Source organism: Capsicum annuum, chromosome 9, assembly GCF_002878395.1.
Source record: "Capsicum annuum cultivar UCD-10X-F1 chromosome 9, UCD10Xv1.1, whole genome shotgun sequence".
Lineage (NCBI taxonomy): Eukaryota > Viridiplantae > Streptophyta > Magnoliopsida > Solanales > Solanaceae > Capsicum > Capsicum annuum.
The window spans coordinates 185,583,150-185,655,238 of record NC_061119.1 but is presented as its reverse complement, the minus strand read 5'-3'; the positions used below and the strand labels follow the sequence as shown (position 1 = coordinate 185,655,238).

The following is a 72,089-nucleotide window of genomic DNA, read 5'->3' as shown; positions in this document are numbered from 1 at the left end:
AGCTTTGTATTGAAAAGGTCTAGCTTGATGTTGGCTTTATTCAAGGAAATAATCGAAAGTGTAGAGTGAGAAAATTTAAAGCTAAATGTGAATAAAATGGATTTAGACCGATATTTATGCCTGAAAAATGTGATACTAGATGAAATGCTACTTATACTTATTTAAAAACTTATCTTACTTATAAAGTTCCTATTACAACGACTTTTAATCAATAGTTTGGTTCTTAACCTGAGTGTATGCTACATGATTCTGATTGGGCTGCAATTGCTGATCTTGTTAAGTTTTTGAAAAAATTTTATATAGCTATGGTTGAATTTTTTGGTGCTTATTATCCTACCATTTGTAATATTTTAGCTTATTTAGCCGACATTTCTTGTTTGCTTAAAAAATGTAAGAATAAAGAAGGTTATGAATAAACTGTTAGTGCTATGTTTGCTAAATTTAAAAAATATTTTTATCCGCTTTCTCCAATTTACTTGGTTGGTGCTATACTAAATCCATGTGTGAAATATAATACTATGTCCAAATTTAGTAGTATTATTTATAATGCTTTAGAGAGCCTGAAGAAGAACCTTTTTTGTTTACGGCTATGAGTGATGCGAACAGTTACATGAAAGCATTATATAACCATTATGTCGATTTACTTGATAAAGCCGTACCGGCAAATATCACTCCAATTGTCGCTCCTCAAGCTCTCGAGAAGCCATCATCTTCTAAAAGGCAGGCACATAGTGATTTTTCTGATTACTTTTTTGATTTGAATGTTTGGGACAAGGTTGCGACTTTAACACACAAATCAAGTTCTCGGTAAGAGCTTAAGTATTATCTTCGATAGCTGATAGAAGACCGTAGAGTAAGGATCAGTGTGTTGGATTGGTGGAAGAATAATGAAAAACAATATCCTGTGCTTTCAAGATTAGCTAGAGATATATTAAATGTTCCAATATCAACCGTTGCATCGGAGAACGCTTTTAGTCAGGGACTACAACAGCTTGAAGACAATCGATACTCATTGGAAAACAATGCTATGAATGTTTTAGTTTGCCCTAGAGATTGAATTAGAGCAGAACGAAGAAATCAAGGAATGGAGAAGGAGCCGAAAGACAAACAAAATCTTGAAGAAATTATGACTTCAAGGGAGAACTCAGAATAATCAAGTCCAATGCATTATTTTGCCCCAATTGTTTTTGACTTTTCTGGGGAAATTCATGTTAATATTAACATACACGAGTTGAAAAAGATAATGCAAAATTTGTAGATTTTTCATTCATGTAAATTATAAGTCTTGGAGGTATTTAATACCCGATAATTTAGCTGTTTGCCTAGAGCCAGTGTTAGTTATAGAATAATCTCAATCACATCACGATCCTAGTACTCTCAGTCAGTTACAGGACTCAGGAAAACTCAGTAGACCTAGTATTAGTCCAGTCTAGTTCAACATTCAGTTCAGACCTTAATAATCTTAGTCAGCTAAGAGAACTCAGTAGTATTTCGTCAGTCCACGAAATCCGCTGAACTAAGTTCAGTTTAGTCAAATAGTAATATTAGTAATAGTTCAATCCAGTCTAGTATAAACTAGAAATTAGCTTAGTGTCTATTCAGTTGGGAGTAGGATTCAGCACCGAGCGAACCCAGGGATGGGGACATTCCTACAAGCAGAGGGTTTGACCCTTAGTAGCAATCCATGTGTTACAGAACTACGTAGCCAACATAGGTTGAGATATCTTCCTGCCAGATATTATGAAAGTTGATACATCTCATTCGAGTAATCCTGCCAGCGAGGGTTAATGAAAGAGCTTCCTGTCAGAGAGATTTAACTCACAACTTGTCTCTACCCGTGGCACGGTATTGGCACCCTTCCAACTGGGGTTAGAGATTGGACCCCAATCTATTCAGAAAGGGGCATCTCGGTTAGATAATTACCTCCCAGAGTCTCAGTTTCAGATTTAGTCTCAGAATAGAACTCAGTTCAGTTCTACAGACTCAGGACTATCAGATGTAGTCATTTAGTATAGTACAGAACTCAGTATATTTCCATAGAATCAGGACTGCCAGATATAATCATTCAGATATCAGTTTTAATATTCAGACACAGTATTCAGTATCATCACGATTTTAGTTATAGTATATGTATTCATGCATGTACTCTTATTCGATTATACTCATATTATTCAGTTAGCTTTGTTTATGCATATGAACCCATGCATCTCAGCCTACATCACTGAGTATACCAGTATATTCAAAGTACTGAGACATCCTTTTCTTTTGCGCTATGATGTCTTGTATCATAGGTTCAGACGCACGGGCTCTAGAGCACCCTTATCATTTTGAATTCCCAATAGACAGAGTTAGTGGTGAGTCCTTATAGTTCGATGACATGATTGTTTCAGCATTTCAGTTTATTTTCAGCAGTCGGAGTTAGTTGGGGGCTTGTCCCATCAACTCCATATTTTAGACTGTTTAGAGGCTTTTTCACACTAGAGTATTTTCAAACAGTTGTTCAGATTTTAGTATTGATGTTCAGTTTTGGTTTTATGATACCGTAAACAGTAATTATTTTAGATTTGAACCTTATGGCAAGTTTGAACCTAAATTCTACAATTATTACAGTATTATTATTTAGATATTGTAGCAAGTATCAGACATGGGTTAGCTTGTGGTCCTTTGGGATTATGAGCATTGTGTAGCATTCAGGGTACAGACTTGGGGTGTTACAAACTTGGTATTAGAGCCTAAGTTTCAACAGAGTCCTAGGAAGTCTAAAAGCCACATCTAGTAGAGTCTTGTGCATGGGTGAATTGCGTGCCACACTTATGGACAGGAGGATTCGAGATGTTTTAGAAAAATTTTTCTTTATTTCAGTATTCATGTTGTGCGAGTGAGCATGGGCTCCAGTTAAATTCTCAGTCTAATTGTAACGCCCCGAATATAGTACCCAAAATGCTACACGGTGCTCATGACCCCGAAGTACCATAAGCTAACCCATGACTGATATCTGTAACTGTATATTGTATAACATCATGTAAAATGTGGAAATAATAGACTGGAACATCCCATAAGGTTCAAAATGGATAAAGCATACTATATAAGAGTACGGTATATCAATACCATAACATGAACTGAAATAAACTGTTTGAACATTCTGTAGTTTGAAAGTCTCTAAAAATGAACTGTCTGAATAAGGAGTTGATGGGATATGTCCCCAACTAACTCCAACTACTGAAATAAACTAAGTAATGATATAATAAAGTAATGATCATGTCCTCGAAGGATGAGGACTCACTACTAACTCTGACTGCTGAGACTGGAATACTTCTGATGCTCTAGAGCTCGTGCATCTGAACCTATGGTATAAAATACCATAGCGTAAATGCGTCAGTTTGATTAAATGTAATGGTATGTAAGTGAGGTAGACTGAATGCAAGGGTTTATATGCATGAACAATACTAGCTGACCGAATAACATGAATGTGAGAATACATGCATGAATACGTGAACTATATCTGAGATCAAGCCATCACTAAATCTGAATACTGATAACATAGGTTTCGTATAACTGTTGTACTATTATCTAAATGACTGTGTCTGACAGTCCTATGTCTGATAGAGCTAGCTGAGTTTCGTACTGAACTGGGTGACTGTATCTGGCAGTCTTGAATTCTGTAGAACTATCTGAGTTCTATTACTGAGACTGAGACTGTAACTGTAACTATGGGAAGTAGTCATCTAACCGACAAGATCCAAATAAAGCAATATAGCTGAGTTGGGGTCCAATTTGTAACCCCAATTGGAAGGGTGTCAATACCGCGCCACTGGTAAAGACAAGCTGTGAGTGATCCTCATCTAACAGGTACTCTAAGGAGAATGGTGGGACCCTCATTTAACAGGTTTAAGCTACCTCATCAACCCTTATCTAACAGGTTAGATGTCTCAACCTACGCTGGCTACGTAGTTCTGGAGTGCAAGGATTGCTTCTAAGAATCACACCCTTTACTCGCAGGTGAGTTTTCATCCCTGGGCTCGCTCGATGCTGAATTCTACTCCCATATGATTAGACATTGAATTACTTATACTGAACTGACTAAACTGAGTTTACTGAGTTCTGTTGACTGACGGAGTATCACTGAAATTACTTAATTTCTGAGATTACTGAGTTTTCCTGAGTCACATGACTGACTGAGTTCTATGAATCATGGCTTGACTGAGAGTATCTTGAAAACATGACACTGGCTCTAGGCACACAACTAAATTATCGGGTACAAGTACTCCCAGGACTCGATTGCATGAAACTAACAAGACTTGACACTTCTTGATACATGACCATTGTCAACAATTCATAGTACAATCATTAGGGATATTCATGAAGTATTTGCATGCCATAAGATCACACATAAATAGAAGTGCATGTAAACATGTCATAATTTCATAAGCCTAATCTTATGAGCATTACACCAATCCATCACAAAACATAAAAATAACATGGGTATCAATTGAACTTAAGGGTGAAACATAGGTTCATCATTTTGGTCACAATTGAGTCATAAGGCATGTTTCTTATTCTCTTAGGCATTTTATCAAACACCTTGCATGCATAACTATAAGCTTAGGCTTGGACATTAAATTAATTCATGATGGCTGCATAAATCAACATAATTTAGTAGATTTCAATCCATATGCTAGCATAAATTAATGAAAACATATTTAACGATTCCAACTTGGGTATCATACACAACATCAATAGGATCGTAATCAATTCATAACATAAACATCATAATTTATAATTTAAAATTAGATTCTTGGGCTTCATGGACGAAAAAAATCCATGAATGAACACTTGACATACTTGGGTGGATGATTTCTTAAAGATTTGTGGAGGAAAGCTTGAATTCTTGACTTGGAATTAAGCTTCTAGGGTTTCTTGTTCTTGGGGATTGATCTTTGAGAGAAACCCTAATTGGATATTGTGAATGAATAATGAAGGTATGAGTTATTGTCTGGTATAATTAGGGGTTAAAATGGGTGGAAAATGACCCAAATACCCTTTTAAAAATGGCTTTAAATTACTGAATGAGATTTACGATGGTTCGTGCGATGGTCCATCGCTGGCTCAACGGTTCATTGTTCTGACCATCGCACTTGGGCCAGAATAGGGACTCACTGCCTTAGTAGCGATGGCTTGGGCGATGGTCTGTCTCTAGCTCAATGGTTCATCAACCTGTTCATTGCACCTTAGCCAGAAGATTGACTTATTGCCTTAGCTACGATGGTTTAGGTGATGGTCCATCGCTAGCTCGATGGTCCGTCAACCTGCCCGTCGCACTTAGGCGGTTCTGACAGCTCTCAGTAAAACATCCATAACTTTCCACCCCAATACTGGATTTGGACAAAATTGATATCATTGAAAAGCTAATTCAATTTCCCACATGATAAAAAAGTCGAAATTAGGAAAATTCTAACTTATTTAAATATTAATCATTTAAGAAGTTATCACTAACTCTTCTGGAGACTATATTTAACTTAAAAAAAGTTTGGGGTATTACAATATCTCCACCTTAGAAATATTCATCCTCGAATGAGACTGACTGAGAGGGGAAAAATGGTAGGCTGAAGCATATCCTGAACATAAATGACTGAAACATGACTCCATGACTAACATGACCGATAAACTAAATATATATCATACTGAACATGCATATTTGATGTATGAGTAACCGATTCCTGAATGCATGACTGAGTGTTCTGAGGAACTAAGTTTCTCACAATGAGAATGCATATCTGATACATGGTTACTTGACTGAACTGATACGTGAATGAATGACTGAATATGCAATGGTATTTAATACCAAGTTTATAATGGAATTCTGAACATGAAATGGATACCAAGCTTGTAACTGAAACCTGAACATGAAACTGAAAATCTTAAGAAAAACTATTACCTTGAGCTAGATCTGAGTTAGCAGAGAAGAGGTGAGGGTACTTGGTTCACATATCTGCTTCTGCTTCCCAAGTAGCTCCCTTAACGAACTGATTTCGCTAAAGAACTTTGACTAGAGGTACTCTTTTGTTCCTCAGTCTGTGAGTCTGATAGTCTAGGATTTTGACTGGAATCTCTTTATAAGAGAGGCTGTTCTGAACATCTATGCTCAGAATAGGGACTACGACTGCCGGGTAGCCTATGCACTTCTTGAGCAAAGAGACATAGCATACTGGATGAACTAAGGCCAGATATAAAGGCAACTTAAGCTCATTAGCTACCTTGCCGAAACGACTGAGAATTTTGAAGGGACCGACATATTAGGTACTGAGCTTTCCCTTCTTGTCGAACTGCTTCACTTCCTTTATGGGAGTGATCTTTAGATAGACATAATCACCAATCTCGAACTCGAGATCCTTTCTGTGCACATCTACATAAGAATTATGTCAGCTCTTAGCAGCCCAGAGTTTTTATCTGATCAACTGGATCTAGTACCCAAAATGCTACACAGTGCTCATGACCCCAAAGGACCATAAGCTATCCCATGACTGATATCTGTACCTGTATACTGTATAACATCATGAAAAATGCAGAAATAATAGACTGGAACATACCATAAGGTTCAAATCCATGGATAAAAAATATTTTAATCCGCTTTCTCCAATTTACTTGGTTGGTGCTATACTAAATCCATGTGTGAAATATAATACTATGTTCGAATTTAGTAGTATTATTTATAATGCTTTAGAGAGCCTGAAGAAGAACCTATTTGTTTAAGGCTATGAGTGATGCGAACAGTTACACGAAAGCATTATATAACCATTATGTCGATTTACTTGATAAATGCAGAAATAATAGACTGGAACATGCCATAAGGTTTAAAACGGATAAAACATACTATCTGAGAGTACGGTATATCAATACCAAAACATGAACTAAAATAAACTGTCTGAACATACTATAATCTGAAAGCCTCTAAAACTGAACTGTCTGAATAAGGAGTTGATGGGACATGTCCCCATCTAACTCCAACTATTGAAATAAACTAAGTAATGACATAATAAAGTAATGATCATGTCTTTGAAGGATGAGGAGTCACTGCTAACTCTGACTGATGAGACTGGAATGCTACTGATGCTCTGGAGCTTGTGCTTCTGAACCTATGGTATAAAACACCATAGCATAAATGCGTCAGTACGATTGAATGTTGAGAGAAACCCTTATTGGATGTTGTGAATGAATAATGAAGGTATGAGCTATTGTCTGGTATAATTTGGGGTTAAAATGGGTGGAAAAAGACCCAAATTCCCTTTTAAAAATGGCTTTAAATTGTTGAATGGGATTTGCGACGGATCGTGCGACGGTCCGTCGTTCTGACCGTCGCACTTGGGCCAGAATAGGGACTCACTGAGTTAGTAGCAACGGCTTGGGTGACGGTCCATCGCTAGCTCGACGGTCTGTTAACCTGTCCGTCGCACCTTATCCAGAAGATTGACTTACTACCTTAGCTGCGACGGTTTAGGCAACGGTCCGTCACTAGCTCGACGGTCCTTCAACCTGCCTGTTGCACCTGGGTGGTTCTGACAGCTCTCAGTAAAACATCCATAACTTTCTACTCTGATACCGGATTTGGATGAAATTAGTATCGTTGGAAACCTAATTCAATTTCCCACTTGATAAAAAAGTCAAAATTGGGAAAATTCTAACTGATTTAAATATTAATCATTTAGGAAGTCATCACTAACTCTTCTGGAGACTAGATTTGACTTAAAGAAAGTTTAGGATATTACACTAATCCTTTCTCTTCCGTTTATAGCATATGTCTCCAAAGAGGACTAAGGGAAGAGGATTGTGAGACTAGTTAGAACCCCAACCAATCTAGCTAGATCCTCTGGACGATCACGTCTCTCACCCTAAGTTCAGAGCAGCCTTCACCCCCTAGCTTATTCTATGGCAGCCTAGAATGAACGCTTAACTACTATCCCAGCGAATCAAGTGGCCAATACTGCTGCTACCAGGATTTGGGACTTCATCTGAATGAACCCTCCATCATTTACTGGGTTTAAGTCAGATGAGGACCCTCAGGAATTTCTTAATGAGGTGCAGAAAGGTACTGATATTATGGGGGTGACTGCTATTAAGATCGCTGAGTTGGCTGCATATCAGTTACAGGATGTGGCACACTTATGGTTTAAGCTGTGAAAGGCAGATAGGGCCGCAGATATAGGGACCATAGAATGAGAGTAGTTTGAAATTGGTTTTATGGATAGGTTCTTCCCTCTAGAGTTGACGGAAACGAAGGTGTTGGAGTTCATTACCATGAAATAGGGCAATATTACAGTACATGAGTATTCTCTCAAGTTTACTCAGTTATCTAGATATGCCCCACATGTGGTAGTAGCTAGTAGATCTAAGCAACTGCAAACTCCTATCCTTTCATGGTAGTAGTTTACTCCCTTCATGGGAGATACCTTTAAGAATACCCTATCCCCAACCTCAAACTTCAAGTCTCTACGCCTTACATCCGCATGGGACTTTTGGCAACTTTGAGAAGCCTTAAACCTATCCCGAAGCACCTTTACTTTTTCCACAGCATGGTAAATCAAGTAGGGACCAAACATATCCACCTCACCAAGCTCAAACCACCCGGTAGGTGATCTATACCTTCTACCATACAGTACTTCAGAAAAGACCATACTAATACTAGAGTGATAGCTATTATTGTAAGTAAACTCTACCAAAGGTAGATGGTCAATCCAATTACCACCATAATAAATCACACATGACCGAAACATATCCATTAATGTCTATTGTCCTCTCCGGCTGCGGATGAAAAGCAGTACTCAAACTAATTTTAGTAATCAACCCTTTCTAAAAAGACTGCCAGAAATGAGATGAAAATTGCGTACCATGATCAAAGATAATAGAAATAGGTTCCCTTTACAACTTCACAATCTCCTGAAGATACAACTTCACATAATCCTTCACCGAAAAGGTAGTCCTCACTGGCAAGAAGTGAGTCATCCTATCCACAATGACCCAATTCGAATCAAATTAATCCTGAGATAGAGGAAGAAAGGTAACGAAATCCCTATTGATTACCTCCCATTTCCATTAAGTCAAATCAATTTCTAGATACAACCCGCCAAGCTTCATGTGCTCAACTTTAACTTGTTGACATACCACACACTTGGCTACGAAATCAGCCACATCCCTTTTCATACCATTCTACCAATTTATCTCCTTGAGATCATGATACATTTTTGTCGAATCGGGATGGACAACATAGTGCGATTTATGTACCTCAGCCAAAATCCTTCATCGCAACCCATTTACATCAGGAACACACATCCTCCATTGGTATTGTAAAGTATCATTATCACTGATCTCAAAGACCGTTACCTTTTGTCCACAGACATCACTCTTGATTTTTATCAAGATAGGATCTAGCATTGCTTCCCCTTAACCTCTGCACCAAGAGATGACCTAACCACTTCCTGAACCATCACACCACTATCCTTGAAGTCCAAGAGATGAACTCCAAGATTGGCCAAATGGTGAATATCCTTCAACAATTTCCCTTTTTTTTCACCATATGAGGCAAACTCTCCATGAATAACCTGCTAAGAGCATCGGTAAGAGCATCGATAACCACGTTAGCCTTACCTGGGTGATAGTGAAGACTCATATCATTGTCCTCGAGAAGCTTTAATCATTTTCTTTGCCTAAGATTTAGCTTTCTCTGAGTGAACACATACTATAGACTCTTATGATTAGAAAAGATGTCTACGTGAACTCCATACAAGTAGTGCTGCTAAATTTTCAATGAAAAAGCCACCACCAACAACTTCAAATAATGAGCAGGATAGTTCCTCTCATGCACCTTTAATTGCCTGGAAGCGTAGGCAATCACCTTTCTATGCTGCATCAAAACACAATCAAGTCCCACCCGAGATGCATCATAATAAAATGCAAACCCCTCATTGCCTTTAGGCAACATCAAAATCAGAGCCATAGTTAGCTTATCCTTAAGCTTATTAAAACTCCCCTCATAAGCATCCAACCAAGAAAACTTGACTTTCTTCTGAGTCAATTTGGTCAAAGGAGCAGCTATTGTCAAAAAGCTATCCACAAATCACCGATAATACCCAGTCAAACCCAAGAAGTTCCGAATGTCTGTTAGAATTATGGGTCTAGGCTACCTTTTAATCACAACCACATTTTGAGGGTCTACCATTATCCCCTTGCTAGAAATAATGTGACTAAGAAAATTCTCAACGTTAAACCAAAACTCACATTTAGAGAACTTGGCATACAACTGTTGTTCGTTGAAGTTCTGCAATACCACACAGAGGTGATTGGTATAATCCACCTCACTTTTAAAATATACAAGGATGTCATCAATAGACTCAATGACAAAAAGATCCAAGAACTTCCTGAAAACCCTGTTCATCAAGTCCATAAATGTCGCCGGAGCATTAGTCAATCCAAATGACATCACCAAAAATTTAAAGTACCCATATAGAGTACGAAAAAACGTATTTTGGATATCCTCTTCCCTAATCTTACACTGATGATACCCAGACCAAAGATCTATCTTAGAGAAGAACTTAGCACCTTGCAACTGATCAAACAAGTCATTAATCCTTGGGAGAGGATACTTGTTCTTGATCGTTACCTTATTCAACTACCGATAGTTAATGCACATATGAAGGGATCTATCCTTTTTGTGCCTGAACAACACCGGTGCACCTCACAGGGATATACTAGGACGAATAAACCCTTTATCCAGAAGATCCTTCATTTTTTTCTTGAGTTCCCTCAGCTAAGCCTAAGCCATTATATAAGTAGGAATAAATATCAGAAGAATGTTCGAAACCAAATCAACACTAAACTCTATTTCCCTATCTGGAGGAACACTAGGAAGATATTCCGAAAAGACCTCAGGAAACTCATTTACCAGCGAAACTAAGTGAAAAAAGGACCTTTCGAGTTAAAATCTTTAACTTGGACCAAGTGATAGAGACAACCTTTGGAGATTAACCTCTGATCTCTAATATAAGAAATAAACCTCCCCTTAGGAGCTAGGGAACAAATCTTTCACTCTATAACCGATTCATCAGGGAACCTAAAGACAACCTTACGGGTCTGACAATCCAAGAATGCATAACAAGAGTATAATCAATCCATCCCTAGAATTACATCAAAGTCTACCCTATCCAGCTCTAACTAATCAACCAAATTCTACCTACCGCCTACAGATTCCACACACCTCCTATAGACTCTTTCGGTGATAACCGAACCGGGGTTGAAATAAAAAAGAGGATCCAAAACTACCTCAGGAACAAAACCAATACACAAAGCCATAAATGGGGTCACATAAGAAAGAGCAAACCCTGAATCATGCAGAAAATACACGTCATGAGAAAAGATTTGTAACATACTAGTAACGATATTAGGTGATGCCTCAGATTCCTACCGAGATGCAAGAGCATATAACCTTTTTCAGTTTGTACTAGTATCAGAAGCATGAGAAGATGCCAAAGCCTTACCACTAGGTTTAAGAGTAGAAAATAAAAAAATTAGAGCTTTGACCACTCCCGAAGCTCCCTTACCAACTGGACGATTCCTTAGTATATGGCCTGGCTGGCTATATTTAAAACAGTTCTCCCTACCTTCATCATAATATCCTCGATGAAGAAAACCACAAAATTGGCATAGAGGGTATGAAGAAAATGACTGACCCCTACTTGCGTGAGATTGGGCACCCTATGCCTGAAACTTATCACCACTTTACAGATGCTTATCTCCCGCCTGCCTCGATTCAGGAATACTGGCAATTGAGAAAGAACCAAAACTTCCCCACTTCTTCTTTAAATATTTACCTCCATCCCAACTACCCTGCTGGAGAGCACCACTCTATTCAAAGAACCTACTCCTCTTACCACTTCTCTTACCCATACTTTTCCCAAACTCTGCCTGTTTTCTCATCTCTTCCTACTCCTGCTGCATGTGGACAATCAACCTCGAAATACCCATATCCTTAATCAGCAAAGCAGTCTTGCTTTCAAGGATCAGATCCATAGATATCCTAGAAGTGAACTTTCTCATCCTCGCCCTCATGTCGGCTACCAAATTAGTAGCATACCTTGATAGATGATGAAACTTCAAGGCATATTCCTTGACAAATATTTTAACTTTCTTGAGATTCACAATTTCCTCCAGTTTCGCTTCCCTTAGTTCTTGAGGAAAGAAACAATCCAAAAAAGCTTTAGAAAAAACATCCTATAAGGACAAATCCTCTAAATACCCTCTATCTCTATCCCACTCCTCATACCATTGGTACACAACATTCTAGACCTGATAAGCTGTAATGTTTACTCCTTCCACATTAGTAGCCTGTATTAACCTAAATATCTTCTCCATTTTATCCAAGAAAGCCTGAGGATCCTCCTCCATCTTCTCACCAGTAAAAGTAGGAGGATTCAACTTTATAAACTGGTCAACCCTTATGGCCTCAACGGACAACCCACCAGGCGCATCCCACTTATCCTGAGCTGCGACCAACTGAGTGATAACATGAATAGATTGGCAAAATTTCACATTAGTCACTTTACCTTGAGGAAGACTAGTAGAAACCAAGGGAACTCTAGAACAATCAGGGATAAGACCTTGAGAATCAGTGCAAACTCCAGGTGTAGGACATACCCTATCAACATCATCCTCAGATGGGACAGAAGAATTTTCTTATGTTCCAGATCATCCAGGCATGATTTGAAAAGCAAACAAATAAGTATTAGAGAAGATTCAAGGACTTAACTCAAAGCTTGAAATAGAATACCAACAAAGTTAAAACTTTCCTAAATGCCTGGTAGCCTCTCTCTTATGAGCGTGGCATGCTACATACCCCTAAAAAAGACTCTACCAAACATGACTTTGTGGACTCCCAATTGTCCATGAACCTAAAGCTCTAATACCAACTTGCCATGACCTGACCCGAGGCCTTGTCGTAATAGGCATCCCAAGTCCGATTGGGTTCGGAGACCACCCCTATCACCCAACCAACCTCTAGCCGCCTTCCTTGAGTTGGATGAATTCCAAACATATAACAAGATAGAATAACCATTTGGATTACAAACTCTGGGATAGGTGTATTACCGAGACCGACCCAATTGAGTCCAACCATCCCATACAAACGTACAACCATACCATGCCAAACCTAACCATAGATCCAACTATAATCAAATAAGTTCCATTAATAATTAAATATGTAATCCCAAAATAAAAGAGGATGGAACAACCAACAATCCCGTCAACTGGTGTCAGCTCCAATACCAATACCATACTAAGGCTAACACTAATACCGACCCCGCCCATACCAACCCATAGTAGTTTCACAAAAAGCTCTAACCAAAATACTACCAAAATCCGGTTGGGACATGCCCCCAACCTTAGCTAAAACCAATATCCTTAAATAAATCAAAGTATGAAATAACATCCATGAAATAGAGCCTTCCGGAAAAATGAAAGCCCACCACTTTAATTCAAAGCTGACCCCCGAGTGTCCAAATGCTAAGCAGGAGGAGTAAAATGACTGATTCCTGCATCGCGTACGGATACAGCAGCCCAAAGACATGTTAGTAGGGGAATGCTAGCATGAACTCAAGATAAGGATCAAATAATGCCATTTAAGAAAGCCAAGTAAAATCGTCCATATGCATACAAACCATACATATATATAACCATGTCGGCAGAGGAAACTGGGTTTAACATGCATTTAAAATCTTTAACCTGGGTATGTGAAGCTTAACTTCCCTAAAACCACCCACGAGCTATATGGGTCCAGTGTAACCCCCTGAATGGGCCTCGATGCGTGTAGCCGTACGAACCAGAGAAACCATAAGAGTTGGGGATTCCTATGTACCCTTCACTTTCAATGATACATATGTATAGTGTACTTAAAGGATTCCCGCATACCTCATAGTATCATAAAAGGTTGCTATGACTGGCCTCTTATGTCGGCAACCATGAGTTTTTGGTGTTCGTCCATTGGACTCCTACCTTTATGGTTAGCTTTCACACCCACCATTATATCCCAATTAAAACTATTTTTTCCAACCAAACCATTATTCCATGATTATTAACCGAGGCTATTAGATAGTGGTATTGCCATACCGACTATAACTTACAAGTATTGTCCTTAGATAAATCTTTTAGTGGTAAAGGGATTCCCCTCTACTCATAGACCATGTTATCCAATTAACTTGGGGGATTCCCATGTACCCCACAAGTATTCATTATTATATTAACTTGGGGGATTCCCTTGTAACCCAGAAGTATGTTTATTAAGCCAAACTATTCCAAAATCATTTAGGGTTCCATTACCAAGCTCAAACCATGTAATAGCTCCTTTAGAAATCCAATTACATAGTGAAATCATTATCACAGACATCTTAATAAACATATTGGGGGCGTAGTATTTCCGTAACAAAAATCCATACCAATAACCATTATATGCAATCCAATTATCCAAAACCACCATTAAAAATAATGAAAGCATTAGAAAACCATAACCAAACATCTATAACCAACACCCCAAAATCAAATTTGAAAACCCAAAATCATACAACATTCAAACCATGAAAACATTACATAAAATCATGCCTTTTCTTTGAACTAATAATGAGGGAAGATAACATTCCTTAAAACAAGATGATGATGGAGAGAAATCACAAAGACAAGCCCTAATTTACTCCTTAAGATGAAACCCTAGCCTTTCTTTACTCCAAAGCCTTAGATAGAATTGTAGAGTGTTTAAGAAAAGTCTCTAAGTGTTTAAGAATAGAATAGTAGGGCAAATAACCTCCCAAGTGTAATATAAGTCGTGGATCCTTATTATTATAAGTGGGGAAATATTCAGATTGCCCTCACTTAAATTTCATTTAATTCCCATCATAGGGTACGATTGACCCTTATGAGTCATACCCAGCCTGTAGAAGTGGTACCCCTTCTCGTACCCTAGGCTTTCCCTTTTGGTCCCAATGCTATCCAAGGGTATGACACACCCAAACCCAATTCATATCCAAGTGTAGGACTAGTATCTATAAATCGTACCCCGGGCAGAAGAGAATTCAGGAGGTTTGAACACTTTCCACTGTTCGAGTCATGGGTATGACTCGTACCTTGGCTTATGATTCATGCTGAGCCACTCGTACTCAGATCCAACCTAAGACACTAAGTATAAGGTTAAGTAGAGTAACCAAGCAACCTATATCCATCGATATGACTCGTACCACCCAAGTCGCACCCAGTCAAGAAATCAAATCCAACCTACAAACCAATATTGGTCAGGATAAGACTAACCCAAACCACTTATATCTCAGTGTACAAGTCATTTCCCCTAGCCGTATCTTATCCAGAGACCAAAAATCTAGGAAATTTTCTATGGTCCAAAAACCAGGGTGTTTCAATCTTCTTCACTAGGAACATTTATCCCCTAATGGCAGACAAGGTAGGGTAAACACAAGCACGATCCATTTGTATTATCAAATATATTCCCAATCTTTAACAAAGTTTGAAACAAAAGATGCAAAGATATTAATCTTTCCTTTAAGAAACTCAAAAAATAAAGATGTGTTGAAGAACACATACCTTCCGTACGAATCCCAAGAGCAGAAAACAAATGCGGATACTTGGACTTCATGTCCTCCTTCGCTTCCCAAGTAGCTTCTTCCATCTTTTAGTTCTGCTATAGAACCTTAACCGAAGTAGCATCCTTGGTTTGTAATCGATGAACCTGCCTATCAAGATCTCAATCTGGACCTCTTCATAAGATAGATAGTATGAGATACCAAGCCCCTCCAGAGGAATAATCGAAGAAAGATCACCAATGCACTTCCTTAACATGGAAATACAAAATACTGGATGAACGAACCTCAAACTAGAAGGCAACTCCAATTGATAAGCCACATTTCGAACCCTTCATAGAACCACATAAGGACCATCAAATTGAGGACTGAGCTTTCCCTTCTTACCAAACCGCGTTACTCCCATCATGGGAGATACCTTTAAGAAAACTCTATCCCTAACCTCAAACTCCAAGTGTCTATACCTTACATATGCATAGGGCTTTTGGCGACTTTAGCAGCCTTAAGCATATCCTAAATTACCTTTACTTTTTCCATAGCCTGGTAAACCAAGTCCGGACCAACCATATCCTCCTCATTAAGCTTATACCACCTAATAGGAGATCTATACCTCCTACCATACAATGCCTCAAAAGTAGCCATACCAATACTAAAATGATAGCTATTGTTGCAAGCAAACTCTACCAAAGAAAAGTGCTCAACTCAATTGCCACCATAATCAATCACATATGTCCGAAGCTTATCCTACAATGTCTGAATTGTTCTCTCCACTTGCCCATCCAACTGCATATGAAAAGCAGTATTCAGACTAACCTTGGTACCTAACCTTTTTTAAAAAGACTGCCAGAAATGAGATGAAAATTGTGTACCATGTTCTGAGATAATCAAAACAGGTACCACATGCAGATTTAGAATATCTTGAAGATACAACTTTGCATAATCCTTCACAAAAAAGGTAATCCTCACTGGAAAGAAGTGAGAAAACTTTGTCATCCTATCCACAATGACCCAAATTGAATCAAATTGGTTTCAAGAACGAGGAAGACCAGTAACGGAATCCATATTAATTACCTCCCATTATTATTCGAGAAAATCAATTTCTTTATACAACCCACTAGGCCTCATGTGCTCAACTTTAACTTGTTGACACACCATGCACTTGGCTATGAAATCATCCACATCCCTTTTCATACCATTCCATTAATATATCTCCTTAATATCATGATACAATTTTATTGAACTGGGATGAAAAACATAGCGTGATTCATGCACCTCAGCCAAAATCCTTTGTCGCAACCCATCGACATCAGGAACATACAACCTCCCTTTGTACTGCAAAGTACCACCACCACTAATCTCAAAGACTACTACCTTTTGTCTACCGATATCACTCTTGATTTTTATCAAAATAAGATCTAGCACTTGCTTATCCTTAACCTCGGCACCAAAAGATGACCAAACCACTTACTGAACCATCACACCATTATTTTTGGAGTCCATGAGACAAACTCTAAGATTGGCCAAATGGTGAATATCCTTCACTAATTCCTGCTTTTCTTTCTCCATATGAGCCAAACTCCCCATGGATAACCTACTAAGAGCATCAACAACCATGTTAACCTTACCTGGGTGATAGTGAAGACTTATATCATAGTCTTTAAGAATCTCCAACCATCTCCTTTGCTTGAGATTTAGCTTCATTTAAGTGAACACATACTGCAGACTCTTATGACCAGAAAAAATGTCCACATGTGCTTCATATAAGTAGCGCCACCAAATTTTCAAAGTAGAAGCCACTACCAACAGCTCCAAATCATGAGTAGGATAGTTCCTCTCATGCACATTTAACTACCTGGAAGCATAGGCAATCACCTTCCCATTCTGCATCAAAACACAACCAAGTCCCACTCGAGATGAATCATAATAAATCATAAACCCCTCATTTACTTCATGAAATATCAAAACTAGAGCCGTAGTTATCTTATCCTTAAGCTTCTCAAAACTCCCCTCACAAGCATTTGACCAAGAAAACTTGACCTTCTTCTAAGTCAATTTGGTCAAAGAAGAAGCTATCATTGAAAAACTTTCTATAAACCGTTGATAATACCCAACCAAACCTAAGAAGCTCTAAATATCGGTTGGAGTCGTGGGTCTATGCCACCTATTAACCATAACCCATGATTATCCCTTCGCTAGAAATAATATGACAAAGAAAAGTCATAGCGTTCAACCAAAACTCATATTTAGAGAACTTGGCATACAACTGTTGTTCCTTCAAGTTCTGGAATAACTCATGGAGGTGATGGCATGATCCACCTCACTTTCAGAACACACAAAGACGTCATCAATAAATGTAATGACCAAAAGATCCAAGAAATACCTGAAAACCCTTTTCATTAAGTCCATAAATGCCGTCGAAGCATTAGTTAAGCCAAATAACATCACCAAAAATTTGATCCCATACGGAGTATGAAAAGCCCTCTTAGGGATATCCTTCTCCCTAATCTTAAGTGGATGATACCCAGACCAAAGATCTATCTTAAAGAAGAACTTGGCACCTTGAAACTGATTAAACAAGTCATTTATCATTGGGAGAGGATACTTGTTCTTAACCATCACCTATTCAACTGTCTATAGTCAATGCACATTCAAAGGGAACAACTATTCTTGTGCATAAAACCCATATCTAGAAGATTCTTAAGTTGCTTCATGAGTTCCCTCAACTCAGCCAGAGCAATTTTATAAGGGGGAATAGATATTGGATAAGTGTCCGAAGCCAAATCAATACCAAACTCTATTTCCCTATATGGAGGAACACTAGGAAAATCATTCAAACAGACCTCAGGAAACTTATTTACCACCAGAACTGAGTGAAAAAAGGACCTTTCGAGTTAGAATCATTAATCTGGACCAAGTGATAGAGACAACCTTTAGAGATTAACCTCTGAGCTCTAAAATAAGAAATAAACTTCTTTCTAAGAGCCAGGGGACCACCCTCCCACTCTATAACTAGTTTACGGAGGAACCTAATGACAATATTATAGGTCCAACAATCTAAGGATGCGTAACAAGAGTGTAACCAAGCCTTCTCTAAAATGACATCAAAGTCTACCATATCCAGGTCAAACAAATCCACCAAAGTCTACCTACTGCATACAGATGCCACACACTCCTTATAGACTCTTTTATTATTAAATAAGTCACCTACCAAGGTAGAATAAAAAAAAGATTTGAAATAACCTTAGGATCGAAACCAATACACAAAGCCACAAATGGGATCACATAAGAAAGAGTGGACCCCAAATCAAGCAGATAATATATGTCACCAGAAAAGAGTGATAATATACCAGTAGTGACATTTGGTGATGCCTCATATTCCTAAAGAGATGCAAGAGCATATAACCTATTTCAGCTTGTGCTAGTACCAGAAGCAGACACTGAAGCCTCACAACTAGGTGCAGGAGAAGAAGATGAAGAAACCAGAGCTTTGAAAGCTCTCAAATCTCCCTTACTAACCAAATAATTGCTGAGCATATGGCCCAGCTGGCCATATTTAAAACACTTGTCCCTGACTTTGTCAAAATAGCCTAGACGAAGACGACCACAAAATAGGCAAGGAGGGCATAAAAAAGCGGACTTTCCCCTACTCTCTTGAGATTAGGCACCCTGTGCTAGAAACTTATCACTACCCTGTGGACGCCTATCACCCAACTGCCTCAGCTAAGGAGTGCTAGTAGTAGAAAAGGAATCAGAACTTCTCTTCTTCTTCTTTCATTTACCTCAATCCTGACCACCCTGCTACTGAGCACCATTCAGCTCAGAAAATCTACTCCTCTTATCCATTCTTTTCCCAAACTTTGCCTTTTTTCTCTTCTTTTCCTCTACCTGCTGTATGTGGACAACCAACCTCAAAATGTCCATATCCACGATAAAAAAAGTAATTTTGCTTTCAAGGACATATTCATAGTCTAAAAGTGAAATTTTTTATCCTCGCCCTCATATCGGCCACCAAATCTGAAGCATACATTGATAACTGATGAAACTTTAAGGCATATTCTTTGACAAATATTTAACCTTACTTATGATTCACAAGCTCCTCCATCTTCACTTTCCTGAGCTGTTAAGGATAGATTTAATCTAGAAAAGAATTAGAAAAAGCATCCCATAAGTACAATTTCTCCAAATCATCTCTATCCTTGTCCTACTTCTCATACCATTGGTATGGAACATCCTTGAGCTGATAAGCTGCAAAGTTTACTCCTTCCACATTAGTAACCTGCATTACCCTAAATATCTTCTCCACTTCATCAAAGATAGCCTAAGTATCCTCCTTTACCTTCACACCAGTAAAAGTAGGAGGATTCATCTTCATAAACTGGCCAACCCTTGTGGCCTCAGCAGATAACCCACCAAACTCATCCCTCTCATCCTGAGCAACAAATAATTGAGTGATAACATGAATAGATTATAGAAATTCTGCATTAGTCACCTCACCTTGAGGAGGACTAGTAGTAATCGGGGGAACTCTAGAACAATCAGGGATAGGACCCTAAGAATGAGTGCGAACTCTAGGTGTAAGATGTACCCCATCAATATTATTCCTAGATGGGAAAAATAATTTAATTATGTTCTAGATCATCGAGGCATGATCTGAAAAGTGAACAAACAAGGATCAGAGAAGATTCTAGGACTTAGAATCTAAGCTTACAATAGAATACATAGAAAGTGAAACATTCCTAAATTCCCTATAGCCTCTTTCTTATGGGTGTGGAATGCTATACACCTCTTAAAGAGACTCTACCAGACGCGGCTTTGTGGACTCCCAACTGACCATGAAACTAAAGCTCTGATATTAACTTGACATGACTCGACCTGAGGCCTTGTCATGATGGGCATCCCAAGTCCGACCGAGAATGGAGACCACCCCCGCTACCCAACCCAACCTCCAGTTGCCTGTAATGAGTTGGCTAAATTTTAAACATATAACAAGACAACATAACATTCTGATTACAAACTCTGGGATAGGTCTATTACCAAGACTGACCCAATCTAGTCCAATCATCCCATACCAATCGTCCAATCAGACCAAGCCAAACCAAATCATCAATCCAACCATAATCAAATAAGTTCCATAAATAATTAAATATATAATCCTAAAAAAAAGAGGATGGAAAAATCAACAATTCCATCAATTAGTGTCATTCTCAATACTAATACTAATACAAATGCTAACACTGATACCGACCCTGCCCATACCAACCCATAAATATAATGCCTCGAGAGAACACTCTGGGCGTCACATAGTGCTTATAGTCCCAAGAGAGAACAAGCTAACTCATGAGCTGGTACCTATATGAGCATTGGATAACATGGTCATAAATGCTGAAGAATACTGACATGACATAAGGTTTTAATAACTAAATTCAAAACTGAAATATGAGCCCATAGAAATAATTGATTGAATCTGATAAAATACTGATAAAATAGATAACAAATTATAATTTCTGAATACTGAATAACTAATTCTAATGTCTGATAAGCCTCTTAAATTGAATGAATGTGAGTTGATGGGACAAGCCCCAACTAACTCCAACTAACTACTAAACTGAGACATGAAATAAAATAAGCCTATCCTCGAAGTATGAGGACTCACCACTATTACTGCTGAAGATCTGATAAGTCTAACGTGAGTTGAGAACTGAGCGTCAGCACCTATGATATAATACATCATAGCGCAAAGGAAAAGGTATGTAATTAGTACTTTGAATGTATTGGTATACTAAATGAGGTAGGCTGATATACATGGTTTCATGAACAGAACTAATAATTAACTGAATATGCATGTAAAACATGGAGTACTGAATGGAGAGAATGAAATTTATAGGTACTGGGAATATGTAGAAATCTATAAATATTGAGTATTCATGAAAATCTGTAAATATGATGATACGTGAAAATATGTAGACACTGAGGATGCATGACCATGCATAAACATAAACAGAGTAAAATCTGTGTACTAAAATACTGAAAAAACTAAAATCTGTATGCTTTGGTCAAACAATGCTAAGACTGAATAACTGAAATAGGACTGTAACTGAGGTTGTATCTAAGACTGTGGGAGGCATCATCTAACTGACATGCTCCAATTTGAGCTAATCGAGGTCTAACCTGTAACCCCAGTTGGAAGGGTGTTAATACCGTGCCATGGTTACTAACACTGGTTGTGTGGATCCACTAAACTGATATAATGTCCAAAGGACTAAGGGTATCAATCCTGAACTGATGGGTGACCCCCTGCGAGATAGTCAAGACTAATCTGACAGGTGACTTCTTATATCCTACGCTGGCGATATAGTTCTGGAGTATAGGGACTGCTACTAACGACGCTGCCTATCTGACGAGGAAACCGCCATCCCTACACTTGCTCGGTGCTAAATCCTACTCCCAACTGAAAGACATTGAACTACTAGACTATTTTGAGTTTAATTGACTGATATTTGACTATTCTGATAATGCTCATAGTATGTTCTGAAAACTATTCTGTAATGTACTGAGACTACACTACATAAACAACTATGGTTTTTAGGTATTCAACCCCAAGACTGAAAAACAATAATGGTAAAATGATACAAAATCTTGGGGGACAAATCATGAAGGATTTTATTAAATCAATCACTCTTGTAGGCATTTTATCAAACACTTATAGTTCATGGTTTAAAACAATCATATGAATATTATGGAACTTATAGAAATAGAATGAATTCGATATAATTGTAATAAATCATAGTTTAATTCAATAAATAATAATATTATAACATGGAGGATTGAGTAACAACAATAATTTCATTGAATCATGGTATAAAATAAATAGTACATGGATATTCATGGGTGAAATCACAATTTAAAATCAATTAACTTGCAAAAATCAAAATTTTATAATTTAAATAGGATAATTGGACTCCATGGATGAACATCTAACATACCTGGAATAATGAATTTGAATGGATTGATAGTGAGTTCTTGAGATTTGGCTTTGAATTTGAGAGCTAGGGTTTTTTGTTCTTGATAAGGGAATCTTCAAGTATAGAGAATTTGAATAATGATGAGTAATTAGGTCAATTAGAGGTTAAATTTCATATTTAGGATGAGTTTAGGAATTAGGAAAAAGACCCAAATACCCTTAAATGAATTTAAACCGCAAGCTGAAAACTGAAGATCCCAATTTTTGGCCTTGGCGCGACCCGCCACTATCGCGCCAAGCCACTGGAAAAGGGATAATTTGGAAAATGCTTGGTGACGCGATGTGCTGTAATCACATTGCAAAGTTGTTTGTAACCTAGAAGCTCACCGCGACACGATGGAATCTCGAAAAGATAATAGAAATTGCTAAATGCCAATTTGGCCTTTGGCGTGATGCACCGAGATTACGCACTTTCACTAGAAATTACTAATCGTCAATTATACTGGATCTGTGATGTGCTAAGGGTTAAAATGATGATGTTTAGCGACTGAAACTTAAAATCGTCATAACTTCTTACCCGGTTATCAAATTTGGGCAAATTATATATCGTCGAAAAGCTAATTCACTTTCCTACGTAATGGCCATCTCTAAATTGTCAAAAAATGAGTGTTTCAAAATTTTATACATGAATACTCATGTATTGGGACTTAAATTATGCTAAGGAAATGCAGGGTATTAAAATATCCCTCCCTTGGGATCATTAGTCCTCAAATTAGATTGGTAATGCTGACGGAAAACTAATGGATTGAGCTTACACACAGAACATGCATATCTGATGCATGAAATGCTTAACTGAACTGACTCATGAATGCATGACTGACATGAACATGATGTGCAACTGAAACTGAGCATAATAGAGAGAACTTTTAAGAAGATTAGTACCTTTTACTGAATCTGGATTTGCAAAAAAAAGATGAGGGTACTTGGTCCGTATATCTTTCTCCACTTCCCAAGTGGCTCCCTCAACGAACTGATTCCGCCAAAGAACTTTGATTAATGAAACTTATTTGTTCCTTAGTCTATGAACTTGATGATCAAGAATTTCGACTGGAACTTCCTCAAAGGAAAGATTGTTCTGAATATCTACACTTTCTAAGGGAACAACTACAGCTGGATCACTAATACACTTTTTCAACAATGAGACATAGAACACTGGGAGTTTTGAAGCTAGATCTGAAGAAAACTCAAGTTCGTAAGCTACTTTTATAGAATGACTAAGAATTCTGAAGGGACCGACATATTGGGGACTGAGTTTCCCTTTCTTGCTGAATTTCTTCACTCTCTTCATAGGAGAGATTTTCAAGTACACAAAATCACCGACCTCAAACTTGAGATCCTTTTTCCTCAAATCTGCATATGATTTCTATCGGCTCTTGGTAGCCCTAAGCCTTTCTCTGATCAACTAAACCTTCTCTAACGTATCAAATACCAAGTCATGCCCTACTACTGTGGCCTCACCTACTTCAAACCAACCATTTCGAGATCTAGATCTCCTATCGTAGAGATCCTTAAATGGAGCCATACAGATACTGAAATGATAGCTATTATTATATGTGTATTCAATCAAAGGCAAGTAGTCATCCTAACTACCTTTAAAATCAACTATGTATGCTCTCAGTATATCTTCTAAAGTCTGAATAGTCTATTCTGCTTGACCATCTGTCTGAGGGTGGAAAGCTATACTAAAATGGACTTGGGTACCAAGACCCTTTTGGATGCTTTCTAGAAGTAAGAGGTAAAGTAGGTACCTCTATCTGAGATGATAGATAAGGGAACACCGTGCAACCTGACCAACTCCTTGAGATAGAGTTTAGCATAATCCTCGGCTAAATAAGAGGTATGGAATGGTAAGAAATGAGCTGATTTGGTCATCCTGTCTATAATAACCCAAATCGAATCATGCTGATGACAGGTATGAGGGAAACCTATCACAAAATCCATGTTCACTTCTGCCTATTTCTATATGGGAAGACTGAACTCCTACATGGACCTACTAGTCTTCTGGTCCTCAATCATATCTTGCGGACATGTAGAGTATTTAGATACAAACTCTGCAATATCTCTCTTCATCCCACTCCTCCAATAGATCTCCCATAAATTATGGTAGATCTTAGTGGCCCCTAGATGAATCGAATAACACACACCATGTGCTTCTGCTAGAATTCGTTGCCTGTTATCTACACTAGGCACACATACCTGACCCTGATAATGCAGCACACCATCTCCCCCTTAGGGGAAAACCTCCACTTTCTAATGTCTGACTGATTCTTTCAACTTAACTAGACTGGGATCTTTATCTTACTTTTCCTTTACTTAGAAAACTAGAGATGATTATGAGCTTCAATAGACCCATACATAACCTTTTATTGAATCGAGTAAGCGGACACCTAGTCAGGAAAGATGATGAACTTCCTGAGCTAACTTCTTCTTACTATCCTCAACATGAGCAACACTAACCATAGACAAATATAGAACACTTATGTCATAATCCTTCAATAACTTTAACCATCTTCTCTGATGCAGATTTAAATATTTCTGAGAGAACACATACTGTAGGCTTTTATAGTCAGTGAACACATCAACGTGTACCCCATACAAGTAATGCCTCCAAATTTTTATAGTGGATACTACTGCTGCTAACTCAAGATCATGAGTTAGATAATTCTTCTTATGGGGTTTAAGTTATCTAGAGGCATAGGCTATGACCTTACCTCTCTGCATAAAAAAAAATCCAAACCTGCTTTGGATGCATCACAGTACACAACAAATCCATCTGAACCATCTGGCACGGTAAGAACGAGTCTTCAACTCCTGAAAACTCTTCTCATAGAAATCTGGCCACTAAAACTTAATTTTCTTCTGAGTCAATCTGTACATCGAGGATGCAATAGAAGAAAATCTTTCAAAACACCAATGGTAATAGCCATCTAAATCAAAAAAACTCTTGATTTCTGATGGAGAGATAGGTCTAGGCCAGTTTCTCACCACCGCAGTCTTTTGAGGATCAACTCTAATGCTATCACTGAAAATAATATGGCCAAGGAAAGCTACTGATCTTAGATAGAATTCACACTTACTAAATTTAGTGAATAGCTAGTGAGCTCTAAGAGTTTGTAACACTATTCTGAGATGGTCTGCATGATCAGTTTTGCTACGGGAGTAAACAAGAATGTCATCAATAAAGACTATGGCGAACTTGTCCAAGTACTATTTGAACACTCGATCGATCAAGTCCATGAAGGCTGCTGGGGCATTCGTGAGACCAAAGGACATGACTAAAAATTTGAAGTGACTATATCAAGTTCGAAAAGCTATTTTTAGAATGTCACAGTCCCTGAATCTAAGTTGATGATGGCCTGATCTAAGGTCTATCTTTTAAAAATAGGTGGCACCCTGAAGTTGATCAAACAAGTCATAAATTCTAGGAAGTGGATATTTATTCTTGATTGTGACTTTGTTCAACTGACGGTAGTCTATGCACATTATGAGAGAATCATCTATCTTACGCACGAATAGAACATGTGCGCCCCATGGGGAGACACTGGGTTTGATGAATTCCTTATCTAGAAGATTATTTAACTATTTTTTTAATTCCTTGAGTTCTGCTGGAGCCATTCTGTATGGCGGAATAGATATGGGCTGAGTATCTGGAAGAAGGTCTATTCCAAAGTCGAATTCCCTTTCTAGAGGAACACCAGGAAGATTTTTAGGAAATACATCTGAGAATTCATTTACTACTGGAAATGATTCAAGAGTTGAAGTTTCTGAGTTAGAGTCTTTGACTCGCACAAAATGGTAAATACACCCTTTCGATATCATCTTTCTCACGCTAAGGTACGAAATTAACTGACCCCTAAGAGATGTAGTACTACCCCTCCATTCAAGAACTGGTTCATTTGGTAACTGAAAATGAACTATTTTGCTTCTAAAATCAACTGAGGCATAGCATAAGTGAAGCCAATCCATGCCAAGAATGACATCAAAATTCATCATCTCTAACTCTACGAGATCAACTGTGGTAACTTTCTGAGATATTATGACTTAAAAAGTCTTGTATACCTACCTTACTACAATGGAAACACCTACTGGGGTAGACACTAAAAAAGGCTCTTCTTGAGTTTCGGGATTGACTCCAAAATTGACGGCTATAAATGGAGTTACTAAAGAAAGAGAAGCTCCAGGGGCTAGTAAAGCATAAACATGTAAGTAAAAGACCTACAACATACCAGTAACTACGTTAGGAGAATTTTTCTGATCTTGGCGGGACTGAATAACATATAATCTGTTCGAACGCTGACCACTGGTAACATTGGAAGTGGTACCCTACTGAGTTGGGCGATCAGATGGAATTGCTAACTGATGGCACTGGCCCTGTTGGCACATATCCCAATATTTTTGAGCAACTACTCGATACTTCTAAATCTGATGGCTTAGCTTGCCACACCTGAAGAACACATCACTACCCACTCTATACTCACACTAATGGTGTCTGCCACATTTATGACATAGAGGATTTGTACGAGCATTGCTAACACTAACCTGGGACTTAGAGCTTGGTGTTCTATCCCTATTGTCGTTTCTGAATTTGGGTGCGGGAGTACTGGCTGAAGAGAATGCTAGGGATGAAGACCTTTGACAAAATTAAGGATGGTTACCACCTTCTAACTTTGGCTGACTGAAGTTTAAACTACCCATCCTAGCCCTTTTGTTTTCTCTCTACCTCTCCTTAATCTTCTGCCCCTCTATTTGTTGAGCATGGACTATCAGCCTAGACAAGTGCACCTTACTAATCAGCATTGCAGTTTTGAACTCCTTACCACACTATCAGATACGCTAGACATAAACTTACTTATCTTAGACCTATTATCAGCTACCACATGAGGAGCATATCTAGCTAACTGAGTAAACATGAGGGAATACTCCCTCATGCTCATGCTGCCCTGCCTCAAGTTAGTACATTCTTACACTTTAACCTTTCTTAACTCCAATGAGAAGAGTCTATCTATGAAAGATGTGGCAAACTCTTCCCACTCTACAGGCCTTATATCAATACCCCTATCTACCTTTCACAGCTTAAACTATGTATGGAGTACATCCTGTAACTGGTATGCAATCAACTCAGCACTCTAACTAGATATCACCCCCATAGCATCTGAGAGCTTCTGAACTATATCTAAGAATTCCTGTGGATCTTCTTCAGACTTGGATCCTATGAAAGAAGGAGGATTCATCCAAGTGAAATCCCAAATTCTGGTTGCAGAAGTATTGTCCACTAGGTTGCCCAGAATAATAGCTGGCCATTTATTCTGTGCTGCTATAGAATTTGCTAGAGTAGTGAACGTAGCTCTAAATTCTGCGTGAGCGACATGCTCATCCAGAGGATCTTCCTGGACGGGATGAGGGGCTAGATGATTTCCTATTCTTCTTGGGAGGTATGTTCTTTAAATAGAAGGAAGAAATGGATTAGACAGGGAGTTTAACTTGAGCTCATGCTCATTTGTACGACATGAATACTGAAAGAAGGGAAACTCTTTCCTAAATGCCTTGTAGCCTCTCATCCATAAGTGTGGTGAGCGACACACCCATGCACAAGACTCTACTTGATGCAACTTTCAAACTTCCTAGGACACTTTAAAACCTTAAGCTTTGATACCAAGTTTGTAACGTCCCGAGAGCACACCCTGAGTGTAACACGGTGCTTATAACCTAGAGGGATAACAAGCTAACCCATGAGCTAATACCTGCTATGAGTACTGAATAACATGGTCATAAATGCGGAAGAATACTGACATGCCATAAGGTTTTAATAACTGAATTCAAAACTGAAATATGAGTCTATAGAAATAACTGACTGAATTAGATAAAATATTGATAAACTGGATAACTAACTATAGTGTCTGAATACTGAATAACTGACTCTAATATCTGATAAGCCTCTAAAATTAAATAACTGTGAGTTGATGGGATAGGCCTAAACTAACTCCAACTAACTACTAAACTGAGACATGAAATAAAGTAAGCTTGTCCTTGAAGTATGAGGACTCACCACGGCTACTGTTGAAGATTTGATAAGTCTAATCACGAGCTAGGAACTGAGTGTCAGTACCTGTGATATAATACATAACAGTTCAAAGAAAAAGGTATGCGATTAGTACTTTGAATGTACTGGTATGCTAAAGGAGGTAGGCTGATATGCATAGTTTTATGAACAGAACTAATAATTAACTGAATATACATGTAAAACATGAAGTACTAAATAGAGACCATGAAATCTTTAGGTACTGGAAATATGTGGAAATTTATAAATACTGAGTATGCATGAAAATCTGTGCATACTGGAGATACATAAAATCTGTTGATACTGAGGATGCATGACCAAGCATATAACATGAATTGAGTAAAATCTATTAACTGAAATACTGCAATAACTGAATTCTGTATGCTTTGGTTAAACAACACTAAGACTGAATAAGTGAACTGGGACTATAACTGAGACTGTATCTAAGACTATGGGAGGTATCATCTAACCGACATGCCCTAATTTGAGCTAATCGGGGTCAAACCTGTAACCTAAGTTGGAAAGGTGTTATTACCATGCCACGGGTACTAACACTAGCTATGTGGATCCACTAAACTGATATAATGTCCAAAGGACTAAGGGTGTCAAGCCTAAGCTAATGGGTGACCCCCTGCGAGATAGTCAAGCCTAATCTGACGGGTGACTTGTCATATCCAACGCTGGCTACATAGTTCTGGAGTATAGGGACTGCTACTAACGACTCTGTCTATCTAATGGGGAAGCCGCCATCCCTATACTCGCTCGGTACTAAATCCTACTCCTAACTAAAAATACTGAAATACTAGACTGTTATGAGTTTAACTAACTGATATCTGACTATTCTGATAATACTCATAGTATGTTCTGAAGACTATTCTATAATGTACTGAGACTAGACTACATAAACAACTATGGTTTTTGGGTATTCAATACCCCCAGGACTAAAAAACAACAATGGTAAAATGACACTAAAGATTAGGGGACAAAACATGAAGGCTTTTATTTAATCGATCACTCTTGTAGGCATTTTATCAAACACTTGTAGTTCATGGTTTAAAATAATCATAGGAATATTATGGATCTTATAGAAATAGCATGAATTTGACATAATAGTATTAAATCATGGTTTAATTCAATAAATAATAATATTAAAACATGGAGGATTGAATAACAACAATAATTTCATTGAATCATGGTATAAAATCAATAGTACATGAAGATTCATGGGTGAAATCACAATTTAAAATCAATTAACTTGCAAAGATCAAAATTTTATAACCTAAATAGGATACTTGGACTCCATGGATGGAAGGAATCCATGGATGAATATCTAACATACCTGGGATAATGAATTTGAAAGGATTGATGGTGAGTTCTTGACATTTGTCCTTGAATTTGAGAGCTAGGTTTTCTTGTTCTTGAAAAGGGGATCTTTAAGTTGAGAGAAATTGAATAATGATGAGTATTTAGGTTAATTAGGGGTTAAATTTTGTGTTTAGGATGAGTTTAGGGAATAGGTAAAAGACTCAAATACCCTTAAACGAATTTAAAACGCAAGCTGAAAACTGAAGATCCTGATTTTTGGCCTTGGTGTGACGCACCACTATTACTTTAAGCCACTAGAAAAGGCACAATTGGGAAAATTCATGGTGGAACGATGCGGCATAATTGCGTTGCCACCTTGTTTGTGACCTGGAAGCTCACCATGATGCGGTGGAATCACGAAAAGACACAAGAAACTGCCAAATGCCAATTTGCCCTTTGGTGCGACGTGCCAAGATCACACACCTTTACTGAAAATTGCCAATCGTCATTTAGGCTGGCTTCGTGATGTGCTAAGGGTTAAGATGACGGTGTTTAACGACTGAAACTTAAAATTGCCATAACTTCTTACCCGGTTATCGAATTTGGACTAATTTTATATCATTGTAAAGCTAATTCACTTTCCTACACAATGGCAAGCTCTAAACTGACAAATAATGAGTTTTTAGAAAATTTTATATATGAATACTCATGTATTGGAACTTAGATTACGCTAAGGAAATACGGGGTATTACAATAGTAGTTCCACAAAAGCCTCTAACTAAAATACTACCAAAATTTGATTTAGACATGGCCCCAACCTTAGAAAAATAATTATCCATAAGTAAATCAAAGTATGAAATAACATCCATGAAATAAAGCCTTCCGAAAGGATGCAAGCTCACCATTTCAATCCAAAGCTGACCCCCGATTGTCCAAATGCTAAGCAGAAGGAGTAGAATAATCGATTCCTATATCACGTAGGGATACAGTCACCCAAAGATGGGTTAGCATGTGAACGCTAGCATGGACTCAGGATAAGGACAAAATAATGCCATTTAAGAATGCCAAGTAAGACTATCCATATGCACACAAACCATACATATATATAACTACGCTAGGAGAGGGAACCGAGTTTAGAATACATTTAAAACCTTTAACATGGGTATGTGAAGCTTAACCATCCTAAAACTACCCACAGGCTATATAGGTCCAGTGTAACCCCCTAATCGAGCATGAATCGGAGATACCAAAAGAGTCAGAGATTTTTATGTACCCTTCACTCTCCATGATATATATGTATAGTGTACTTTGAGGATTCTCGTGTACCTCATAGTATTATATAAGGTTTCCATGACCTTCCCCTCCTGTCGGCAAATATGAGTTTCTAGTGTTCGTCCATTGGAATCCTACCTTCATGGTTAGCTTTAACACCCCGCTATTATTACCTAATTAAAGCCATTTTCCAATTAAACCATTATTCCATTATTATTAACCGAAGATATGAGATAGTGGTATCATCATACCAACTATAACTTTCAAGTATTGTCCTTAGCCAAACCTTTTAGTGGCCAAGGGATTCCCATGTTCCCATAGACCATGTTATCAAATTAACTTAGGGGATTCCCATGTACCCCACAAGTATTCATTACCATGTTAACTTGGGGGATTCCTTTGTACCCTACAAGTATGTTTATTAAGACAAACTATTCCAAAACAATTTAGGGTTCCATTATTAAGTTCAAACCATGAAATAGTTCATTTAGAAATCCAATTACATAGTGAAATCATTATTATAGGCATTTTATCAAACGTATTGGGGGCATATTATTTCTGAAACCAAAATCCATTACCAATAAACATTCTATTTAATCCAATTATCCAAAACCACCATTAAAATATAATGAAAGCAAAAGTAAACCATAACCAAACATTTATAACAAACACCTCCAAATCATTTGAAAACTAAAAATCATACAATATTCAAACCATAAAAACATTATATAAAATCATGCATTTAGTTGGAACTAACAATGATAGAATAGAACATGCCTTAAATTGAGATAATGATAGAGAGAAATCACCAAGGCAAGCCCTAATTTACTAAAGATGAACCCTAGCCTTTCTTTACCCAAAAGCCTTAGAGAGAATTATAGTGTGTTTAAGAGAAGTCTCTAAGTGTTTAAGAATAAAACAGTAGGGCAAATAACCTCCCAAGTGAAATATAGGTCATGGGGATTTATTAGGATAAGTGGGAAAATGTCCAGATTGCCCTCACTTAAAATACATTGAATTCCTGTCATAGGGTACGCATGACTCTTACGAGTCATACCCAGCCTGTACGAGTGGTACCCAACTCTCGTACCCTAGGCTTTCCCCCTTGAACCCAACACTGTCCAAGGTATGATATACCCAAACTCAAGTCGTATCCAAGTGTATGAGTAGTACCCATAAATCGTACCCCTTGTAGAATAAAATCTAGGAGGTTTGAACACTGTCTACTATATGAGTCATGGGTATGACTCATACCCTAGATTATGGCTCATGGTGAGCCACTCATACTTAGATCTAACCTAAGTCACTAAGAATAATGTAAAGTGGAGTAACTAAGAAACCCGTATCCACTGACATGACTCATACCGCCTGAGTCGTACCCATTCCAGTAACCAAATCCAATCCACCAACCAATACTGGTCAGGATATGACTAACCCATACCACTTGTATATTAGTGTACAAGTCCTTTCCCCTAGTCGTATCCTATTTAGAGACCAAAAATCTAGGAAATTTTCTAAGGTCCAGAAACCAGTGTGTTTTAGCTGTATACATGTGAGACCCTGTAAAGTTTTAATCAATTTATTTTGGACCTTTCCACATGCCTAATATTGATATTTGACTTGACTTAATCTAAGGGATGTTAAAAGGATAATTTGGGAAAATTTTGGATTTTTTAGAAGGGGTTCAGGGTCATTTTGGGACCCCGAGGTAGTAAGAGTCGATGATAAAGCCGTGTCACAGAGGTTAACCTCGCGATATTGGTATGGCACAAAGGCTAACATCCGTGATATATGGCATGCCACGCCATTGTTTTAATTTCATCCAGTTTTGTTCTTTTTCACTTGGGGTGAGGGGATTTTGATCTTTTTAACCCTTGTACGACTTATAAATATAAAAGGGACCATATTTCTTCGATTTCAAGGATTAGTATCATCCATTCTTTCTTAAAACTCAAAACCTAAGGACATTCAAGGGTTTCACCGTGCATTCATCATCCATGCTCCAAACTTCAAACTGACTTCAATTTCTTGTGTATTTCTGACATGTTTTTTTTCACAAACTTTAGTTTTACATTGTGACGTGAATTGAATATATTTTCATGTGATTTAAATTATGGGTTTTGAAATTGGGTTGAAGGATTTTGGTTGTTACTAATTGAATTACTTGTACCATATTTTGAATTTATTATTTATACTTTAAATTGATATTTTTGGGACTAAATTGGTACATAATTTAAATAGTGGGAATGGGGGACATGAGTTTTCCCAAATTGGATGAATTTTGGCTTGAAATTGCATTAACCTCAACTAATTTTGTAAATTTGATTTTTTATCATGAAAAATTACATGGTTTAACTTACTTTTGAACCTAATGCATTTCACTAATGGATAAATGGATATGAATATGGTTTTGGATTTAAATAGAACTTGGGAGTCAATGTGGTTATGTGGATTACTTTGGCATGTTTAATTTAGCTTGCACGCATATTGGTATGACGATACCAAGTGGTAAATGCCTTAATGAATGACTCTTAGATTATTGGTTGGTGCAAAGAGATTTTAATTTGGTTTTAATAGAGGTTGCGTAGCTCACTGTGAAGGTGCAAGTCCCAGGGAAAATAATATTACAATCCATGTATACCAGTGTTGAGGGTCTATATGACTGTGTGCTTGATGTGTACTTGATATATATATATATATATATATATATATATATATATATATATATATATATATATCAAGTGCGCATCAAACACACAGTCATATATCCCGATTCATTCAGCTAACACTCATTGGACCATTTCAGCAAATAGAGATGAACCTATATAGCCCATGGGTGCCTTTAGGATGGAGCGAGCTACACAGTCTAAGTTAATGGTTCTAAAAACTCTTATGTTCATGACCCTTTCCATATCCCGACATCCTATGTGTAAGTTTGTGTTAATGTAGGCATGTGAATTTGACTGATTTTGAGCATGGAAATATCTTATCACTTTTATTAAGTTATATGTCAGTGCTTATCCCACTGACCATTCTAGGATGTTGCTTCAGTTTATGATGTAGTGTTCAAAGAATTTATTGTCTCTCCTATATAGCATAAGGTGGATTAGAATATCTATTGAGTTGCTGTGAAGTGTTGATCCTTCATTCTTTAGAAGGCCTTATCTTTGACTATTCTATATTTATTGATTCAGTACTTTTGGATTCTTTTGGTCATAGTCGGTGGCATATACCGACTTAGATGCTAAGTTTTAGAGGCTATTGTAGACAAATATGGGTGGGTTGTTGTTTGACTCTAAGTCTTCATGAGTTATTTTTTAATTATCTTACTGCTAGTTAATTCGATTCCACTTTATCTTGATGATTATTGTGCTTTTGAGGTTAGGATGTGAAGGTGGTCTTCAGTTTATTATGGTCTTAAGATACCCATCATGACCAAAACTGAGATCGGGTCATGACAAGATTTGTATTAGAGCATGGTTAAGAGTCATTGGGAGTCTACAAAGCCGTATCGAGTAGAGTCCTTTTCATTGGTGTGTAGCGTACCATAGTTATAAGGAGGAGACTATAAGGTCTTTAGGAATATTTGTCTTTTTATGTTCTATTTTGGGTAGAGTCTAGTGTTATGAAACTTCTATAACTCTTGGCTTCCACATATTTCAGATTATGCCTCCCCGAAGATCTAATATTCGTAGGAACTCTGCTGGGAATTCTGTTATACTTGAGAAGAATATGGAGGGGATTCTCCCTACTTATGGATTTTCTCTACTTATAGAGTGCTCTCGCCTAAAATATGAGGCATCCCAAGAATGTGGTTACTGGTATATTACAACTCTTCTCTTGTGATGTTTGTTGTTTGCTATCCGAGTTCTACCCTTTCTCTTATGATCTCTTATGTGGATATGCATTTTGGTTTTGGACCTGAAAGCATCTCCGACCCTTTTTCCATTCCTACTCTGATGGGTGATATTACAATTGTTAGAAGGATTTATAAAGGTTGTGTGGTGTCCATCTTTCATAGGGAGACATTGGTGGATTTGATAGAGTTGGATATGGTTGATTCTAATGTTGTCTTAAGGATGGATTAGCTGTATTTGTGCTACGCTTCTCCATATTGTAGGACCTAAAGGGTCAATTTGCAATTTCCTAATGAATTGGTGATTGAATGGGAGGGGAGTTCCTTAGTACCCAAAGGGAGGTTCATTTCCTATCTTAGAGCTCAGAAATTTTTTTTAAAAGGTTATCTGTATCATCTAGTTTGGGTAAATGATTTTGACTCTGAAAGTTCTTTTTTGAAAACCGTCCCTATGGTTAATGAATTTTCTAAAGTGTTTCTCAATGATCTTTCTGGAATTCCTATGGATTGGGAAATAGATTTTAGGATTGATCTTCTACAAGATACTCGTCCTATTTCTATTCCTCTTTATTGAATGACTTTGGCTGAATTAAAGGAGTAAAATGATCAATTGAAAGATTTTTTTCATAAGGGTTTCATTCATCTGTTTATTTGTGGGATACTCTTGTACTTTTCATGCAAAAGAAAGATGGGGTCTCTTCAAATATGTGTAGACTACCATCAGTTGAATAAGATTATGATGAAGAATAAGTACCTCTTCCTATGATTGATGACCTTTTCGATAAACTTCAGGGTGCTAGATATTTCTCTAATATTGATCTTTGTTTGAGCTATCATCAATTGAAAATTTAGGAGGTTGATATTCTCAAGACTACTTTCCAAATACGGTATGGTCACTATGAGTTTCTAGTTATGTTATTTGGGTTGATTACTGCTTCGACCACTTTCATACATCTTATGAATCAGATTTTCAGGCAAATTTAGGATTTTTTCATGATAGTTTTCATTGATGATATCTTGGTTTATTCTCAGATTGAGGAGGATCATGTGGATCACCTCCAAATTTTGTTGCAAACCCTTAAAGACCAGAAGTTGTATGCAAAAGTTTCTAAGTGTGAGTTTTGATTGAGTGTTGTGATCTTTCTTGGGCATGTTTTTTCTAATCATGGGATTAAGGTGGATCCAAAGAAGGTTTAGGCAGTTAAGAAATGGCCTAGACCTACGACTCCAACTGACATTAGGAGCTTCTTAGGCTTGGATGCATATTATAGGAGATTTGTGGAGAGTTCTCATCTATTGCTACTTCGATTATGAAATTTACTAGAAAAAAGGTTAAGTTTGTTTTGGTTCGATGCTTTTGAAGGTAGTTTTTAGAAGTTGAAGGATAAGTTGACCTCTACATCAGTTTTGACCCTTCTCGAGGGTATTGATAATTTTATTGTGTTTCATGATATGTCTCATATGGGTCTGGGTTGTTTATTGATGTAACATGGTAGGGTCATGGCTTATGCTTCCTGGAAACTTAAGTTTCATGAGAGGAATTATCCGACTCATGATTTAGAGTTGGCAACTATGATTTTTTCTTTGAAGATTTGGCACCATTATTTGTACGGGGTGCATGTGGATATTTATTAATATCATAATAGCTTACAGTATATGTTAACCCGAAAGGAGTTGAATCAGCGGTGGGTCAAATTTCTAAAGGATTATGACATGAGCTTGCACTATTATCCAAGTAAAGAAAATATGGTTGCTGATGCTCTTAGCAGGTTGTATATAAGGACCTTATCCCATGTTGATGAATAGAAAAGAGGATGAGTGAAGGAAATTCACAGGTTGGCTAACTTTGGAATTTATCTTTTAGAATCTACAGATGGATTAGTCATTGTTCAAGAAGTGGTTGAATCATCTTTTAGTGTTGAGGTGAAGGAGAATAGGCTTTTGGATCCCATACTTATGCACATTAAGGATGATGTGGGTCAATAAATATTTATGCTTTCGAGTTTGGGGAGATAATATTCTAACATACCAAGGTAGGTTAAGTGTTCTTGATATTGATGGGCTACAGGAAAGGATTTTGACTGAGACTCATGAGTCTAGATATACATATACAGTTCATCCTAGTTCGACTAAGATGTATCATAACTTGAAGTAAATCTACTGGTGGAATAGTATGAAGATGGATGTGGTTAATTTTGTTGCGAAGTGTAAGGTTTGTCAACAAGTTAAGGTAGAACATTTGTGTAATACCCCGTAAACTTCCTAGCTCGATTTAGCTCTTAGTTACATTCTTAAGGAATCCAAGGGTTGAAGATTTCACTAAGTGTTGAGGACTTAGTCATTTTCAAAACCCCTAAACTTTATAGACTTTTAGTTTAGCCATCCCAACCCTAAAATGTTGGTTTTTAAGTTGATTCATAGTTATGGAGGTTAGAAGTATGTCTTAGGTGAGTTCAAGATTTTGGGATGTGGTTTGGGATGCGTTTAGATAGCCAAAATAGTAAAGCAATGCAATAAGGCCACGACACATTTCTCTCCCCCATGATGTGGTGCTCTATAATGTATGGCTTTCTTCATTAGAGTAAGTTAAACGGTGTATTTCTCTCTCCCATGGAGAGAGAGACATGATGCATGGCTCTGTCTTTCTCAGTGATATGGTTTAACTTCCCAAGGGGTATTTGAGTTATTTGCCTCATCCTATTTCATCCTTAACACAATTTGGAACTTCCAAAAGGAAATTATTTGCCCCTTTCACCCCAAATTACTCTCAAGAAACCTTTCTTCTTCCCCAAGAACAAACCCAAGCTTCATTCTCAAGAAATCAAGGGTTCAAGCAATCTTCAGGATTATAGCTATTAAGGTATATGGGATGTTTATCCATGGGTCCCTTTCACCCACAGAGCCCAAAAACCTTCTTTTCAACTTAAGTATGGATTTTTCTCTTATTATGGAGTTTGTATGTTCAAGATGGATTAAATTCATGTCTTTCCTTAGTAATTGATCTCAATTCATGTCCATGTATGGTTCCATTAAAAGTCAAGTTATCTCATGCTTCAAGTTCCAATTTGTCATATTGTATCCAAGTGAATTTCATGTTATAATACTTAACACATTCTTATGTTCAAGTTTATGACTGTCACGTGTTTAATGAAATGTCTATGTTTTGGGTCTTTGAACCATGACCGCATATTATAGTTTTAAAGCTTTGGTATCGTATTTTATGATCATTCAGTGCTGGCACGTTATGAACCCGATACCTACATATTTTATATGATTTCAAATATTTTAAGTAATGATTTCAGTTAGACCAAGAATATTACCATTTACTCAGTTGTTATGATTATGATGAGCAATGTCAGTTGTTATGATCAGTGAATTCAATTCAGTTCAGTACCAGTGTCAGTTCAGTTAGAGTAGGATTTAACACTAAATGAATGCAGGGATGGAGGCTTCCCCGTCAGTTTAGGCAGAGTCATTAGTAGCAGTCTCTATATTCCAGAACTACGTAGGTAGCATAGGATATTAGCGGTCACCAATCAGTTAAGGCTTGACTTTCTCTTAGGGGTCACCCGTTAGTTTAGGCTTGACACCCTGGACCTTTGGGACAATAGATTAGTGGATCCACAAAGCTAGTAGTTGTACCCGTGACACGGTACTGGCACCCTTCCAATTGGATTTACAGGTTGGACCTCGATTATCTCAGATTGGGATATGTCGATTGGTACTACCTCCCACAGTCTCTTTTAGTGTTTAGGGTATGTCAGTTCAGGTTTGCGTGGCCAAGTATACAGTTATTCAGTTATTCATATATTAGTCATTCAGTTATACAAGTTATTTTAGTACATGTTTATGCTTGGTCTTGCATTTTTAGATATTGCATGTTCATGCATTTATGCTCAGTTATCTCATGCATTTCAGCCAGTCCTCATCTCATATATAAGTACATTTAAAGTACTGATTACATACTTTTCTTTGCACTATGTTGTCTTATAACATAGGTTTGGATGCTTAGTTTCCCGACCGTTCATCGATAGCTCAACGTTACTCAGCAATAGTAGTGGTGAGTCCTCATTCATCAAGGACATGATATGTTGATTTCACTTATTTTAATACTTTCTTATGTTTAGTCAGTCAAAGTTAGTTGGGGGTTTGTCCCATCAATTGTTTATGATGTTTAGAGGCTTTCAGGCAATCAGTTAGAAGTCAATCAGTTATTTCAGTATTATTAGTTATTTCAGATTGATAGTTTGGTTTATAGTATTTTATCAGATATTTTTGACATGCTTTGATCTATGTTCCAGTATTTAGTTTTACAATACCTTATCAGTGTATCTTTTGCTCATGTATTATATTACTACTTTATTCAGCGCTTATAGTAGGTACTAGCTCATAGTTAACTTATGGTTACTGGTGACCATAAGCACCGATTCCATGACTAGGGGGTAGCCTTAGGGTGACAAAAAACTTGGTATCAGGGCCTATGGTTTTAAAGTGTCCTAAGGAGTCTGAAAGCCGCGTTGAGTAGAGGCTTGTAGTTGGGTGTGAAGCACGCCACACTTATAGACAAAAGTATTTGAGATATTTTATGAAAGTTTCCCTTCTTTTAGTGTTTATGTAGTGCAAAAGAGCATGAGATCTATTTACATTCTCTTACTAATTTGTCCTTAGTTACATTTACACATAATGCCTCTTATAAAAAACAATAAAAAAAGGAACAGGGATCAGCCCATACTACCGCCTGTTTAGGAAGATCCCCTGAATGAGTATGTCTCTCACGCTGAATTCAAGGATGATTTCACTACCTTATCCAACTCAGTACCTTCTCAGAACAACCCACAAGCTATTGCCCCATCTAATCCTATGGCTAATACAACTGCCATTGGTATTCGAGATTTCACTTTGATAAATCTCTCTTTTATTTTGGGATCCAAGTTGAGAAGGATTTGCAGGAGTTTCTAGATATGGTATAGAAAGTGACTAATAACATGGGCATCACGTCGAGTGAGAGTGCAGAGTTGGCTGCATATCAGCTACAGGATATAGCTAACACTTGGTTTAAGTAGGGGAAAGAGGACTGAGGCGTTGATGCAGGGCCGGTAGAGTTAGAGGAGTTTTCCATAAATTTCTTAGATAGGTTCTTTCCCCTATAGTTAAGGGAAGACAAGGTTCAGGAGTTCATCAATTTGAAGTAGGGTAGTATAAGTGTGAAGGAGTACTCACTCAAGTATACTCAGCTGGCGGATAATAGGTATAGAATAAGTAAGTTTCTATTTGGTGTAGCTGATAGTGTGGTTAAGAAGTGTAGGACTGCCATGTTGATCAAGGTTAAGAAGTGTAGGACTGCCATGTTGATCAAGGAGATGGATCTATCTAGACTCTTGGTTCATGATTAGCAAATTGAGGAGGAGAAGCATAAGGAGAAGAAGAGTGAGAATAAGAGAGCCAGAATAAGTAGTTTCAATTTTTCTCAACCAAGGTTAGAAGGTAGTAAATGTTCTCAGTTCTTTCAAAAGTTTTTAGCCCCAGCCCTGTATTCATCTAGTGTGCCAGTGCCTAAGTTCAGGCAAGATAGTCAGAATAGAGCACCAGGCTATAAGTCTAAGGTAGTGTGAACAGTGGTCGTACTAATCTGCTCTGTAGGAAATATAGTAGGAATCATCAAGGTGAGTGTAAGATTGGTAGTGATATGTGTTTTGGTTGTGGAATGTCAGGCCATAGGGTTCGAGAGTGTATGGTGGTTTCTCAAAGGGGTAGAAGTGATTGCCAGCAGGGCTAGTCTAATTTGTCGCCAACTCCAATAGGTCGCCCAACTCACCAGAGTGCCACATCTAGTACCACTAGTGGGCAGAGCCAGAATAGGTTGTATTATCTTCAGACTCATTATGATATGAAAGGTTCTCCTGATGTGGTTATGGGTACATTGCAGGTCTTTCATCTTTATGTTTATGTTTTATTAGACCCAGATCTTTACTTTCTTTTGTGACTCCTTACATAGATGTCAACTTTGGTGTCAGTCTTACAATATTAGCAGAGCCTTTTTTAGTGTTTACCCTAGTGGGTAAATCTATTATAGCTAGATGGGTATCTAGAAATTGTCCGATCATATTATCTTAAAAAATCACCGTAGTTGATTTTGTAGAGTTAGAGATGACTGATTTCAATATCATTCTCGACATGGATAATCCACTCATGCTATGTCTCAGTTGACTACGAAAATAGAGTCGTTCAGTTTCAGTTTCCTAATGAACTAGTTATCAAATAAAAGGGTAGTACTTCAATGCTTAGGGGTTAGAATGTTTCATATCTTAAAGCAAGAAAGATGATATATAAGGGGTGTTTTTACCATCTTGTTTGAGTTGAAGACTCAAATTTTGAGAACCCGAGTCTCAAATTAGTTTCAGTAGTAAGGGAATTTTCAGATGTGTTCCTTGAAAATCTTCCTAAAATTCCACTTGAGAGGGAAATTAACTTTGAAATAGATCTCCTTCTAGATCCCAGCCTATCTATATTCCACCCTACAGAATGACTCTAGCTTAGCTTAAGGAATTGAAGGATTAGTGAAAAGATCTATTAGATAAGGGTTTCATTAGGCCCAGTGTTTCTCCATGGGGTGCTCTAGTCTTGTTCATGTGTAAGAAAGATGGTTCTATCAAAATGTGCACTGATTCCTGTCAGTTGAACAAAGTCATAATCAAGAATAAGTATCCACTCCCTAGGATTGATGACTTATTCGACCAATTTCAGGGTTCCAATTATTTCTCTAAAATTAACCTCAGATTTGACTATTATGAGCTTAGATTTTGAGAATATGACATTCCGAAGACAATTTTCAGAAATTAGTATGGTTACTTCGAACATGTTCATCATAGTCTTCATTGATGATATCCTTGTCTATTCCCATTGTGAGAATGATTATGCAGACCATCTGAGAATTATGTTATAGACCCTTAGAGCTAATCAGCTATTCACTAACTTCAGTAAGTGTGAATTTTTTCTAAAATCATTAGCTTTACTTATCCATATTATTTTTGGTGATGGTATCCAAGAATTATGTTACAAACCCTAGTGGTATATTGCAAGAGTTTAGCATCCCCACTTGGAAGTGGGAAGTGGTGAACATGGATCCCTTCTCTGAAGAGGCCACTGGAATTTGGTAAAGCTGTTAGAGGTTTATATTTCCTCAGTCAAGAACAATTATCCTCACCAGCTACATCTTCAGATCCCTCTGCTGCAACATCATCATTCCCTAATACTAAACAACCTACTGTCATTACTACATCTGCTACTGTTTTTCCACCTTCCTGTATTACTGTACCTTCACCTAATTCTTTAGTTCCTTTACTTGTAATATGTGTAATTCTGTACCTCCTTATGATGTTTTTCCTATTACCTCTTGTAATTTGCCATTGTCTATTAATAAAAATGATTTGTTTTGGCATCAAACACTTGACCACATACCATTTCATAGAATGTGCTCCATCCCACACTTATCTGATAAATTGTCCTCTAAACATTCTTTTGTGTGCACCATGTCCTATGGCTAGACAACAAAGACTTCCTTTCCCTGATAGCTCCATTCATTCCTCCAAACCATTTCAATTGGTTCATGTTGACACTTGGGGCCCCTATAATACTGCCACTTACAATGGTTGTAGGTATTTTATTACTTTAGTGGATGATTATACTAGAGCCACTTGGATCCATCTTTTATCTTCTAAGGCTAATGCTTTCTCCATTTTAAAGGCATTTATTTCTATGGTTAAGATTCACTTTAAAGCACACATTCAAATTCTTAGGTCAGATAATGCTTTTGAGTTGGGGGGAAGTCACGAGGCATCTAAATTCTTGGCTGAAATTGGTATAATACATCAAACTTCCATCCCTCATACCCCTCAACAAAATGGTGTAGTGGAAAGAAAACATAAGCATCTCCTTGAAACATCAAGTGCCTTATTTTTTCAGTCCAAGTTACCCTTGAAGTATTGGGGTGATTGTGTCTTAATATCCACATACTTGATTAACAGATTTCCCTCTCTCTTACTATATCATGTATCACCTTTCGAAAAACTACATCAGTCCCCCCTTCTTATGACCATTTGAGGTCATTTGGTTGTTTGTTTTTTGCTACGTCACCTAAAATTGGCTGGAACAAGTTCCAATCAAGGGAAATTTCTTCTATTTTTTTGGGGTATCCATTTGGCAAGAAAGGTTACAAATTATTGAATCTATCCACCCATTCTATTTTCTATTCTCGGGATGTAGTTTTCATGAACACATATTTCCTTACTCTTCTTCCACCCTTTCTTTACTTCCACTTTCTCATTCTACCTACTCTGAAGATTCCCCATCCCCTGTTCCGTCTTCTGCTTCTCCTAATTCTGCTCCTGCTCTTTTAGTTGTTGCTCCTCCTTCCCCTGCCACCACTTTACCCATTGTTGCTCCACCTTCTTTACCTTCTAGACATTCTACTCGACAGAGTCATAAACCTTCATATTTAGGAGATTATGTTTGTTCTTCTGCCCATCATGCACCCCTTGAATCTATCAAGTCTAGTATATCACCTGTTGAGCTTCACCTTCATGAACCACAATTTTACCATCAGGCTGCTAGCAATCCAGCTTGGCAGGAAGCCATGGTCAAAGAGTTTCAGGCCTTGGAGGCCAATAATACTCGGGACATAGTCCCTCTTCCTCCTCATAAGAAGGCCATTCCCTACAAATGGGTCTACAAGATTAAGCAACGATCTGATGGCTCTATTGAGCGGTATAAAGCTCGATTGGTAATTCGTGGTGACACTCAAAAAGAGGGAGTAGATTTTATCGACACCTTTTCCCCGGTGGTTAAGCTTACTACCATTAAATGCCTTCTTACTATTACTGCTAAGAAAAGATGGACAGTGTTTCAGTTAGACGTTAACAACACTTTTCTTCATGGTGATCTTCTTGAGGAGGTTTATATGAAATTACCTCTTGGCCTTGAAATTTCCACTTTTTCTGATATTCCATTGGTATGTCGCCTTAAAAAGTCTCTTTATGGACTTCGTCAGGCTTCTCGTCAGTGGTTTTCCAAGCTATCCATAGCTCTTATTTATCATGGTTATACCTTGTGTAAGAATGACTATTCATTATTTACAAAGTGCACTACCAGTTCACAGGTTGTCTTGGCTGTTTATGTTGATGATATATTAATGGCCGGAGATGATTTAGCTAAATTAGAATCTTTGAAAACTTTTCTTGATGGTCAGTTCAAAATCAAAGATCTTGGTGCTGTTCATTACTTCCTTGGCTAGGAAGTTTTCAATCATGCACAGGTTTATGTTGTCGGTCAACATAAATTTACTCTTGACTTGCTTCATGAATTTAATTGCAATCAGTTTTCTCCTGTGAGTACTCCTTTGGACTGTACTACTAAACTTGTTGTAGACATGGGTTTTCCTTTGACTGATCCCAGCTCCTATAGGCGTTTGGTTGGAAAAATCAATTTCCTACAACATACAAGACCCGACATATCCTCTTCAATACAACACTTAAGTCAATTTTTACAACGTCCACAGGTTCCTCATATGTTAGCTGCTATTCATGTGTTGCGTTATCTCATGTGTAATCTGGCTCAGGGTATTTTGCTATCCAATGATGCTTCTGACTTTTCTTTGTTAGGATATTCCGATTCTGATTGGGCTTCCTGTCATGACACTCGTCGTTTTGTTACTGATTTTTTTATCACTCTGGGTGGTAGTCCTATTTCTTGGAAAAGTAAGAAGCAGCCTACCATTTCACTCTCATCTGCTGAGGCCGAGTATCGGGCTCTTCGTAAGATTTTTGCTGACGTTATTTGGCTTATTCGCCTTCTATGTGATTTTGGTGTGATTGTTTCTGATCCTGTTCCTATATATTGTGATAGTAAGGATGCTTTGAGCATCGCGAAGAATCCTGTTTTTCACGAACGCACGAAGCGTATTGAAATTGATTGTCATTATGTTCGTGACTGCCTTCATTCTAACCTGATTTCTCTCCGTTATGTTGCCAGTGTCGATCAGTTAGCTGATATTTTGACCAAATCTCTGCCTGGTCCTGCTCATCGCTGCTTACTTCCCAAGCTTGGAGTCTTGACACCCTCCAGCTTGCGGGGGGGTGTTACGATATGTGGACCTCTAGACTACCCACCTGATAAGAAGATCCGGCCCAGTTAGTTTAGTACACAATTTTACTTTCATTTACTTGTATTTTGATATATACGGTCGGGGAAGACTCTAGAAAGTAACAGAAGATACTTTCCATTTTCAACTTTACTCTTTCTCTCTCAGTTTGGGTTCATTTTCTTCGTTGCTCGATTTCTGATAATTTTCCGAGCTAACAGTTCCTTAGTATGTTATATAATTTACTTTTTGGACAGTCACCATCTTACTCAAGATCATAGGAAGATCTTTGAGGAGCGGCGCCCAAAGAAGACGTCTTTCTATCAAAATGTTCTAATCTGACAAGGTTTTCATCATGAAGCTGATGTACTGCTCTTCCGTCTGAGGATCACATCTGAACCAGCCAAGGTCACTTCATTAGATAATGTGATGAAGGACAAATCATAATCTGTTACAAATATTTTCAGTCACAGGGAGACAATCATAAATATATAGAAAAAGTTTTTGATCATGAAAAGAAGTGCACTAAGCTACCGCAACGTGTGGTGTCTGCACCGGGCTGCCTTTTTTTTTTTAAATAAAAAACAACTCTATTAATCTCCAAAGGAGGCAAATTTGATATAGTGAATAAGTGGCAGACGATGCCATTGAGAGTAAGAAAAAAGACAGAATTTGTTATTTGATGTAATGATCACCTCTCTTGAATCTTACAGAATTTATTGACCGTTTACTTTCAAACTTAGCCAGTGATAAGCAATACCTAGATTTGAAAAATGCGAAGTACACTAACTGATAAGGAAAATAAGCATTGATTCTTCATAAATTCAATCCTAACCAACAACTGTGTATTTGCTTCTCATCATCTTAAGTGCATTTTTTCCCGTTTTGCATAATCATTAAGGACATTGACAGAAGAAGAAGCTAGCATTGGAATTATTGCTGGTTCTATAGAAAGTAATTTTGGTCTAGGACATTATTTGTTGAGAAATCTACTGAATATGTACAAATGGTAAACTTCAGAACTTGTAAACCTCAAAACCAAAACTAGTGAACTTTAAATCTTAAATGCACCTCTAAAGATTGTATACACAGGAATTCTTGTGAGATGCTATAATTCTTCTTACGACTTTAGTCATCCGGGGAGATTAATCCATAGATTAGTGGAACCAAATATGCTCAATAAGGGTAAAGTTCTCCCCACCAAGAGGGCTCTCCATTTGTAGGGGTTCAAACTCGAAATATCTGGTAAAAGTTAGGAGGGATCTCAACCATCACACTAGGTAGTAATACCATAATTTGGTGCATTGAAAGGGAAGATAAAAAAACAAGATATTGGAAATTCGGAATCTAACCACACTTTCCTCTGGTCGAACGACTATCTATCATGGCCGATTAAAAAAGAGCTGAACTTGTACTTGCCTAACCTAATCTATTTGGATTCCAGATTCTATTCCATTAAGACATTCATTCAATAGAAGTCATTTCTCTGAAACTAGCTATTCTTTCTACTAAACTTGCAATGGAATTGTATACAACTAAGTTGCACGGACTCTTCACTTTCAATGCCACACCCGTATACTATCTCCAAAATTACATTATTTTGGGAGAATAAACGGACATGCACCTTTTGACATTTTTTAATAGTCCGAACAACATAAGTATACAGAAAGTGAGAGAGGGAAAGAAAGAAACTCACTTCAAGATGGGACTTTGTCCCCGGAAAATTTGAATGATCATCCACAAATGGTTCTTTGTCCGCACCAACAACAATAGGCATAAATTTCCAAACCAAAAATTAAAACAGGAACATACACAAAAAGTCTCCCAGCGTAGTAAAGCTTCCGATATGCGCGGATCTATTGTACACGTATCTAACAAATTCATTGGATTGCACATCACCTTACGAGAGAGTCAAAAACTGCTTGTTAGAAAACTCAACTCAAAGGAAATATTTTAAGGAGATATTGCATTGACATTACAAATTTCTTTCAATTTCTTTACAAAATTTCCTTGTTCATCCTTTTTATTTTTTTTACCAATTGTGTTATAGTTTTTTTTATTGTGTGTTGGAAACTTTTCTTTTTGTTCCAAAGTTCTCTCATTTTGTTGTTAGTTTACTTAGTTGGTTGGCGCAGTTTCCGGTTTGAGAGGGGCAGTTCGCATAGCGGAAATAGTTGATTATTAATGGATCACCAAAGACCAAACAAAAACATTAATTGCTTTCTTATATATATTGGTGGTCTGAATTATGGCCATTTAAGTGAACATATTCCGACTACGAGGGTACCTACCTCTATGAGTTTAACTACTCCCTTCATTTCTTATTAGTTGTCATTCTTACAAAAAATAAATATTTTTTAATATTTATTATTTTACAAAATCAAAGCATAATTATTTTTTTCACCTTTACCTTTAATCTTAAATATGTAAAGATAACAATATAGAGCAAAAAGGAGAAGTATTAAATAGAGAGTAGTAATAAATATGAGTAATTTAGTCAATTTAACATTCAGATAATAATTTTCTTAAGAGAGTGCAAACAAAATTTTTGACAGCTATTTAGGAATAGAAGGAGCATAATTATTTAAATTAGTAAAATAAAATACCACCTTCGTATCAATTTATTTGTTTGTTTGGACTTGATACGAAATTTAAGAAAGTAAAATTTTTTTTTGCCTCTTGTGGTATTAAACAAAGGGATAATTACAAAAAAAGTTATACATAGCAAATATATAAAATATACCAAAATACTTTTAATCTTGTAGTATTAAATATATTAGGTGAAAAATTAGAATTAACGAGTTACAAAAAAAGAAAATACGTTCTTCTTTAAACAAACTAAAAAAAAAGATAACGCAAATAAATTAAAATGGAAGTATATATGAAAAGTAATACATGACAATATAGCTAATGGGAGTATCTATGGAAAGTAATACGAGACAAAAATGGGAGTAACATTTTTCAAAAAAGTTTTGAGAAAACTATAAAAACAATAATAATAACAGTAAGAAGAAGAAGAATTATTATGCTATTCAATGTTTAGCTAACTATGCAATTATGCTATGAACAACTATGCAAAATGTACAATGAACTACGAATTATGCTATTCAATATTTAGCCAACTCCAAAATGCAGGGTTAGAAATTAGGATTTTATTGAGGAGTGTTAAAGTATATATAAGTTTTTAAAAACAAATATACGCAGAAGATAATAAAAAGATTCAATATATATTATAATATAGATAAAAAATTTCTTTAGCTGCCCATGCAATGTAAATTTTAGTGAAGGGGATGATCTGAGGTTGAAGCATGGTTGACCTTGAATCTAAAGGATCTACTACTGGATAAATATTTTTGGTAGCCAATTCTTTTTCTAGTACGGTAGTAGAATCTAAATGTGCAAATGTCGTAGTAGGAGTAGGGTCGGTCAAATCGTCTGCGGATACATAAATTGCTTGAATAGAGGTTATGGACCCTTCTTTGGTAGAAGTAATTCTTTCTTGTAAAGAACCCATTTCAGTACTTAGGGTTGGTTGATAATCCACAACGGAAGACATTCTACCCAATAAGACCGATACTTCACATCCTGCTTGGACGAAACGGATGATATTGTCAATAAATAGAAGTATATTTTGCTCATTAACATCTCAAAAATATTTCGCCATAGTCCCTCCCCAGACCCCACTTGATAGAAATATACTGGGTATGTTGTTGTTGTAGTTAGGGTAGTCAAATCAACTCTCATACAAGCTCCTGGTGGTTCATTCATCTGACAGTAAACTAGGATCCCTTTTGATTCTGCAATATTTTCTTAATTAATCACTCCAAATTCTTTCATTTTCATGTAAAGATCATTGTGTCAATTTGACTTCTTAGAGTAGGGTGATGACGCCACTATCGAAAATTTGTTTAGATGATTCTGATTTTTTCACTCTTGGATTAGAAGTTTCAGATTTAGATTTTGAAAATGAAAAATTTTTGGGTGGAAAATCATTTACCTTCCTTCGTAGATGTATTAAAAAAGAAAGAATAGTATGATGCATAAGCTCTTATTATGTATGCGGTTCAGTAAGGAGTCAGATCACAAGAGTCTATTATATGTCACATTTTCTTGGATTTCTACTAGAGGTCGTTTTCACATCTCAAACCCGTAACTCAGTGTATGAAGAAATAATTTTATCAATTACACCAAAGATTTTCTTTACCCTAGTAAATATATTACTCCATGTAAATTTAAATTAATTGAGCCAATAAACTTTGAGTATCACATTGTTAAAACAAATCTTGATAGATGTTGAGTCGTACCATTTCACTTATACTTCTTCCGTCTCATATTAATTGATTTTCTCACTAAACATAGTTGTCACATATTAGTTGGTCAACTTACTAAATCAAGAAAGTATTAATTAAAATTTTTCTATATTACCCTTGTAATTAATTTTTTTTTGAAGTGCCCACACTTATTTGTAGAATTTCAAGAGGTTTTTGTGAAGGGTGAATTAGTAAAATTATGTTTTTATTTATGATTTTTTAATTATCGTGTAAAATAAAATATGCCTAACTAATATGAGATGATGAGAGTAGTGTTTTGCAGATACTTTTTGTAGAAGATAAAACCCCTAAAATTTTTGCTTCTCAAACAATCATAGAAAGTTATGGTTGTGGAAATTGAATATTAGATTAATAATGACACAACCTAATAAAATGCTGGCTGTTCGACGGTTTAATTTTAATCTCCTTCCAGTTTATTTTTGAAGTTCAAGAGGGGGAAGGGTTGAATTGAAAATTTTTTGTGAGTCGATTATTGGCTCCTCACAGTCGTCTTGCATGTAGATCAATATACTTCACAAAAAGATTAGAGTTAAAATAAACAAGCAAGTAAATAACTGAATTTAAAGTAAAGGCACAGATATTTATCCTGGTTCGGAACACCAGTGTGGTGCCTACTTCCAGTCTCCTTAGGTTTCAATCGTTTCCTTAGATCTTTCAATATTGGGCTCGAGTACAATGATGAGGAACAAGTTTTGAAGAATTATTTTGTTCTTCAGATCTTGTGACATAGCTTCAGTTTGTGTTACAAAGTTGACTCGATCCTATTCTTTATATAACAATTGTAAACTAAGGATTACAAAGCTTTGTGAGACTAAGATTGAGACACTTTGAGATTTCTCCTTGAAGTTGCGTAACCTTTGTCTATCTTTAGTCTTCTTCTTTTATAGGCTTCAGCTACTACTCGTCATAAGGAAACCCAAGAGATTTCTTCTTAATCAAAGATTTGGGGGTGATTCCTTGATTGAGGGATTGCACCGTAAAGTATTTCCATATCAGATATGTCCATACGTGGCGCATCCTTCACAGTCGTACATGTCCATATCAGATATGTCCATGTACAGGGTGTTATCTTCTTATTTCCTTTGTAATAGTCTTGATTGGTTTATTTTCCAGAAATTTGGGAAGTTGATGGTCCATGATGAATGCTACTTTAATCTTGGTGTGATGTTCTTTCCTTCTGCCTTTGATCCGTTTGCCATAAGTCTGGGAATTTGTTGATTTGATTGATTCTTTTTTTCTTTCTTCCTTTTTGGATCTTCTGATTGATTCCTAAAAGATCTTTTTAATCTTCAGCATATCTCCTTGCCTTGTGTCCATCAGTGGAGATTCTTGAATATCCTGTAAATTTTTATTCATTAGTTTGTCATTATTAAAACATAATATTAAGAGACTAAAAATCTCCCCCTTTTTTTATAATGACAAAAAAGTATAAACATCAGTTGACTTCTCTGTCGCAGTAGTCAGCGTGCTTTCCTGGACTCGTAAATACTTCTGCTATTTTAGACTTCGTTAGCATCAATCAAGTCATGCTTATTGATAGTCAACTTGCTCTCCTTAACTAGTAGGCATATCTGGTGTTCCTGCCTTCTTCTCCTTTTTGTCATAATAAAAAATAACAAAGCAGCAAAAGAAAGGAAATAGACAAATAGCAGAGATAAAAACTATTTACTAACAAGTTATATGCAAAAACAAGAAGTGTAACAGATAGTGTAAAAACATATCATCATACAACCCAGCAAGACAAGGGACAGGACCCCCATTTGAATTAAAAAAGTCATCATTTACCGCTTCTTTAGGAAGTAGGTCAGGGTGTTGTGCATATTGTGGTCGAAGGTGCCATACGATTTTTCAACATTCTTGAAGAAGGTGGATTAGGAATTCTAAACTGAAATGGCTAGATTATCATTGGAGGAATGGACTTAGGTCTTGAGGAAATCCATATGGGTGAACACTCAAGCAAAAAACTTGATACCCTCCTGTTTGAACCCGTCCAGAGCTAATTGAACCATGCCTATGTCTCTGCTGGTGCTTTTACCAGGTCCAGAAGTTTGGAAGTTGACTCTTGCAGCAGCATAACACTCTCCTCGATGTATTTAAAGCAACCCTTAATTTCCTTTAGTCCTTCAAGATAGTATTCATGGGGTTAGAAATAGTTTTGCTTACCTTGGGGAGTTCGAACTTTGCTCGAGCAAACTCTTTCTTGCACCATTCATCTTCAATAAATACATAACCCATACTTGCAAAGGTTTTGAAACCATATGTATTAATAACTTCCACCAGAGAGTAAACAGAGAGATCAATTGAGTAGAAAAGAAGAATCCGAGTAATAAGCAGACTATACGGTAAACTGGCTGAGGTATGAAGGTCTGCTACACTCTCGACCATGTACTTACGGATCCAGGTTGACCAGCTGATTTTGATCTTCTTAACCAGATAATACAACACAAAAACATCACGACCAGTAATGTTGCTGGGTGATCTTTTCTGGGGGATCAATGTAGTAGCAATTCTGTGGGTCATGATGCGAAACTTGAAGAATAGGGATAGGGGACCAAAATTGGACAAAATAGAGTTAGGTTTAGACAAGACTCTTTTGGCTTCCTTAAAACTGACCTCAAAACCATCGTTCCTGTTACTATTCATGAAGCAACTTCACTAGAGAACTTTGTATCAAAGGTATTTTCGAACAAAAAATCATTCAGAATGATTCTTGTGCCAAGCACAAGAGTCTCGAGTTCACCACTATCAGGGGGAGGCAGAGATTCGCATAAAACATGCAAAAAAGATCCTCATAAACCAAAAGTCCATAAAGACAAATAACTAGGGATAAATCTTGAAACTTAAGAAAGTGACTAACATTACAAAAGGAATCTTTCAAATGACAGAGATTGATAATGCGTCCTGATACGACGAAGTGACTTTTAAAGGCGGAGAATTTGTATTTATGAGAACATGTCCAAAATTGATGCATGTTTTCGAGAGGGAGAGAGTTAAAATGAGTTTTCTTCGTAGAGGGGGCTAGGATGGAAGTAGGACAACGTCTTTTGGTAGAAGTTGACTGAAAGTCCATTGAGGACTCAGAGAGTAGAACAGGACTATCAGAGAGGGTTTGGGGAAGAAATTTGGACATATTTACTATTGAACTAGTTTTGGTCATGGAAAGGGATGGAGGATGAATTTTAAAGGGGTGGAGATGGACAGAAAAGGACGGTTAAGTGGGTTGAGGAGAAAAATGAGGATGAAGACGACTGTTTGAAAAATAAAGGAGAGAAGACAAAGAGACATGAGGAAAAAAAGTGACTAATGAAAGTGAAAGGGTGTCATAGGGGGAATGTTGGGAAGGTAAGCGGCTGCAGAGAGAACAGAGAAGGTGTGAAAATTGACGAGAGTAATGATGACTTCCTTTGGAAAACTAATTTTTTGGTAAAAAAAATGGCTAGAAAATTTTGAACAAATAAAAGAAATATTTTTGTCCAAAAACAAAACTCATAATTTATTATTGCTGAGAATACCAAGTCTCTTTCTAAGGTAACAAAATCTGTCTTCCAACAAGGATTTTGTAAAAATATCTTCCAGTCGATTTTCGGAGTCAACAAAGGTTAATGAAAAATCACTATTTTCTACATGATCCCAAATAAAATGATGCTTAATATCAATATGTTTGGCCCTAGAATGATGCACAATATATTTAGATAAACTAATAGCGCTAGTGTTATCACACATTATGGGAACAGATTCAGAGTACAAATTAAAATCAAGTAGTTGATGCATAATCCATAGGATTTGAGTACCGGAACTTCTAATGGCTATGTATTCGGCTTCAGTTGTTGACAAGGTAGCTGAGGTTTGCTTCTTGTTGTGCCATAAAATTAGGGCTTTACTAAGAATTTGTCATGTTTCACTAGTTCATTTTCTATTATTTTATCACCTGCAAAGTCAGCGTCTGAATATATAATTAAATCAAAATGGGAAAAAAAAGGGTATCATAGACCAATGTCTTGAGTTCCTATGAGGTATCGAATGTTCCTCTTGATGGTAGTCAGATAAGACTCTTTGGGAGTCGACTGGAACCTGACACACTTACATACGTGGAACATGATGTCTGGTCGACTGGCAGTCAAATAGAGTAGTGATCCAATCATTCCCATGTACATTTTCTCATCAACATTTTTTCCAGATGAGTCTGAATCAATGCTTGTGGATGGACTCATTGGAGTTCCATAGGCCTTTCCTTTTTCCATACTGAAATTTTTGATGAGTTCCTTGTGTACTTAGCTTGACTAATGAAAGTACCTTTGGGAGTTTTCTTAATTTGTAATCCCAAGAAGAATGTGAGCTCACCCATAAGACATTTCAAATTCTTTTTTCATCAAATTAATAAAATTCTCACACAGAGAGATGTTAGAGTTAGGTTCAATTGGTGTGAATGAAAAAGGGAGGAAAAGTCTTGGAGGGAAAGTGTACTCACTTAAACTTTCATGTGTTCTTATTAAGAAACACACCTTCAAGTGGATAGTGAGGCAAGAACCAAGAGGTGCATCTCACCGTCGTCGTTGTCACTCGCTTGGCTTGGCTTCGGCTTCGGCTTCAACTTGATTTGGATTTGAATTTTTCAAATGATTGATCGATGAGATTAATTTTTTAGACAAAGTTTATTTGAAACTTGAAAAAATAAGCGGAGATTATTAATCTGGAAAAATCCAATGAAATTATTTTTTCTCCATAAAACGTCATGCAGAAGCATACAGAAAATGTACCTTGCAAGAGATACAATCCTTCGAGGAAATGACACACTATTTCAGAAAAGAGGCGACCGTTCGGTCAAATATGATTGTTCAGAAAAGACATATGTTTCAAAAGGAACAAACATGACTATTTCGATGTGATACACCTTTTCGATGAACCATTTCTTCCTTTCCAAAGGGGCACTTGATGACTATAAATACCTGAACTTTTTCCTCAGATAGAAATAAAATTTTTCAGACTGAAAAATACTCTTCTCCTTCTAAAAACTCTTTGTGATTATCTGCCATTGAGTTTGTTCAAAGAATCTGAACGTTTGAGGTACCGCCACATTCAAATTGTGAGTCATTTTATCCTGGGAGGAAAAATTCAGCAACCTCGAGTATTTGAGGGAAATTAATTCCTTAAGGACACTCCGTGAAATCGAAGGACTTGGTTCTATTTCTTATTCATCTTATTTCTTTAAATAACATACTTCTTTGATAGTTCTTGTAGAACTTGTGTTGAAGGTGTTAAAAATTTACAGGTGTTTTTTATAAAGTCTTGAACTTGTGTTGAAGTGTTTGTGCAATCATACAGATTATGTACCCAAAACAACAATCTTAGGAAATTAAATTTTCGTAATCTGTATTGTTTGGTTTTTGGGGATTAAAGCTTTATGATTTCTACTCTGTTTAAACTTAACAAGTGATTTGAAGAAATAAAAACTTCATCACAAGTTAAAGGTCATTCGGTTAACGATTGGATTACATAAAAACTTCATAGTTAAACTAGAAACATGTGTTGTTTAAAGTTGCTACAAACTTGTAATTAGTATCTTGATATACTAAAGTTGACTATCTTCTTATGACAGGAAAGATGACTACTGATGGTCAAGTAACTGATGGTGTGACAAGTGTGGTAGCAATGAATGTTGCTACAACCAGTCGCACAACTACGCCACCCGCTATGGCACTACCGGGAAAGCCCAGAAAAATTTCTAGAATAGATTTTAAGCGGCAACAACAAAAGATGTTCTTCTATCTGAAAACCTCGTGTCTTTAAATATTTATATCTAAAGATGCTCCAAAATTGCCCGAAGAAACTTCAGACAAGGAGCGGTTTGTTGTAGTAGATGCATGGAAACATTCTGATTTTCTATGTAGGAATTATATCCTAAGTGGCCTCCAAGATTATTTATACAATATTTACAGCGGATTGAAGACAACAAAAGACTTTTGGAATGTGCTGGAAAAGAAATACATGACTGAGGATGCTGGAACTAAGAAGTTCTTTGTTGCAAGATTCATTGAATACAAAATGATTGACAGTAAGAGTGTCGTATCTCAAGTATAGGAATTGCAAGTTATCATCCATAATATCCTTGCTAAAGGTATACATATAGTTAATACCTTATTTGAACATGTTAAAAATGTTCTTAATATTCACATGAACTTTATTATAGGTTTGGTTGTGAATGAGGCCTTTCAAGTTGCTACAATAATAGAGAAGTAACCACCTTTGTGGAAGGGCTTCAACAATTACTTGAAACACAAAAGGAAAGAGATGACGGTCAAAGACCTCATTGTGATGTTGCGTATTCAGGAAGCCAACAAAGCCACAAAGAGGAGGTCAAAAGAAAATTCTGCAATGATTGGAGCTAACATTGGAGAAGACGACCCTAATAATTTATAGAAGTGAAAGAAATCTGGATAACAAAGCAATCAACCTAAGAAGAAATTTAAGGTAAAATGCTTTAATTATGGCAATATTAACCATAAGCCAACAGATTGTCGTGTACCAAAGAAAGACAAAAAGAAGGACCAAGCGAATATGGCTGAATCCAAGAATGAAATGGATGATCCATGTGCCGTGCTTTCTGAATGTAACTTGGTGGGAAATCCTTGAGAATGGTGGATGGATTAGAGTGCCACCCACCATGTTTGTTCTAATAAAGAGTTGTTTACTGTATTTTTTCTGGCTCAAGGTGAAGAGAAGATCTATATGGAAAATTCTGCAACTGCAAAAGTTGAAGGGACAGGAAAAGTCTGCTTGAAAATAACGTCAGACAAAGTGTTGACTCTGAACAATGTCCTTTATGTACTAGAGTTAAGAAAGAACTTTATTTCTGTATCACTTCTTGACAAAAATATATTCAAATGTGCATTTGTTTCAGGCAAGATTGTACTTAGTAAACAAAAAGTGTACGTGGAAAAAGGCTACCTCACTGAGGGCCTATTTAGGATGAATGTAATGATAGTTGAAATCAATAAAAGTTTTGTTTCTTCTTACTTGCTTGAGTCTAATGAATTGTGGCATGAATCATTAGGACATGCCAATCACAAAACTTTGTGAAAACTGATCAACTTAGAAGTTTTGTCAAACTTTGAGTGTAATAAATCAAAATGTCAAATGTGTGTAGAATCAAAGTATGCTAAGCATCCGTATGTCCGTTGAAAAGAATTCCAATCCCTTAACTTAATCTACACTGACATTTATGGTATGAAGTCAACAACATCTCATGGTGGGAAAAAGTATTTTATAACTTTTATTGACGATTGCATGAGGTACTATTATGTATGTTTACTAATAGTAAAGATGAAGCAATAGATGAATTTAGGCAATATAAAATAGAAGTTGAAAATCAGTTATTGTAAAAGGTCATAACGGTAAGAAGTAATAGGGGCAGAGAATATGAATCTCCATTTGCAGAAATACTTATAAAGAAGGAATTGTCTATCAAACTACTACCTCCCATTAATCTCAGTCTAATGGAATTGTGGAAAGGAAGAACCAAACCTTAAAGAAAATGATGAATGCCTTGCTTATAAGTTCAGGTTTACCATAAAACTTATGAGGGGAAGCTATCCTTATAGCTAACTGAATAATAAATAGAGTGACCCATAGTAAGACACCATCAATTCTATTTGAAAAATAGAAAGGAAGGAAGCCTAACTTGAAATATTTAAAAGTTTGGGGGTATCTAGTGAAAGTCCAAGTTCCTATACCTAAAAGGGTGAAGATAGAATCTCAGACTGTGGACTGCGTGTTTTTAGGATATGTAAAAGTAGTAAATCATGTTGATTTTTGGTTCATAAATCCGAACATCCGAATATCAATGAAATACGGTAATTGAATCAAATAATGGTGAGTTTTTTAAACTCATTTATCCATATAAAACTAGACATGAACAGTCGTGTGGAGAGTCTAAATGACCTCGAGATGAACCAAGTGAGGATATACATAATGATGAGAATCTAAGACGTAGTACACAACAAAGAACGTCAACTTCATTTGGATTAGATTTTGTAATATTTCTCTTAGAAAATGAGCCTCAAATATTTAAAGAAGCGATGTCGTCGTCAGACTCATCCTTTTAAAAAGAGGCAGTCAATAGTAAGATTGACTTAATCTTAAGAAACCATACTTGGGAGTTGGTTGATCTTCCTCCAGAAAATAAATATTTAGGTTCTAAATGGATCTTCAAAAGAAAAATGAAAGCGAATGGTACTACTGACAAATACAAGGCAAGACTTGTAGTAAAATGATTCAAACAAAAGAAAGTCCTTGATTACCTTGATACATACTCGCCTGTAACAAGGATAACGTTAATTTGAATGTTAATTACCTTGGCGGTGGTATATGGTCTTGAAATCTATCAAATGGATATGAAAACAACATTCCTAAATGGAGAATTGGAGAAAAAAATTTACATGGAACAACCCGAGGGTTTTGTTCTGCCTGGTAAAGAAAATAAGGTGTGCAAACTAGTTAGTTTACTTTATGGACTAAAACAAACACCTAAATAGTGGAATGAGAAGTTTGACCAAACCATGTTGATAAACGGGTTCAAGATAAATAAATGTGATAAATGAGTTTATATTAAAGACACTCCAAATCACAAGGTCATTATTTGTTTGTATGTGGATGATATGTTGATCATCAGTAGAGACAGTTTTGAAAAAAATGCTATGAAATGATTGCTTGAGAGCAAGTTTGATATGAAAGACCTTGGAGTTGTGGATGTGATCTTAGGAATAAGAATCTATAAAACTCCACAAAAATTGACATTGTCATAGTCCCATTATATCTAAAAGGTATTTGACAAGTTCAAGTATTTGGATTTTGGTATTGCCAATACTCCATTGAACGTGAGCTTTGCACTTCAAAAGAATAAAGGTGAAAGTGACTCATAGTTGGATAGAGTGTTGGGATGTTTAATGTATATAATGAATTGTATACGGCTAGACATAGAATATGCTCTTAGTAAATTGAGTCGGTACACGAAAAATCCTAATAAAACTCATTAGACGACAATGAAAAGAGTATTTGGGTATCTTTAATATACTCAAGACTATAATTTTGTAAAACCCCAATTTGCTGAACCGGAATGCTACATGGTGCTCATGACCCCGAGGGACCACAAACTAACCCATGACTGATATCTGTACCTGTATACTGCAAATCATGATATAATAATGCAGAATACATGGAACTGTAAGGCCATAAGGTTCAACTGAATACAATCATATGGGTGAAAATACCCAAAACAACTCAATCTGAACGTGAATCTGAACATAAATCTAAAATTAGATCTAAAAGCCTCTAAACTATCTAAATAAGGAGTTGAAGAAGCATGTCTCCAACTAACTCCATAAAACTAAATTGAAGAAATATATAAATGTATCAAATCATATTATCCTTGAATCAATGAGGACTCACTGCGTCTCTGCGACTGGAATGCTACCGTTACTGCTGGGCTGGAGCTCGTGTCTCGGAACCTATGGTGTAACATGAAAAGAAAGAACCATAGCACAAATATTACAGTACAACTGGAGTACTGAGTATACGAGGAAGGTAAGCAGAACATAAAGGGCTTCATGTATGAACAACACTGATTGACTAATATGAACGTGGGAGTGCAAACACACATATATAGAAATTGGGACTGTGAATACGTGATAGCATGACCTGTAAGCTAATACATGCTTTACTGACAACTTTCATGACTGATACTAAAATTGATAACATGGACGACTGTTGATGACAGTCCTGTATATACTGAAATCTGAAGAACGCCCTGTGTTTTTTTACTAAGACTGATACTGAAGCTGATACTGAAACTGATAACATGGACGACTATATCTGACAGTCCTGTATATACTGAAATCTGAAGAACGCCCTGAGTTCTTTTATTGAGACTGATACTAAAACTGTGGGAAGTAGTGTTTAACCGACATGCCCCTTGTATGCCGTTATGGCTAAGCTGGGGTCCAATCTCTGCCCCGACTGGAGGGGTGTCAATATCGTGCCATGGGTAAGGACAGCCTGTGAGTGACCCTTATCTGGAGGGTACTCAATGAGAACGGTGGAAACCCTAAACTGATGGGTTAAGCCACCTCATCAACTCTAATATGACGGGTTAAGATATCTCAACCTACGCTGGCTACGTAGTTCTGGAATACAAGGATTGCTACTAAGAATCGCACCCTGAACTGGAGGGTGAATTCCCATCCTTGGTTTTACTTGGTGCTAACCTCTACTCCCATCTGGAGGGATTGGACATGAATAAGTGATTATGCATGACTTAATCTTACTGAATTCCATTGACTGGCGGAATGCTACTGATATTTGACAACAGACTAAGATCATGAGGTTTTCCTGAGTCACATGACTGACTGAAGCCTATGAAATCATAGCTTGAGTTCGGATACCGTGAAACATGACATGGATCTAGGCACACAGCTATAGTTTTCGGGTACAAGTACCCCCAGGACTTGATGGAAGAAAACTGACACACATGACTGACTTGATCATAAGAGTAGAGTCCATAATTTATAATATCATAAGTAGGGATCTGATACTAAGCATGTTTATCAATAATGTATTGCATGGAAAGGATTTCATATCACATGGAAGTACTTACACAATCTTAATATCATGTTCATTGCATAATCGTATTGGCAACACATACCAATAGCATGGAAGTTCATGTGGATTGCATGGTTATCATACATCTTGTTCATAAGTAGGATTTGCAAGTAAACATAGCATAATATCATAAGAATAGTTCATGAATATTCCAACAACATTTACAAGGAACATTAACAACATAAAAGTCATTGGAATGTAAGGGCATATCATGAATCCTTCACTTAGTCACAATTTAGCAATATTGCATGATTTGTAGTTCCTTAGGCATTTTATCAAACACCTTACATGCACATCTTAAGCATAGGTGAATTCATCAAATTATACATCATGAACAATCAAATTTACATGTTTACAACTCATATGATATCATGAATTCACAAAAACATATAAATATTCCATCTTGGGAATCACCCAATATCAACAACATGATAATCAATACCCAACAATATAGAAATCATACTTTATAATGAAAAAGAGGAAAACAATCAAGCATCAACATGGGTATGATCATATCACCACAATCAACCAAAATTTTGTATTTTAAAGATTGATTCTTGAACTCCACGGATGAAAGGAATCCATGGATGAACACTATACATACCTTAGAAGGAAGATTCTTGATGATTGACGGAGGAATTTCCTTGAGATCGGATCTTCAAGCTTAATTATGCAACCCTAATTATTTTTCTCCTTTAGTGCTCTTTGGTGAATATTTTTGAGATGAAAATAGGATTTTAATATGTTTAGAAGCTATATATTTCATAGGGTTAAGTTTAGGTACGTGTAAGGAGTATTTAAAGACTTAATTACCTTTAAAATAACTCAAAACGGAGTGTTTTTGACACCTAGAATTGACTTAGGTGGTGCCCAAGTGATCGGCAATGCTTGGGTTGGGCGGTGCCTAACCAATCGCCTATTCTTGGGTTAGGCGGCGCCTAACCAATCGCCTATGCTTAGGTTGGGCGGTGCCTAACCAATCACCTATACTTACTGTCTTTCACGAAAATGGGCATAACTTTTCGCTCGGGTATTGGATTAAGGCGAAATTTGTATCATTGGAAAGATAATTCAATTCTCTACAATTTGGTGGGTCTAAATCAGACAAAATAACATATTATCATCGAGTAATACTTGTTCAAAGATGACCCTTGTAAAATCAAACACTAAAACTTGATGGATTCAAAAACTTTTAACTTGTATTACCTTAAGTGGCTCATATGAACATGCTTAATGCATCATAAGCTATCCTATCACTAGGATATTCATGGTAACTCATGTAATCAAGTATGAATCACAGGATAGGAGATTTCATACGTAGGAATACTTATTCACTTCCTAGCTTAGAAATATGCGGGGTATTACAATATCTCCCTCTTAGAAACATTCGTCCTCGAATGAGAATTTACTGAGAAGGGATACAAAACTATAGAACCTAAACTGAACATGAAGAACTGAAACTTGATCTCATGACTGACATACTAAACATACTAAACTCATGCATATCTGATGCACGGGCAACTGACACATGAATGCATGACTGAGTATGAAACGGTTAATAGGTACCAAGTTTATAATGGAAACATGAACATGAACTGAATAAGATTAAGGAGAACTGTTACCTTGAGATTGATCTGAATTAGCGGGGAAGAGGTGAGGATACTTGGTATGCATATCTGCTTCTGCTTCCTAAGTAGCTCCCTCATGAAACGGATTTCGCCAAAGAACCTTGACTAGAGGGACTTCTTTGTTCCCCAATCTACGAGTATGATAATCTAATATTTCAACTGAAATCTCTTCATAAGAGAGGTTGTTCTGAATGTCGATGCTCTGAATAGGGACAACAACTGCTGGGTCACTTATGCACTTCTTTAGCAAAGAGACATGGAAGAATGGATGGACTGAGGCTAGATCTGAAGAAAACTCAAGCTCATAAGCTACCTTGCCAAAACGACAAAGAATTCTGAAAGGACCGACATACCAGGGACTGAGTTTCCCTTTCTTGCCAAACCTCTTCACTCCCTTCATGGGAGAGATCTTAAGATAGACATAGTCATTGACCTCGAACTCGAGATCCTTTCTACAAACATCTACATAGGACTTCTATCGGCTCTGAGTAGCCCAGAGTTTCTCTCTGATCAACTAAACTTTCTCTAAGGTATCGAATACTAAGTCAGGACCTATGACTGAGGCCTCACTAAATTCGAACCAACCAATCGAAGATCTATATCTCCTACCGTAGAGAGCTTTGAATGGAGCCACCTGAATATTAGAATGATAGCTATTGTTGTGTGAAAACTCAATCAAAGGCAAGTGGTCATCCCAACTTCCCTTGAAGTCAATTGCACACGCCCTTAGCATATCTTTAAGTGTCTGAATGTTCCTCTCTGCTTGACCATCTGTTTGAGGATGAAATGCTGTACTGAGATGGACTTGGGTTCCGAGACCCTTTTAGAATGCTTTCCAAAAGTGAGAAGTGAACTGGGTACCTCTGTCTGATATGATAGATAGTGGAACACCGTGTAATCTGACTAACTCCCTGATATAGATTTTGGCATAATCCTCGATGGAATAAGAAGTACGAACAGGAAGAAAATGAGCTGACTTGGTTATTCTATCTATAATGACCTAGACTGAATCATGCTGATGACGAGTTCTAGGCAAACCCATCACGAAGTCCATGTTAACTTCTTCCCACTTCCAAGTAGGAATGGTGAACTCTTACATGGAACCACTAGGTTTCTGATGCTTTATCTTAACCTGCTGACATGTAGAGAACTTAGCCACAAACTCTGCAACATGTCTCTTCATCCCATTCCACCAATAGATCTCCCGCATGTCGTGGTATATCTTAGTGGCCCCTGAATGAATAGAGTATCAGACACCATGCGATTCTGCAAGAATTCACTTCCTCAATTCATCTACACCTGGAACACATAGACGACCCTGACAACGAAGAACACCATCTCCCCCTTTGGAGAAAACCTCAACTTTCTGATTTTGAACTGACTCTTTGAGCTTGACAAGGCTAGGATCCGTGTCTTGTTTCTCTTTCACCTTAGAAACTAGAGATGACTCTAAACTATTATGAACACATACACCACCCTCTGAAGAATCAACTAAGCAAACGACTAAGCTAACTTTTTCTTACTTTCCTCAACATGAGAAATACTACCCATGGAGAGTCGATTGAGAGCTTCGGCCATAAAATTGGCGTTTCCTGGATGATAAAGAACACTCATGTTATAATACTTCAAGAGCTTTAACCACTTTCTCTGGCGAAGATTGAGATCTTTCTGGGAAAAGACATACTGGAGGCTTTTATGGTCTTTGAAGACATCTACATGAAATCCATAGAGATAATGCCTCCAAATCTTCAAGGCAAAAACTACCACTGCTAACTCGAGATCATGAGTAGGATAATTCTTCTCTTGTGGCTTTAACTGTCTGAAGGCAAAGGTTATGACCTTACCATGCTACATGAGGACACAACCTAAACCCACTCTGGATGCATCATAATAGACTACAAAAATGTCTGAACCATCTGGAATAGCTAGAACTGGAGCAGAGGTGAGTCGAGTCTTCAACTCTTGAAAGCTCTTCTCGCATGAATCTGACCACTGAAACTTAATCTTCTTCTAAGTCAATATGGACATGGGAGATGCAATAGAATAAAATCCCTCAACAAACCATCTGTAATAGCCAGCCAAATCCAAGAAACTCCTAATATCTGATGGAGATACGGGTCTGGGCCAATTTCTTACTGCCTTGGTTTTTTGAGAATCTACTCTAATTCCATCACCAGAAATAAGATGGCCAAGGAATGCTACTGATCTTAGCAAAAATTCACACTTGCTAAACTTAGTAAATAATTGGTGATCCCTGAGATTCTGAAGAACAATTCTGAGATAGTCTGTATGATCATGCTCTGTGCGAGAATAGACCAGAATATTATCTATGAAGACTATGACAAACATGTCCAAGTACTGCTTGAACACACGATTCATTAAATCCATAAAAGCTGCAGGGGCATTGGTAAGACCAAATGACATGACTAAAAATTTAAAGTGACCATACCTAGTACGGAAAACTGTCTTCAAAATGTCATATTCTCTAACTCTGAGTTGATAATAGCCTGATCTGAGGTCTGTCTTGGAGAAGTAACTGGCACCCTAAAGTTGGTCAAATAGATCATCAATCCTGGGAAGAGGATATCTGTTCTTGACCGTGACCTTGTTGAGTTGATGGTAATCAATATACATCCTGAGAGAACCGTCTTTCTTGTGCACGAATAATATTGGCACACCCCATGGGGAAACGTTGGGTTTGATGAATCCTTTATCTAAGAGATCTTTCAACTGGTCTTTTAGTTCCTTGAGTTCTGCTGGTGCCATTTTGTATGGCGGAATAGAAATAGGTTGAGTATCGGAAGAAGGTCTATGCCGAAGTCTATTTCCCTTTCGGGAGGAATGCTTGGAAGACCTTCGAGAAAGACATCTGAGTATTCATTAACAACAGGGACTGTATTGAGGCTGGGATATTCAGAACTAGAATCTTTAACATGCACGAGATGATACACACACCCCTTAGAAATTATTTTTCTTGCTCGAAGGTAGGAAACAAGTTGACCCCTGAATTTTGAAATGCTACCCTTCCACTCTAGGACGGGCTTATTCGGGAACTAAAATTGAACTTTCCTATTTCTACAATCGACTGTGGCGTAGCAGGAATAAAGCCAATCCATGCTGAGAATGATATCAAAATTAGTCATCTCTAACTCCACTAAATCTGCTGATGTGGATTTCTGAGATATCATAACCGGGCAGTTCCTGTATACCCGCCGGGCTATAATGGTTTTACCCACTGGGGTAGAGACTGAGAAGGTCTTTGCTAGGACTTTGGGACTGATTCCAAAATCGCCTGCTATATATGGAGTAACAAAAGACAAAAATACACCTGGGTCTAGCAAAGCATAAACATGAACATGGAAGATCTGTAACGTACCAGTAACGACATCAGGAGAATTTTCCTGATCTTGCCAGGACTGAAGAGCATAGAGTCTGTTTGGGCAATGCCCACTGGTAGCACTGGAAATGACACCCTGCTGGTTTGGGCGACTGGCCTGGGCTATAGAATAATTTTGCTGACCTTGAAGACTTGACTGCAGACACTCCCTAATCCTGTGGCCTGGCTTGCCACAACTAAAATAGACATCACTACCGGCTCTGTAAATGCCCTTGTGGTTCTTACCACAATTCTGACAAAGGGGATTCTTTCGGGCACTGCTAACACTGCCCTGAGATTTAGAGCCTGAAACTTTGTTTCTATTGCTTACTCTGAGCTTCGACACTGGAGCACTAGCAGAGGAAGGAGCTGGAATGGGTTACTTAGACCAAAACTATGAACGGTTTCCTCCATCTGACTTGGGGTAAGCAAAGTTGAAATTACCTGACCTTGCTCTCGTGTTCTGTCTCTCCCTAGTCTTAAACTTCTGTTCTTTTACTTGCTGGGCATGGGTCATGAGTCTGGCTAAGGTCATATCACCGATCAAAATTGCAGACCTATACTTATTTACCACGCTATTGTTGACCCCTGATACGAACTTGCTCATCTTAGCTCTATTGTCTGCAACCACATAAGGAGCATACCTGGCTAGCTGAGTAAATCTGAGAGAATACTTCCTAACCATCATATTCCCCTGCCTGAGGTTGATGAACTCAAGAACTTTGGTTTCTCTCAGCTCTTGGGGAAAGAATCTGTCTAAGAAGGCTATGACAAATTCCTCCTACTCGATAGGGCCTGTATCATCTAACCTCTCAGACTTCCACTATTTGTACCAATCATGAGCAACATCATGTAACTGGTAGGCGGCTAACTTAGCACTCTCAATAGAAGTAACACCCATGATGTCAATGACCTTCTAGACTTGGTCAATGAACTCCTGAGGGTCCTCATCAGACTTAAACCCATGGAAAGATGGAGGGTTTATTCAGGTGAAGTCCCAAACCCTAGCTGCTTTGGGAATGACCACTGGATTGGCCGGAATGACTGGTGGCCATTCATTCTGTGCAGCCATGGACTGAGCAAGTATGGTAAATGCAGCTCTAAACTCCGCATGGGAAACATATTTTCCCAAAGGATCTTCGGGGTGAAGAGATGGCTGGTTTCTTCTCTTTGGGGTTATGGTCTAGAATAAAATAAGAATAGATTAGACTGAGAGTTTAACTTGTGATTATGCTAACTAGCATGACATGAATAATGAAGAAAGGGGACTGATCCTAAAACATCTTATATCATCCCGCACATAAATGTGGAAAGCAACACACCATGTAAAAGACTCTACTAGATGTGGCTTTCAGACTTCCTAGGACTCTATTGAACCTTAGGCTCTGATACCAAGTTTGTAACACCCCGATTTGCTGAACCAGAATACTACACGGTGCTCATGACCCCGAGGGACCACAAGCTAATCCATGACTGATATTTGTACCTGTATAAAATCATGATATAATAATGTAGAATACATGGAACTGTAAGGCCATAAGGTTCACCTGAATACAATCATATGGGTGAAAATACCCAAAACAACTCAATCTGAATGTGAATCTGAACATAAATCTGAAAGCCTCTAAACTGTCTGAATAAAGAGTTGAAGGAACATGTCTCCAACTAACTCCATAAAACTAAACTGAAGAAATAAATAAATATATAAAATCATATTATCCTCGAATCAATGAGGACTCACTGTGTCTCTGCGACTGGAATGCTACCGCTACTGCTGGGCTGGAGCTCTTGTCTCGGAACCTATGGATTAAAATGAAAAAAAAGAACCATAGGGCAAATGTGTCAGTACAACTAGAGTACTGAGTATACGAGGAAGGCAGGCTGAACATAAAGGGTTTTATGCATGAACAACACTGACTGACTAATATGAACGTAGGAGTGCAAACACACATATATAGAAACTGGGACCGTGAATACATGATAGTATGACCTGTAAGCTAATACATGGTTTACTGATAACTGTCATACTGATACTGAAACTGATAACATGGACGACTGTATCTAACAGTAGTTATATAAACTGAAATCTGAAGAACGCCTTGAGTTCTTTTACTGAGACTGCTACTGAAACTGTGGGAAGTAGTATTTAACTGACATGCCCCATGTATGCCATTATGGCTAAGTTGGGGTCCAATCTCTACCCCGACTGGAGGGGTGTCAATATCGTGCCACGGGTAAGGACAGCCTGTGAGTGACCCTTATCTGGCGGGTACTCAATGAGAACGGTGAGAACCCTAAACTGATGGGTTAAGCCACCTCATCAACCCTAATCTGACGGGTTAAGATGTCTCAACCTACATTGGATACGTAGTTCTGGAGCACAAGGATTGCTACTAAGAATCACACCCTGAACTGGCGGGTGAGTTCCCATCCTTGGGTTTACTCGGTGCTAACCTCTACTCCCATCTGGGGGGACTGGACATGAATAACTGACTGTGCATGACTTAATCTTATTGAATTCCATTGACTGGCCGAATGTTACTGATATCTGACAACAGACTAAGATCATGAGGTTTTCCTGAGTCACATGACTGACTGAAGCCTATGGAATCATAGCTTAGGTTCAGATATCGTGAAACATGACATGGATCTAGGCACACAACTATAGTTTTTGGGTACAAGTACCCCCAGGACTCGATGGAAGTAAACTGACACACATGACTGACTTGATCATAAGAGTAGAGTCCATAATTTATAATATCATAAGTAGGGATCTGATACTAAGCATGTTTATCAACAATGTATTGCATGGAAAGGATTTCATATCACATGGGAGTACTTGCACAATCTTAATATCATGTTCATTGCATAATCATATTGGCAACACATACCAATAGCATGGAAGTTCATGTAGATTGCATGGTTATCATACATCTTGTTCATAAGTAGGATTTGCAAGTAAACATAGCATAATCTCATAAGAATAGTTCACGAGTATTCCAACAATATTTACAAGGCACATTAACAACATAGAAGTCATTGGAACGTAAGGGCATATCATGAATCCTTCACTTAGTCACAATTTAGCTATATTGCATGATTTCTAGTTCCTTAGGCATTTTATCAAACACCTTACATGCACATCTTAAGCATAGGTGAATTCATCAAATTATACAGCATGAACAACCAAATTTACATGTTTCCAACTCATATGATATCATGAATTCACAAAAGCATATAAATATTCCATCTTGGGAATCACCCAATACCAACAACATGATCATCAACACCCAACAATACAGAAATCATACTTTATAATGAAAAAGAGGAAAACAATCAAGCATCAATATGAGTATGATCATATCACCACAATCAACCAAACTTTTGTATTTTAAAGATTGATTCTTGAACTCCACGGACGAAAAGAATTCATGGATGAACACTATGCATACCTTAGAAGGAAGATTCTTGATGATTGACGGAGGAATTTCCTTGAGATCGGATCTTCAAGCTTAATTATGCAACACTAGTTGTTTTTCTCCTTTAGTTCTCTTTGATGAAGATATTTGAGATGAAAATAGGGTTGTAATATGTTTAGAAGCTATATATTTTGTAGGGTTAAGTTTAGGGACGTGTAAGGAGTATTTAAAGACTTAATTACCTTTAAAATAACTCAAAACAGAGTGTTTTTGACACCTGGAATTGACTTAGGCGGTGCCCAAGTGATCGCCTATGCTTGGGTTAGGCGGCGCCTAACCAATAGCCTATGCTTAGGTTAGGCGGAACCTAACCAATAGCCTATGCTTAGGTTGGGTGGCGCCTAACCAATCGCCTATGCTTAGGTTGGGCGGCGTCTAACCAATCGCCTATGCTTACTGTCTCTCACGAAAATGGGCATAACTTTTCGCTCAGGTATTGGATTAAGGAGATATTGGTATAGTTGGAAAGATAATTCGATTCTCTACAGTTTGGTGGGTCTAAATCATCCAAAACAACATATTAGCATCGAGTTATTCTCGTTCAAAAATGACCCTTGCAAAATCAAACACTAAAACTTGATGGATTCAAAAACTTTTAGCTTGTATTACCTTAAGTGACTCATATGAACTTGCTTAATGCATCATAAGATATCCTATAACTAGGATATTCATGGTAAGTCATGTACTCAAGTATGAATCACAGGATAGGAGATTTCATACATAGGAATAATTTTTCACTTCCTAGCTTAGATACATGCGGGGTATTATAATATCTCCCCCTTGGGAACATTCATCCTTGAATGAGAATTTATTGAGAAGGGATACAAGACTATAGAACCTGACATGAACATGAAGAACTGAAACTTGATCTCATGACTGACATGCCAAACATACTGAACTCGTGCATATCTGATGCACGGGCAACTGACACATGAATGCATGACTGAGTATGAAACGGTTAATAGGTACCAAGTTTATAATGGAAACATGAACGTGAACTAAATAAGATTAAGGAGAACTATTACCTTAAGCTTGATCTGAATTGGTGGGGAAGAGTTGAGAATACTTGGTACGCATATCTGCTTCTGCTTCCCAAGTAGCTCCCTCATAAGACTGATTTCGCCAAAGAACCTTGACTAGAGGGACTTCTTTGTTCCTCAATCTACGAGTCTGATAATCTAAAATTTTAATTGGAATCTCTTCATAAGAGAGGCTGTATTGAATGTCAATGCTCTGAATAGGGACAACAACTGCTGGGTCACCTATGCACTTTTTTAGCAAAGAGACATGGAAGACTGGATAGACTGAGGCTAGATCTGAAGGCAACTCAAGCTCATAAGCTACCTTGCCGAAATGACAAAGAATTCTGAAAGGACCGACATATCGGGGACTGAGTTTCCCTTTTTTGCCGAACCTCTTCACTCCCTTCATGGGAGAGATCTTAAGATAGACATAGTCATTGACCTCAAACTCGAGATCCTTTCTACGAAAATCTACATAGGACTTTTGTCGGCTCTGAGCAGCCCGAATTCTCTCTCTGATCTACTGAACTTTCTCTAAGATATCGAATACTAAGTCAGGACCTATGACTGAGGCCTCACTAACATCAAACCAACCAATCAAAGATCTATATCTCCTACAATAGAGAGCTTTGAATGGAGCCATCTGAATACTAGAATAATAACTATTGTTGTATGAAAACTCAATCAAGGGCAAGTGGTCATCCCAACTTCCCTTGAAGTCAACTGCACATGCCCTTAGCATATCTTTAAGAGTCTAAATGGTCCTCTCTTCTTGACCATCTGTCTGAGGATGAAATATTGTACTGAGATGGACTTGGGTATCGAGACCCTTTTAGAATGCTTTCTAAAAGTGAGAAGTGAACTGGGTACCTCTGTTTGATATGATAGATAGTGGAACACCGTGTAATCTGACTAACTCCCTGATATAGAGTTTGGCATAATCCTCGATGGAATAAGAAGTACGAACAGGAAGAAAATGAGCTGACTTGGTCATTCGATCTATAATGACCTAGACTGAATCATGCTGATGACGAGTTTTAGGCAAACCCATCACGAAGTCCATGTTAACTTCTTCCCACTTCCAAGTAGGAATGGTGAACTCTTACATGGAACCACTAGGTTTCTGATGCTCTATCTTAACCTGCTGACATATAGAGCACTTAGCCACAAACTCTGCAACATCTCTCTTCATCCCACTCCACTAATAGATCTCCCGTATGTCGCGGTACATCTTAGTGGCCCCTGGATGAATAGAGTATCTCACACCATGCACTTCTGCAAGAATTCACTACCTCAATTCATCTACACCTGGAACACATAGACGACCCTGACAACGAAGAACACCATCTCCCCCTTGGGAGAAAACCTCAACTTTCTGATTCTGAACTGACTCTTTGAGCTTGACAAGGCTAGGATCCGTGTCTTGTTTCTCTTTCACCTCGGAAACTAGAGATGACTCTAAACTACTATGAACACATAAACCACCCTCTGAAGAATCGACTAAGCAAACGCCTCGTCTGGCAAGCTGATGGATCCCCTAAGCCATCTTTTTCTTACTATCCTCAATGTGAGAAATACTACCCATGGAGAGTCGACTGAGAGCTTCGGCCACAACATTGGACTTTCCCAGATAATAAAGAACACTCATGTTGTAATCCTTCAAGAGCTCTAACCACCTTCTCTGGCGAAGATTGAGATCTTTCTGGGAAAATACATACTGGAGGCTTTTATGTTCTGTGAAGACATCTACATGAATTCCATAGAGATAATGCCTCCAAATCTTCAAGGCAAAAACTACCGCTGCTAACTCGAGATCATGAGTAGGATAATTCTTCTCATGTGGCTTTAACTGTCTGGAGGCGTAGGCTATGACCTTACCATGCTACATGAGGACACAACCTAAACCCACTATAGATGCATCACAATAGACTACAAAACCATCTGAACCATTTAGAATAGCTAGAACTGGAGCAGAGGTAAGTCGAGTCTTCAACTCTTGAAAGCTCTTCTCACATGAATCTGACCACTGAAACTTAATCTTCGTTTGAGTCAATCTGGACATGGGAAATGCAATAGAAGAAAATCCCTCAACAAACCGTCTTTAATAGACAGCCAAACCCAAGAAACTACTAATATCTGATGGAGATACGGGTCTGGGCCAATTTCTTACTGCCTCAATTTTCTGAGGATCTACTCTAATGCCATCACCAGAAATAATATGGCCAAGGAATGCTACTGATATTAGCCAAAATTCACACTTGCTAAACTTAGAAAATAATTGGTGATCCCTGAGAGTCTGAAGAACAATCCTGAGATGGTCTGCATGATCATGC

The 72,089-nt window shown here is 37.4% G+C and overlaps 1 long non-coding RNA gene across 1 annotated transcript; it reads right to left on the bottom strand.

Moving 5' to 3' along the window:
* Window positions 1-21,064: 21,064 nt before the first annotated feature.
* On the bottom strand, window positions 21,065-47,522 carry LOC107854740. Its single transcript, XR_007045191.1, has 3 exons — window positions 46,964-47,522; window positions 28,688-28,747; window positions 21,065-21,332 (listed from the first exon to the last, which is right to left on the bottom strand). It is a non-coding gene; the product is annotated as an uncharacterized LOC107854740 (long non-coding RNA).
* Between the last annotated feature and the right edge of the window lie 24,567 nt (window positions 47,523-72,089).